Below are 72,089 nucleotides of genomic sequence, written 5' to 3' on the forward strand. Positions count from 1 at the left end.
TTGTAGTGGTACCATTTTTATGAAAAACTCTTAGTGGTCCATGGCCCAGTAGAGTTTTTTAATGCATTGAGTCAGCTGGAATTTTAAGTCCATGAAAGCCTTAGGTAGTATTCGGAATTTGAACTTAGCAGCTCTTATGTGGAAAGTATTATACTTCTTGTCCATCTATGGGTTAAAGAAGGGATTGGTATTGATGTAAAGATTATTGTACTTGATCCTTTGTTGAAGCAGTGGAATAACTATGTATACATTGTATAAGATGTTCGGCCTTTTATAGTGGGTAGTAAAGGCACCTTATTTGAATCATTTGAAATATGTTAAATACTATTATGATTATTTTGTGTTCTTGATATGTCATATATGCATTAAATAGTATTAAATTATTTTGTGTGTTTCATGAAATACAGCTAATTAGTTAACATTTTTTTAAAATAAATTTTGTATCTGAACTTGGATGATATTTTTCTTTTTATATTCTTTGGCGTTCATCAGCTTGGCAGTTTGATTTATAAAATCTGCATACGGTCACTGGACCTGATGGCATCTCCTCCCCTAATTACCAAGGGTTAGAGTGCCAGATTTTGGTTCAGTCCCATGCATGTACAAAGTTGTATCTTAAATTTTTTTTTTGATAAATATAACCCCTAACTGCCAGCTTTGGCAGTTGTGTTAAGGGTCAGGTTTTTGAAAAATGCATATCTCCCAATAATGATGTTGTAGGTAGGTTAGTTATTTGTAACTGGGGCTCTTAAATTATCCACAGTATTGCTTAAGCTGGAAATTCTGTAGTATGTTCTTGCTAAGTAGGGTCCCATGACTGCTATTATGCCACTTAAAGCTTACTATTGTTTCTTTTTGTACTTTTTCCTAGGACATGATCTCCTCTTGGTTTCTTTTCCCTTCTCCTGAATCAATTTTCTTGTCGAAACCAAAATGTTTTGCAGTGGAGGAAGTGTTTAACGAAGTGGGAGGCAAATGGGTGGCAAGGTGGAAGCTTGTGTGGAGTGCACCCGGAAATGTTTACTGATTCATAAGAAGAAGAAAAATTCATCACCTGTAGTTACCTCTTTTTTCAAAGTCATGATTGGTGATCAGTTTTCTAAAGTGTTGGTATGATAACATTTTGGGCTTTTCTTCTCTCTTAGCCTCTCTATATGCTGATTGCTGTCATTTTTATCTTCAGTGTTGAGTAGGTTACAATGTTTGCTTCCCCAATGCATCCTGCATTTTCGTATCATGGTGTTACCATGACTGAATTGCAATTTATTTAATATTGTTCTTTCATTCTCTTGTCATGGCTGAAGCACTTCAATTCTGATATATATTCTGAGTTTCTGACTGCTGTTTGATAACTCGTTCCTTATGGAATTTTGTTGGATGTCGAATGAACATTTTTCCAAATGTTATTTGTTTCAGGGAAGGGTGTAAGTATAACCTGAGTTAATAAATTTAATTAGTTGAGTTTTTGTTTTTGACTACATTCGTTTACATTACTACTTCGATGGCCTATATCTTTAATTATGTATTTTTCTATATGAGAGGCATATCTATTGCTACATTAAAAGTTCTCAACATGATTGAGATAGTTTATTAATGCATTGATAAAATTTTTATTGTTTAATATTCTCCTTTTCTTTCTCATTGTGTATGAAATTGAGTCAATTGAAATATTGTTTTAAAGAAATACTAAAGTCGCATTGAACTGTGGTCTATACTCTATTTGCACCAATATGATGCTCTTGATTTTCTAGGGTTAAGGTACTTGTTAGGTTTTTGTATGGAGAGGTATTGAAAAATCTTTTTATCATACAGTAATCTTTTTGTTAGATTTTTGTCCCATCCCATTGACTTCAAATAAAACCACTGTAGCCCACCAACTCCTACATTCTTTCCTTGTTTAATTGGTGTGCATAAAATACCCACTTTTGCAGTTGCTTAAACCCCCCTTCCCCTCTCTTCTCTTGTTCTTCTTCCCATTTTCTTTAAGTTGCAAAGAATCAACTTTTTTGTAATGTTTTTCAATTGTGACAAGGCACTTTTCCCTTCATCTCCTTTTGATATGTGTGAATGTGGTTGCATCCCATTGATTCTGCTCTTCTTTTACATCAAAAGTCTTATAGCTGTTAAAAACTTATGCACTCTATACTAGACGGGCACATGGAAGAAGAATCTTATTTCATACTGGGTTTAACTCTATTGTGTTATATATAATACATACAGCAGTTTTTATTATCTGCTGAAAACTGATGTAAAGTATGGGGTAAAGGGACTTCTCTCCTACTGACATGCTATACAACTTTTCCCTCTGAGTGATAATGATCTTTTTTGTCTTAGTAATGATGTGCTCCTTGTAGATCATTTTTTTTTTTCTAATGAACTATTTGTGTATCCATTCTGAATGTGTCATTCCATTGCAGTTTCTACCTCCTAAATTTGCTGCTACAATATCAGCATTGGTCAATCAGAAAACATTTCTCGAGGATTCAAGTGGCCGGCAATGGAAGGTAACAATATCTATTGTTGATGGCTCTCTTGCTTTTCAACGAGGGTGGAGTTCTTTTTCATTAGACCATGGCCTAGAAATTGGAGATTTTTTGGTGTTCAATTACATGGGATCACACTTTGTTGTTAATATATACAATAAAACTGGATGTGAAAAATTACTCTTTCCTGAGAACAGCAGTCCGAAGAAACGAGCTAGGACTAATTGCAATTCTACTGCCAAACCTAGCCAATGGCACACAAATGATGAAGATTCGATGAACAAACAGGGCTCAAGCACCTCTGCTGTATCTATGTCAGGTGCAGAAATAAGTCAAAGTCAATGCACGATGGAAGTCCCTGAAAATCCTTCCAATCATGAGCATATCATCCAAAGGCCCAAACCTACATCGACAGCAGAATACTGTGAAGAGACATATTACATGATCGATCGAGATGTGGGGGACAGACAAGATGACAGAAGCTCTATGTTGGACTTGTCTAAATTTGAAATGAAGAACATCAACTCTGTTGCTGATGTTACCAAAAAATCTGCAGCCAAAGATGTGAGATCTTCTACTTCACAAATGTTTCTTACAGAAACCTGTTTATTTGATAAGGATCCAGTGACCAGTGGGACAGTGAGTAAAGTAGGAAATATAGATGCATCAGAGATTGAGAGAAGTCATTTTTTCGAAAAGCTAGAGAAAAAACCATCCCTTCCTGATAAATCTTTTTGCAATGACAATACATCTGGGCATCTCTTCACCACTTCTGCAGTGATGCTTGACAAAAATAAAGAGAGAATTTCTGACATATTAAATACAAAGTGCCAGATTGCTGGGGAATCAGGTGACAAAGTTTCAAGTAAATCACTTCTATTTGTTTTCTTTTCAGGATTTCTTGTGTTTATATACCTTCTAATCTTTTCATTCATGGTCTGATAATTGGATGGTTTGTGTTTGAAAATCTCTCAGAGTCATTAACACTAAAGAATCAGGTGTTTATGTCCTCAAAGGAGCATGCTTTGCTCAATGACATTGACAGTTGTCGATCTGCTGCACAGAAATTTATTGCTATGTCAGAGTCCTTTGGTGTTCCTAATAACTTTGACAGGCGGAACTGTCAAACTGGTTTGTGTCCTCTGCAATTACATGTTCTATTCATGCTTGTTGGGCAGCATTGTTTCTTCTCAAAAGCTATATATTTCATGATGATTTATGATGATTGTTTAATATGTTTTACCTGATAGCTAAACCAGAAGTACTGCCATTTTGAACAGGTGAATTGATAAAAAACCTTAAAAAGGAGGCTGTGGAGATAACTACAGATTTGCGCAGTCATAAGGAGAGAGGAGGTCAAGAAATATATGGTCAAGTTTTATATTTACCTATTGATGTTGGTTAAGGACTAAGTCTTGGTTGTTGTTGTTTAAGGAGTCACTGCTTTTTTTAAAGCTCAATATGTGTTCGCATGCATTAACTTGCTTATGTGTCTTGTGTCAATTTTTTTTTTTTTTTAATTATTATTTTTCTCTTTATAACTTGGCTTGTAATAAAATGCAGGGAAGGAGTCAAAGGTCATCAAGGAGGAGTTAATTCAGCATGCTGATACAATTGTTCGAGATAATGATATAGGTCTTAGAATGGTGAAAGCTGAACCTGTTGACTCAATTGGGATTTCGTCACTGAATACAGCCAGTACCTCCAGTTTGGTGGCCACAGAAAATAATTCTTTTCTTGTATGTTATCGTTAGCCTATTGAGTTATCATTTCTTTATGTTGCTACTATCAGCTTTTTAACTGGTCTTACACAACTAATTTGATCTAAATCAACTATATTGTCACATATTGCAGTTTTTGAGTTTTGTTTCAGTGATCCTATTATTTCTTCCTAAATATTGTCATTCCTATTGCTGATAAGGGGCACCTAGAAATTATATGCTTCTACATAATCAATTCTATCCTTGTTGGTGGCACGCTATTCGATTCAATCTGAAAGATTTAAATCATAACTTTTAATCAATATATGGAAACATTAACACTATATTATCATTTAACTGTAGAACACACTATATGAATGAATACGCATTACATGCATGTGTATTGATTTGGAAGATTTAAATACGACCTTTTAATCAGTATGTGGTATGGGTGATTCTTTTTGTATCTACTGATTATTTTAATCTTCCTCTTACACTCATGCAGGAGTTGTCCACATGCTTGCCGTATTCTTCTAAGGGAAGAGTGAGAATGGATAGGAAGGTTGTCTATCTGCGAGATTCAGATATGAAATTGTGGCCAGTCCTCTATCATGAGAGACCCAATCTCAAGCTTTTGGCAAGTGGGTGGGAATCTTTTAGCGAAGCGAATAAAATTCAAACTGGAGATGAGTGTGTTTTTAGTCTTGAGAGTGAGGGTATATATGTTGTCCAGATTATCCGAAAGTGAAGAAGCTAGAGTTGGTTCAAGCCTCACACTGTATAAATTCACCACTATTTTGTGAAGAACTCTTAGAATTGTATATCAGTGTTTGTGGACCCTTAGACCAGAATTTAGTCAGAGTAGTCATGTTTTCCATCTTTGGAGTTTGATTGTTAATTTCTAAGGTATTTTTATGATGTGTCTGGGTCAAAAGCTTTTTTCTTGATGATGTTACAAGAATAGTAATTGTATAAGTATTCCCATAAAAGAAAAAAGAAAAAAAAGAATAGTAATTGTAACTTGTAACTGAGAATGCTATTGGATAATAGGTGGCAACATGAATAGGTAAAAGTAGGATTTTGTATATTTTGATAGGCACTCCAAGCAATTTTCAAGGTTCATAGGGAAGTGGTATTAATAGAATTTGAGAAATTGCACCTGAGCAATAATTTTCCACTTGTGACTGCGAATTTGAGAATTAATTTTCCACGTCTTTTTTTCTTACAAAAAAACCCATTAACATTTCCTTCTTGAATAAACTTTTTGGTCAATAATTTTATTATTAAAATAAAATTATAATCGAAGTTTGTGAAGCTTTTGTCAAAGCTTTGACCCTTTGATGGGCAATGATTAGACCTAGACAGTATATAATATATTAATATTGTGTTTTGGCTGCAAAATTTCATTTTGATGTAATCACCCAGGCGGACAAAAGGAATATAAAGAAAGAAATAAAAATTTGATTTCACATCTTATCCTATGAGTTAGGAAATGGTTTTCTTCACATTTAAAAATAAAAGAAAACTCCTCTTTTTTTTTTCCTTAAAACATTTGGGCGAATTAAAATCCAAATTCTCCTCCAATCAAAAATAAAATCACCTTAAATCATAAGGACTTTGACAAAAATTAAATTTTATTAACTAATCACATAAGATTATCATTTTGCGGAGCCCCAGTGTAGCTCTAGCCTCTAAGAGAGGGCATAATCCGTGGCTCCACAGTGGATTTACAAGTGTTATCATAGAGCTGAGTTATGGACTTTTTGAGACATTAATTTTTGGTAACTTTAAAGTACAAAAATGGCATTAAATGCAAAAGTAATAGTGGATTTGGTTGATATATTAACGGATGTTCTTAGGTTAATTGTTAATAAATCATAATAAGAAAGTTTTAACATCGCTTTCATGAGAAATAAAAATTTGTCAATAACATTTATTATTTTATCATTTTACTAATAAAATGTTTCTCAAAATAGTTCCAAGGTATTGGTTTACATTTCCCTAAATTAAATTGTTCTACAAATCTTTATTTTCTCATATGACATGAGTAGGTTTTGAAATCCCTTACACTTAGGTTTTTTTTTTTTTTGGTTGAATTGCTCATACTTGGATTATAAACGGGAGGTGAATTGCTATGTGGACACCTTGAGTTAGATTCCCTCATCAATATGTACCCTCCTTTCGGATATGGTATTTTGTGCAATGGTTGTATATAACATTTTGTTTAGGATTGTAAATGAACCATGTCATTTATGATTTATGAATAGTTCAAACTTGATTTGAACAAAAAAATTTTTTGTTAAAAGCAAATAAATTCACCAAAAGAGAGACTATTAAGTGGAGGGAGGACAAAATTTAAAGTTTAAAGTAATAATTTTTAGTTTATGCAAGTATTGTTGTGTGTGACGCGCGCTTCAGGGGGGTTGGGGGGGGGGGGTCCTTGACGTATTGATGAAAAAAAAATTTCTGTCTCACTTGACTTATCGTATCCCGCCCTGTCCTACACCAATGATAGGACATGGACGAGTTTTGTTCAAATGTGTTATATATATATATATATATATAGAAATTTATATTTTATTATTAAAGAAGTGCTACATCTAGGAATGGAACCAAGACTTTGAGTTTGGATGGGCAACTTCGTTGCTGGCTGTGTGTAGTAGTTCTGGCTTCTAGCTTTGCTACTTAACTGCTAAGAGCATTTACAACAAGGTTGCTAAAAAATATAGCTTTTAGCAACTCAAAATATAACTTTATCTATTTTAACATCTCAAGAGAAGAGCCCAACTTCTCCCAAGCATTGAAGATGGTAGGTTTTCTTTAAAATTTGTCTTTTTATGGCTTTATTCATGTCTTAGAACTCATTTTAACACTATTTCTCTTTACAGAAGGGATAAATTATATAATGACATATCTGAGAAGCTGTAACCTGCATGAGCCAAGTGAGCATGAGTATAGTTGCGATAAGTATAGGATTAGGGAAGGTAATTGTTAGAAGTTATATATAACATTAAAGTAATGATTACTTTTTGTGCTTTAATAGTAATGCAATTAATATAAATAGATTGGAGACATCATTGGACAAACAAGTGTAGATGAATTTATAACTTCAAAATTTTGATAAAATCTAATACGCAAATTAAAAAGTATTTTAGTCTGTGTGGTGTTGCTATAAAGAAGCTAAAGGCGAAGAAGTTAACTTGGAAAGCAATCCTTCCTAGGAGAGGAGTGAAAGGTTTGATGATGGTGAGAAGAATGAAAATTTTGGTGTCTAGATGGTTTGCTAAAGCGAGCATATAAGAGCTTTGACATAGATAGAGAGGTTTGTCTGCTTATTATTCACTCTTACAGGTTTGGCCTATTACCTTATCAGTTTCACCCATTTCGTATAAGGAGTATGCTTGAGTATGAGGTGATACAACTAACAAATAGAAACATTTTCTATAGTGAGTTTGTACTAGTCTATTGTCCTTTTAATAAACTCACCAAGTCAATAATTGAACGTGAGGAAGTTAGAGTTACAACCAGTAGTGAGATAAAGTTAAAGCTTTTTGCATGTAATGAGAATTTACATGCTCGATTTCCTAATGAAGTGGATCTTGACAACATTTTCTTCCTTAGCACCTTCCAATTAAAGACAAGTTCGAATATTAGGTGTTACATGTGGTGAATAGAATATATCACCATTATAGTATTATAATCGTTTACATTGATTCCTTTGATCTCACTGTAAAATCATTAACTGTGAGAAATGAATCTATTCGAAGGTGAGCAAAGGATAAAGCTGTTTGGTTATTGTTGGAGATATATTATATATTGGACCATTAGTATAGGCCCAAGCTTGACCTACTTGTGTACAAGACAAGTCTCCAACTTGTACTAGAAGTATAGGGTTTAGTATTCTATATTTACCCATGCTATGTCTATTAGAATAGATTTGGAAGTGAAAGTGGAAGTGAATACAAGAATAGTCTTGTTAGCTCCTGACTACATTTTTATTATGTGAGAGTGTAATACAAATCCTATACTATGGACTTATCCTGCACACAAACTCACATGGGCTTGGGACTATGTACAACTCGCATGGACTCGGGACTATGTACAAATCCTATACTATGGACTTATCTTGCACACAAACTAGAATGTGTTTAGGCCTACACTATGGGTCTAGGATGGGCTTGAGCCTATACTATGGGTTTTGGATGGACTTGGGCCTATACTATGAGTTACTATTTCTAATATATCTCTAATAGTTATTTTTTATTTTACTTATATCTTGATGAATCCCTGAAAATGTTGACCTATGTTGCCAAGTAATCTTTCTTCCACTCTCTCACTCTCACCAAACCCCTTGTTTGGAGAACACTTCCTTCTAGAGATTGAGATGTATTTACTACACACTAACTCACTAAAGTTTACAGAAATAAACATGAGAATAAGGATTTATCCATTTCACATTAGAAGTAAATTTGATTATAAAGTGCTACGAATTGTATATAGACTTAAACCCTATAACATTTTTTTTTTTCGTGTGGGTACTAGCTCTTATCAAGTCTCCAAGTCCATCATTGAACAGGAGAGAGGAAGAAGACTCAACAAAGAGGAGAAGAGACTAAAGGTGTTTTCTTCGGATGAGTCTCTAATGGTACGTTGCCCAACAAAATTGCATTAAAGTTTCTCTAATTAGCAATGTTCAGAGATTTCCTTAATGAGCTGAACTTGATTTGTTTATATCTAGATTAGGATTGAAAGTACGCAGTGTAGTGTGCCTTGAGATTGAAGTTACATATATAATATTAATCTCATTCTCATACTTACTTGGAAATAATGGCTGAATGCATTGAAAATTTTGCAATGAATTGTCTTTTGGAAAATACTAGGGCTGTCCAGTGACCCAAAATATCTGACCCGCCGACCATACCCGCCCGACCCGAAGATCCACGGGTGAATCCGAATGCATGTCTGGGTCGGTCAAGGGTCCTGTTTTAAGAAGAACCGATTATTTGGTTTGGGTTTCGGATTACAAAATAAAAAAAAATCTGAATAACCCAAACTAACCGAATACTTGGGTAAAATAAACTCATAAACCAATCTTTCACTCACATCATATAAGTCACATCATGTGCTTTGGTTATTGGGTAACGTATAGTGGAGAGGAAACCAATCTGATCAACCATTTTTGGGCACAAGTTCCCAATTTTAAATCGAGCCGTTTAAACCAATTCAAGATTCAAATTCAACAGTTATGATTAAACTGTACAAACCCCTTTGCGTACTCTAGACAGCCCTAGCACAGAGACATCATATCAGTGATTCAGAGCAATTACAAATCAACGGTTAAAATTAAAACTAATATCACAATACAACGGTCCCAATTAGAGATCAATTACTTGATTAGATATCTCTGAATCTCAATCCAATACAATCCAACGGCTTTAGAGTCTCAGATGCACTCTCTCTCTAATCTCTTCTGGCTTCACCGAATCAAGTTAATCAACAACCTCAATCTCTCTTCAGTCTTCACCGAATCACCAACCTCAGACCACAATCTCTCTATCTCAATCTCATATCTCTCACTCTCAGACTTAGATGCTCTCTCTCTCTCTTTTTCAATCTCAAATCTCTCAGAGCTTAGACATAGACGCTTTTTGTCCCTCTAATCTCTTCACCAATTCTATACAAAATCTTCATCACTCTTCATTAGTCTTCAATCTTCACCCTTTAAAGGTTTTGATCTTCGGTCTTCTCACCAATGAACAAACCACACTCTCAAACTCTCAGTTTTCACTTCACCTCTCTCTACTCCAAGGTCCAAACCCTAGCTTCTCACTACAAGTTCTTCATACTTAGCCACTACCGCCACCACTCCTCTCCCTGCCGCTGATCATATGGGTTGAACCTAGGGTATGTGTTCTCCTTTTCTCTTCTCTTTTTTTTTTTTTTTTTTTTTTTCATTGATTATATATGTTATGAAAATCTACTGTTAAAATCAAATAACCCCAAAGTTTTATAATTTGAAACCCTAACTAGAAAAAGTTGAAACCTTAACCATTTAATTTTGTTTTTTGTTTTTTGTTCATTTGTTTGATTAATTTTGTTCCTATTTAAATTTTATTCAGGAATTGAAAGTTGTACAAGTGGGGTTTTCAATCTTCAAACTTGAAATTAACACCCACGGTTTTCTAAGGTATGATTTTCGTTTCCCTTTGTTTTTTGTGTTGAAAATAAGGATTTTGTTCTTTTTTTGTTAGAGACTTAGAGTTGATGCATGTTACTTAAGCTGCTGTGGACATGTTCAATGTTTCTGCTTTTATTATTTAGTAAAATTTTACTGTTAAAAATCAAATAAATTCCCAATTTTTATAATTTGAAACACTAACTTAAAAAAATTGAAACCCTAACCATTTTACTTTTTTTTATCTTTGTTTATTTGTTTGATTAATTCTGTTCCTATTTTAATTTTACTCAATAATTGAAAGTTGTCCAAGTGGGGTTTTTAGTCTTCAAATTCAAAATTCCAACACTCCTGGTTTCTTTAAGGTATGATTTTTGTTTCCCTTTGTGTTTTGTGTTAAAAGTTGGGATTTTGTTCTTTTTTTGTTAGAGTTGATGAATAACTTATGCTGTTGTGGTGGTGGTAGTTGTTGTTTTGCTGTCTTTGTTTAATAAATTTTGAGCACCAATGTTTCTGCTTTTATTATTTATTTTGCTTTTATTATTTATTGAAATTTCAAGCGTCATTTTGAGCACCAATCTGGGTTTTGTTTAATTTTATTAGGATAATGTTTTATGGTTTATGTAGGATACTGTTATCTAGATTCAAGCATCAAAGTTTTTCCTTTTTGGTTTGTGTGATTATTATCATTAATTGTTGTTGTTGTTGTTCTAGTTTACTGTCTTTGTTTAATAAATTTTGAGCACTAATGTTTCTGCTTTTATTATTTATTTTGCTTTTATTATTTATTGAAATTTCAAGCATCATTTTGAGCACCAATCTGAGTTCTGTTTAGTTTTATGTAGGATACTGTTATCTGGATTCAAGCATCAAAGATTTTCCTTTTCAGTTTTTGTGATTATTATTATTAATTGTTGTTGTTGTTGTTCTAATTTGCTAATATCTATATTTGGTTTTGTAGATCATGGAACCCTCCATTAATTCTCCCTCTGTTTCTACACAAGATGATTGTTCTACCACTACACAATTTGATGGCTTTACTGCCACCCAAGCTAATGGTGCTACTGCCACCGAAGAGGTTGCTGCTGCAACCCAAGTTGAAGCTACTGATGGTGAGTTGCCCCCAGTTCCACCTAGCAAAGTGAGTAAGACTAGTACTGGTAATTGTAGGAAAAAGTCTTTAGCTTGGAATCATTTTGAAAAAGTAAAGGTAGATGAGGGTGTCACTATGACTATATGTAATTATTGTAAAAAATCATATCATGCTGATAGTAAGAGTTGTGGTACTAGTAATTTGTTAACTCATGTGACAAACTATCCCTAATAGAGAAGATAAAGGGCTGAAAACCTTAGCTTTTGAACCCAAAAATGATGGAGATGAAGGGTTCCAACTTGTGTCAACAACCTTTACTGTTAAGGCTTCTAGAAAGGCACTAGCTGAAATGATTATAATTGATGAGTTGCCTTTTAGGTGTGTTGAGGGGTATGGGTTTAAGAAATATGTAACTACCTTACAACCTAAGCTCTGTCTAAAGGATATTCCATCTTGTCAAACTATGGCTAGAGATGTGATTGGAATCTATAATAGTGAGAGAGAGAAGCTAATGAAATCCTTGAAGGGTTGTAGGGTGTGTCTTACTATGGACACATGGACTTCTATTCAAAATTTGAATTATATGTGTCTCACATGTCACTTTATTGATGATGCTTGGAAGTTGCATAAGAGAATTTTAAATTTTTGTCAAGTTGAAGATCATAAGGGGGAGACTATAGGTAAAAAGAATGAGATGTCTTTGCGTGAGTGGGATATTAATAGCATATTCACTTTGACAGTGGATAATGTTAGCTCCAATTTAACCACAATTAAATTTTTGCAAAGGGTAACAAAAGATTGGAATGAGACAGTTTTAGAAAATGAGTTCATGTACATGAGGTGTTGTGCCCATATCCTAAATCTCATTGTTGGGGAGGGTTTGAAAGAAATTGATGCATCTGTTGCTAGGGTGCGTGAAGCTGTGAGGTATGTGAATTTCTCACCTAATAGAAATCAAACTTTTAGGAGTTTTATGGAGATGTTAGGTATGGAGTCCAAGAGTCTTCTTTATCTAGACGTACCTACTAGATGAAACTCAACTTATCTCATGTTAGAAATTGCTGAGAAATTTGAGAAAGTATTCCTTAGGATGGACTTTGAAGATGATGGTTATTTATCATACTTTAGGACCAAGGAAGACAATGGTGGTTTGAGATCTCCTTGTATGAGTGATTTTCAAAATTGTAGGGTATTTGTGACTTTCTTGAGGCTTTTTTACAATGCAACAAAGAAGTTCTCCGGCTCTTTGTTTGTTACCTCAAATGTCTTCTTTCATGAGATCTTTGTTATTCAGGAGAATATTTCTCATTTGGTTAAATCCTGAAACACCCTCTTGAAAAACATAACTACAAACATGCAAACTAAATTTGAGAAGTATTGGGGGGAAGGTGATAAAATTAATCATCTTGATCCACGAAAAAAATTGAGGTTTTTGAAATTTTCTTTTTATGAAATTTATGGGAATGCAGTAGAGAAATTGATGGTTGATAAGGTGAAAGATCTTTTGATGAAGTTGTATAATTTTTATTGTTCTGTTAATTCCCCAAATGTGCAAGAATCAAGTGGGAGTGAGAGGACACAAATGGTAGGTGATGCTAGTAATCCATATGTGATGGTTCACTCTCGATATGAGCTTTTCTTGGAAGCTGAGCAATGTGTAGGTTGTAGTAATGAGGTTGAAAAGTATTTGGCTGAAAATTGTGATGGTAGAAGGGATGTGAATTTTGAGGTATTGGAGTGGTGGAAGGACAATTCTAGTAGGTACCCATTATTGTCCAAATTGGCTAAGGATGTGCTGACTGTACTAGTTTTGACTGTTGCATTTGAGTTAGCATTTAGCACCGGAGGCCGCATTGTTGATCCATTTTAAAGTTCTCTCTCTCCTCTCATGGTTCAAAACCTTTTATGTGCACAAAATTGGCTTCAAGCCACAGTTCCAATTTCTCATCGCCAATCAAGGGATGAGGTTGAGGCATTGGAGGAGGAATTTCATGATTTAGGTAATATGTTTAAATTCTAGAACTTATTGTCTATTAATTATTATTGAATGTCTCATATATTCAAACGAAATTTAATCTATTGTATCTATTTCCTTTTCTTTTCTAGTTTTAAATCAACAATCATCATCAAGTGCATCAGTAAGTACCAGCTCCAAATTGGGTTCTAGCTCAAGCAAACGACCCTTAATTAGTGTTGAAGATTGATAATTGACTTGGTATGTTATTGTCTTTGGCCTCTTACTGTTATAAACTTGCTACCCTTTCTATTTGGTCTTGTATTTGGTAGTAATGTATTATTTGTTAAATATTTTTTTGTCTTTTGTAGGAGGTATCATTTATTTTGTAAAGGAGGCAACCTTTTGGGAACATTTTGGAAGCTCTTTTGTAAATTGCTTTTCTAATAGTACTACTCTTAATCCTTATAGAAAAGAAATCCTAGGAATTATATAGGTTTTCTTTTCTATTAGTTATAGACTTATTAGCTTGAGTATTTGTCATTTAATGCTTGGGAAAAGATATTTTTTTGGAAATACCTACAGTATTTCATAATTGTAATTAATTATATTGCTGGGAATATTGTATAGCCAGCAAGGTTACTGCCTTATGATTTACAGCCTTATAAACTTTTAGTAATCTAATTTCCTTCTCAGCCTATATGGCTAACCTATTATATATCCACTTATATATATATATATATAGATGGAAGTATTGCAATATAAATTTGTAGCTTATGCTTGTTGTGGTTGGCTTATTTGTTGTTGGAAATATTACTTGTTGTGTGGTTGGCAGGTGCAGGTTTGACATAGGTGTTAAGAGTTAAGACTGGCTTTTATGCCTATGAGTTTTTCTTGAATATATATAATTTGTGTTAATCTACTGGCTTACTGCCAGGTGGTAAAAATAGGCATGTTTTGTCTATTGTGTTTTGCTATTTTGTCCAAGTTATTTTGTTGTGTTAATTTTCGGTAGTCAATGTGTGGCTGTTTAACAAGTCACAGGTGGTGAAAATAGGATTTGGTGAAGATAGGATTTTGTGTGTTAGTTGTGTTGTGCTCTTTGTCCAGATTTTACAATATATATTGATGTGTTTATTTTTTGTGGTCAATGTGTGGATGCATAACAGATGTGGTAAAAATAGGTTTATTTTGTGTGCTGTGGTAGGGTATTTTGTCCAGGATATTTAATGCTTAACATGTGGTAAAAATAGGCTTATTTTGTGACCTGTGGTGAGGTATTTTGTCTAGAAAGTTTATATTCTAAAGGCCCAATGGATTTATAAGTGGAGTTGTTGCTTAATTTAAGTTTATCTTGAAGGCCTATTAAAAAAAAGGGGAAAAGGAGGCCCAATTTGTTTTATATGGAAAATTCAAAAAATATGACACCCAAGTAATTTTTAAAACTGCCAAGCTCCTTAATTTGGGCTAAAAGGGTTGAAAAAATTGAACTAAAATAAATTTCATAGAAGTCCAAAAATTTAGCCCATTAATTGCCCAAACCCGCCTAACCTACAATTCCGACCTGCCTATCTGGCGACCTGAAACACTGGGTCTGACCCGACTATTCGGTCGAATACAGGTCTAAGATCCAACCACCCGACCGAAATAGGTTGAGTTCGGTTCAAGCCCAAACCCGAACCGGCCCAACTCGTGGACAGGCCTAGAAACTATCGTGGAAGATGCCTTAAATTGCTTACAGCTGGCTCAATCAATTTCGGGTTTTATTATCTTTTAACTCTTTTTAATGGATTTCTTGTTCATTTGTTATATTTTCACTTAAATTTTCTGTTGTGTCTTGTTTAATATTAGTAACAAATTTATCCATATAGATGGATTTTGAGAATTAATTTGTTTGTCTAGTTTTCTCTTCTTCTTTTCTTAAGTTTTTCATATCTAGATGGATATTTTCTAGTAGACATTTATATTTAAAACATATTTATAAATAAAAAATTATAACTTAACAAAAATAAAATTTAAAGTATAGAACAATAAAACTAATTTATCAAAAGTAAGATTGCAACTTCGATAAGGGCATGTTTGGTAGGCTGTAATAGGTGCTGTAATGTAATAGTTATTCCTATGGTTTAGTTATTCTTTAGTTTTGTTATATTTTTATTATAAGGAATAGTCATTCCTTATGAATAGCTATTCTTCAAAATGAGGAATAACTATTCCTCTTTAAAAAGTTGTATTAGCTATTCCTTAATAAGTGCAATAATTTCAAAACTTAATATATTTCCAAATCAACAAACTTTCCATATACATCTAACAATTATAAAAATAAAAAATCATAAAAAATAAAATATATCTCTCTTAAATTTAAAAATAATAATTTTTAAGGAGATATAATTGTATGAATAAAATATTTCTTAAAATAAATGTTACGTTTCATTCTAATGTTAGAGTTCAAATCTTCTGTTCCACTTTTCCTGCTTCACTCTATACTCCACCAATAAATGCTTATCATGTGTTCACCTAATTAATTAAATCCTACTATTAATTAATAACTGTAGTATTAATAAATCAATAATGATAGTATTTAATTAATTAAGTGAACACGTGGCAAGCATTTATTGGTGGAGTATAGAGTGGAGCAGGAAAAGTGGGACAGAAGATTTGGATTCCTAATGTTATAACTCACAACCAAACTAATGAATATGCTTAATTATTATATTACAACACACTTTATTACAAGTAATTAAGATTACATTTCATGTCATAATCTTCATTCAGTGTACCAAACGTACCCTAAATGATGTGGTCACTTTATACTTTAAACTTTCACAAATAAAAATTTATTTATCATATAACTAAATAAATTATTACTAATACAAAAAGTAAATTATTGTTAAAGGATAACTAATGAAAATATACCTAAACAATACAAATTAAATAAATTTCTTGAAATATTAAAAAAAATCGTACCCATGGAAACAAAAAATAATGCATTAGTCATCTAAATAAATGTGTTACATGCTGTTAATAAAAATTTAGAGGGCCATTATTTCAATTTATATCTAAAATGATTTTTTTTTTTTTTACCAAAAACTAAGATAGGGACTTTTGAAAAGCCAAGGGGGTCATGGCCCGCACTAGCCCTTCGCCCTTGCCCTTAACTATCTAGAAAATCTAAGCTATTTTACATAACTCTTACCACTCTATCAAACCATTACATTGTAGTGAATAATGCTTTACAACATCACTAACTCCACCCCAGGAGGTAATCTTGTTTCAAGTTGCCTAGCACAGGTAATAGCCGACACTTTCTTCTCAAGATTCCTATAGTTACGTAATGTTATTATTATCTTCTGCAGTGACATAGCATTTTTAAGTATATACTGGACAAGCTCCACATCAACTTTACACCCAACAAAACCTTTCAATTCAAACACCGAGAGGCATTGGTGTTGATGTTCAACCTTAAGTACCATTTTTTTTTTCCTGCTGGGTCTTCTAGCCCATCAACTGTCACAAGAAAGAGAACTGTATGATGCTTGTTTATATGCAGAAGCCTTATTATTATACCATGTAATAACAAGATATCATCCAAAATTAGAAGCTAAAATTAAATTGAATTGCTAGTGATAATAGACATTTTACTTGGGGCTGGGTGCCATAATACTTGAAACAATATAAAGAAAACATGTGCATAGTACAATGAATAACTTTCATTACAAGAAAAGGAAAACATAAGCATATGATGACAAACAAAGAAGCCCCCTTATGCCAACACAATTTGTAAATATAAGGTGCCAATGAGTTTTAGCTTTCCTATAATGAAACAAAGTGCTAAAGCTATTCTTATGTTACTGCTAGCCTGCATAGGTTGATTCTAAAATCTAAATCTGAAACCAAAACTTAGCAGGAGCATATGGCAATGAAGAGAAGGTTAGCCATGGAAGTTGAGAGCAAGGATATTCCTGCAAAAAATCATCCTGCTAAGGCATATGACACGCATATGACTTAGGCATTACTCTTAGTCTTGAACTCACTGCCTCATTCACACCAAAACTTTGAAATTGATTATGAAAACGAATTTTTATACTAAGGATTGTGAAAAATTGTCATTCAAATGAGAATAAACATTGAGGAAAACCATAAGGCCTTTGGCCAATCTTTCATTGGTCATACTTCATATCACACAAATACCAAAAATTAACAGGCTTGTTTGTCAAGTTTGGTGCACATATAATACGTAGATGGTGATATATAAGGTGAAAATACTATAATCTCAACTTATTTTTTTTATCATCTTAATTGACAATTTTTGAGGTCCAAAATGTGACAAGGAGCTAGGCCCATAGAAATGAGAAAGGCTAGTCCATGTAAATGGAAAAAGAAGAAAGTTTGGCCCTTAAAAAATGAAAAAGGAGAGCCAAGCCTACGGGAAGAGGAAGATAAGTTTTGGGCCTTAGAAAAGGAGGGAAGAAGGAGGCTTAGCCCAACAACGTGAAGAAGTCATGATCCCAAAGAAGTCCAATAAAAAGGAAGAATAAGGAATGAATGGGATTTGGGCCCAGGTTGCATGGGATCCGCCAGTTTGGGGGAGTAGGTCCTCGAATAAAGCTGGAGGACACCAATTAGGACATGGATAACTCAGGATATGACATGCTCATTTTAAAAGAGGCACGAAAGACGAAGGAGGTCATGTCAACGTCTATTCCCTAGGACCAAGAAGGGAGTGATAGAGACAGATGATGGTTTCAGGGTCAACACCTGTTGAAGGAACCTAGGACCTCAGGTAAGCAAAAAAGGTGAAACAAGAAGAAAGATGGTTAGGAGCCTTTTCGACTACACCACTAACAAGAAGGAATCTGCCTCATTTTAGGGAAAGGAACAAATTATGAGGAGTCAACATCAAAGCCTCAGAATTTTGAGGTGTCCCTTCTAAGGCTTTGGAAGAAGAATAAGGAGTTTTGACCTCAGAGAAGAATTTGGATTTACTTAGAAAGGATCTCCAGTAAGAAGAAAGTTAGTAGGTAGGCTTTCAGCTATCAGTCCCTAGGAGAGTGAAATAAGAGAAGAAAGGGGAAAGGACCAGCCACCAATGCTTCAGATAGAACATTGGTTTTGGTACTCAGAACACCAAAGGAATGGATAGTTGATTTTAAGAATCTTCAAGCAGCATTATGAAAGGGGTGAACCCAAGCTAAGGAAGGGCATTCAGACAAAAGCACTCAAGATACAAAGAAACACCAGAAAAAGAGCCTTGAGATGGAGTGTGAAGAGTGAGGTGTTGTAAGAGGTCCTGGAGCAAACACTTGAGGACTCACTTGGATTCAAAGGGATTCAAATTTCACAAGTCTTGAAAGCCTAAGTAGAGCTACTCAAGTTTGTGATTTTTGAACTTTATTGAGCCTTGTGGTACATCCAAGCAAAGTAAGACCTAATGTACTCAAATACTCAATATAATAAAACATAATACCACTGTGTGTGTGTGTGTGTGTGTGTGTGTGTGTNTGTGTGTGTGTGTGTGTGTGTGTATGTGTTGTGGGATTCATGTCTTGTGCACAGATTGATTCGTAAAAAGGTCCAATAAGGTCGCAGTGAGCCAAGTCCAGTCTAACCAACAATCAACCACCCACCCTTGAAGGCCCAGGATCCCTTGTCATTATTAGGCTTGAAAATCATTTAAAAAGTGAACCCACAACAATAAACCAAAATTTATATAACCATATAATAAAGAAATTGTCACATACCATGTTTCTTTATACCCTTTCTTCGGCTTCTTCAAGAAATTATAGAGTCCTCTGATAGACCACGTCACTTATCCACCATTCCACTAAAAAACTTCCACTTGTTTAAAATTGCTGAGTCAGTAATTAATTTCTGTTTAAAAATTTTTCTAACTAACAATTTTAAACAAGTAGCAGTTTTTTAGTGAAATGGTGGACCATATCACTTGTCCACCATCTGAATCTTATAATTTCTCGGCTTCTTCAAGCACAGCTGATTTTCTCATCAATTCAATTAAAGTCTTCAGTTATACTGTGTTCCACCAAGTGGTTGTATCAACAGGATGACTGGCCTTACACAAGACTAAAATGCGATCAATAATTTACCAGGGTAGTATAATAAAAAGCAAACGTATTTGTTATTTACTCCTCTTAAAGCATAGCCGAACATTTGGGCCATCCTGACCAAATGTATTCTCATCGTGTCGGGGATCAAGTTTTACTATGTGCTAAGATGTCTCGGCAATACCAAGTGGCCTTTTCTTCTTTGGCCTAATAGAAATTAATCTTGGCATACAAAAACATGCATACTACAATCAGGTAATTAGATGCACACAAAGCTTTTTTGGGAATAATCCATGAAATCCATGGGAGTACTAATAAATTCATTAAGGTTCCAAAGTCTTTATAGGAATGGCTTGCTTGGATTTCTAATGTATGTCATGTGTAATGTCTAATCCTAACTATGAAGCACATTCAGAAAGAGAGCGTTGTTGTTGTTGTCAGGGCCTTCACTTTGACACCAAACCCTAACCAGATTTAAGTATACTGCTTAATTTTTAAATTAAATAAAGAATATAATTAAAAAGTGCATAAAGAGGGATGAAAAGAGAAGCTCAGGGGATGCATTCATGTTTGGATAAAAGTGACAAGAGGCAACAATTTTTTGTTAAACTAAGCAGTGACTACTCCAAATGGTTTCTTCTAGTTGAAATCACACTTCATCTGGCAAATTTTAATGCTAAGTGAGAATTCACATACATGTCACACTGCGTGTGAAAGTGTTCATGTTTGTGTGCACAGAACAACAAAGAAATTCTGTGGTTACATAGTAGACATGCACAACTACAAAAACTAGAATAATTTATAATTGGAAGGGAAAGTGAGCTTAATGCATTCAAATGAATAAACCATCATATACATTATGAATGTACAAACAATAAATGCTGAGATGCTGAAATTGTAAGCAACAAAATAATATTATTTACATCCACTACAAATCTATGTAATATTGGAAATGCCACTAGTAGAGAAGTGCAACCAAGTAGGCTTTTGACATCCATTACCAGTAAAGTCAGATTCAAGTGCCTGAGATTTCTTAATATGGGAAATCTGGAAAATTGTGAAATCCTCTGAAAAATTGAACCAAGGAAAAATTAGTATACACATAAACAACTTTCATTGCAAAGGTGGAAAAAAGGCACACCATTGACAAACATAAAAAGGTTTTCAAACACCAACCTGCCAAGTCAAGACCAAAGAAAGTGTCTCCAATAGAGATAGATAGCTTGGCATCTGATCACGCTCTCTTAATAAAAAGAAAGCATAAAGACCTGCATAGGATGCCTCTACAAGATTAGGAACATTCCCAAGAAGAATCCTTGCTACATGCGCATAATATGAAGTGGAAATTGCAACATTTCTAAGTCCAACCAAAGGGCCAGAAGGCTTTAAATTTTGAAGAGAATCCAAGCATTCCACGCTTAACACTTCAAGAAATGGACAATTAGATAAAACATACAGAAGAGCTTTTTCCGTCACTTGCACGTAAGTCAAACAGAGGACTGTGAGGGAATCAAGGCCGTAATTACAGAGAAACTGATCAGTAAGAGTATATTGCTGGTAATCACAATTCCTTAGACCTTTGCATTCCAGTGCAAATCTTTTAACTTTCTTCCTAAGCAAAAAACTTAACCAATTTTCAATGTCCAATGTGAAGTTCTTGTCACTCACAACAGAACAAGCTCTGAGTTCATCAATAGTAGAACCTTGATGCAATCTCAAAACTCCATTCACCCATCTAACAAACCAACCCTTTTCTTTTTTCACAATACTTTTCAATCCCCAAGAGATTTAGCAATGCTGAACAATCAAAATCCAAGCTACCATTGGTAAACGTCCGCAGATATCTCCACCTATGAGAGAGAATACTTGTTTGTGATGCTTCTTTCAAAGGCATTAGTGACACAATGGAAACAAGAATCTCATCCGGCAATTTGCTGAACTGATCATCAGGGAAATTGTTTGTCTTATCACACTTACAATTTAAACATATGTTAGTAAAACTTGAACTTTTTTTCTACTTTAAAAAAATTTAAGACAATTATCTCAAAATTAATAGATCAATCCAATAACAATGACAAGAACTTCAACGAAATAAAACTAGAGCAAATTGCACTTCCCCTTAATTATGGTGCAATTGCAAATTGCAATGTCCCGTTTAACTATTGGGAATAAGCATTTGCATCCTGCAGTAGGGTCTCAGTCAGGAAAATCAAACTCTTACTAGAAACTTTTTTCGGAAAATTTTGTCTATTCCATTAAATTTGACTAAAAATGTAATAGTATGGAGTAAAGAACTTATTACCAATTGTTATGGGGGGATATTACTCTATTTTTTAAGTTTAGGAGGGACATTGCAACTGCAGCATAATCGAGGGGGTGAAGTGTAACTAACCCAAAAAAAATTGATTTTTACCGTTGATTTGGAAAATGGATTACCTTCAAAAGTGCAAATTTAGTGCTAGGCTGCACTATTTTCTGTTGGAGTATGTGTGTGTTTCAAACACTTAATGTATGTTTATGTCCCACATTGGTTAGGAATGAATCTTGTTATGACTTTATAAGGCTTTGCACATCTTAGGTAGTAAACTTGAAAGACAATGTGCTAAGGGTTGGGCTTGGGTTGAAGTTAAGCTAGTCTCTATCTCTCTTGGGCCTGATTCTTTTCTCATTTCTTTTGGTTTTAGCCCATTTAGGTTCTGCCCGTTGGGCATTAAATAGCAGCCCGTTGGGGCATTTATTGTGCTGCCCGTTGGCTGCACAGTGTCCGTTGGTTCAACCCATCAACCCTCACTACATTAGCTTATAAACACCACAACACACACTATTCAATCATCACATTTTTCTCCTCTTTTCCAGCCGCAAATCCTCTCTGTTTTGCTCTGTTTTTTTGCTACACAGAAAATTTCAGCTTCACAGAAAAAATTTCAGCTACAAAGAGAAAATTTCAGCTTCATTTTTTTAAGGAAAGGAAAGGCAAGTAAGGTTGTTCCTAGTTCTTCTTGTTTGAGTGTGTGATCAACTTGAAGAAATTACTATAGTCTAATCTTGGGGGTTGTTCGGCCAAGAGAGCCATTCACACCGAGTTCTACTCCGGGTGGCACGAATCAACCTTTAAAGACAACGCATTTGCGTGATTCTATAGTTTGTGAGATCTTTCTAACTCTATCTATTTATTTTTGCCATTGCTAATTTTTTAGGGTTTGTATTGTTGAATCAAAACTTGTTTATTTAGCCATATTTTCTAACATTTTCTCCATCTTGAGAGATTTGAATATAATACAATCTGCAATGGAAATAAAAGATCCAAACCTTAACAAAAATTAGAGACAGTCATAATACCTATATCTCATATGTCATATCACCTGAAGGGGAAGGGGGAAAAAGAGTGAGGTAAAATTTATAAGAAATACATAAGTCATTATAACATAAATTTACATTACCCTTCACTACTTGGTTCTTAGAGAAAGGAAAATCCTTTAATTGTACATAAACATAAATTAGCCAAGAGTCTTATACTTCGTTGGCATTGCTTGGTCTAAAAGAAAACTAGGGTTCAAATCCCCCCTTCTCTACTTCTTGTAATAATTGAATTATCAAAGAAATAAACATAAATTAGAAAATTTGCTCAAATTCTCAAAGGGGACTCATAAAGTCATAATCAACATAAACAGAAGGATAAAAATGATCCTACGGATCAACGCCTATGTTTAAAACTATGCAACTTTAAATGGACTTCTACTGATAGAGCTATTATAATTATATGGAAGTTGGACTGCATGGAGAATCAAACCCTAATTTCTGTTTAATTCACCTACCAAACCTCTCAAACCTCTCAAGAGGTTTCCTAATACTCCTATTGACAATCGTAGTTTGACCATATGTGTGAGGATAAAATGCATGTGCCAACGGGTTTTCTAAAGGTAACTCATGAACCTAACATCCCTATCAGACACTATGACGGAGCAAACTTTAAATACTTTTGTTCTTTAGCCTCATTCAATTTCTCACTAAAATAAGCACTTGGCTGACTATCTTAATTCAACGGTACTCTTATGCTAATATTGATGCTTCACACTTTAAAAAATAGAAAATGATTGGATGCTCTCAGAACATGGTGACGTGATGCTTATTCTTCGCATATTCATAGTAAATCTCATCATGAATGAATTCAATTAGATACTCCGCAAGTACCTAATAATTACTCGACTTTGTGAAAATTTAAGAGGCACATGAACAAGGGCCTCGATCATCATTTGCTTGAACTACTTAAACGTTTTGATAACAGCGTTTTGTCCACATAAATTAACTCACCTTATTGAGTTGTAGGGTTAGGATGGCATGATAATTGATAGTGCTAATTGCTAAACACTTCTATCTACTCACCTGGCAGATTAATAAGCCTTCAAAACACAGGTACCTCTCTCAAAAAGCCTTCCTCTCACTCTTGTTGTCTCTTTCTCCGCCTCTGCTTCACGGTGTCTGGCAAACTCCTGAGTTTGCTGAGCCTGAAACTGAAAGTATGATTTTTTCATACTAGATTTCGGTCAGTTTAATGTTCTGTTCTTTTGGTTTAGCTAGGAGAGTTTTAGTGTTGGGTTACGTGGGTTAGAAGATATCTTCTATTACTATTTATTTATTTATATTTTTTTAATAGAAATGAGAGTTTTAACTTACAGGTCGGCTTCATACTCTTTCTTAAATACTTCTACATGCTTAGAGAATTAGTTGAGAAATTTCGTATATATCCAAGGAATTAATTCAAATTTCTATTTAAATTACCGGTCTCGTATATACCCATTTCATAAGGAATCCATTCAAATTTCTATTTAAATTACTAGTAACCGTAGGGTTCCACTCATTCCAACCTAGACTGATTTTTCCGAGCCAAAATCCTCGTTACCGTCATGCTTTTTGTCAACGGCATATAATCCACCGCTTTAAAATGGTGCTATACTGTTGTGTACAAGTCATTTCGAGCGACTTGTATTTGAGGATTTGATTTTCTATTGGACAGGTGAATGCTAATTGTTTTGTGTCCTTTTTGTTTTGAGTGAGAAGATAGGAATGATGAAAAGAATATTTAAATTGAATAGAGAGAGAATAACAAGACCATTGGAACTTTAAAGTTGTGAATCATGCTATTTCCACAATTTTTTCTCTACCTATTAGTTAACTCACAAGTTAGGATGCACAGACACAGACGCGGATACAGGTACGATAAGATACGATAACACGAGCAATTTTTGAAAAATCATAACATGATACAACAGATTAAACACTATTACAACGTGAATACGACACGGGTACAGCACCTCAAATGAAGTATCCGTGCATCCTAGGTTATGATTGGTGTGATAGGATATATGACAAGTGGTTGGGTCTCATCCCTTTGAGTTATTGTCTTGATGTTGCCAATTTGTTAGAGAGATAGGGAGTAATCGACTTATCACTTATAGTTTAGTTTGACACATACTGGTTATTGTTTTTAGCTAAGGTTTTTTTTTCTTTTTTTTTAATGGTTTTGATTGTTGGGTTTGTTTATATTTTGAATGTTCGTGCTATTGATGTTGCATTCGTATATTATAGCTTCTATGGTAGTTATCAAAATTGGGTTCTAGATCATGGGATCGTTCATTCTAGATTACTCAATTGATAATCGTAATATAATTGTTAAAGTAGCAAAATCGGTGAGAGGGAGCATCAAGCATGTTTGGTTTGAGTCTATTCCGACATTATTGCAAATTTATTCTAGTTTGATTATGATCAATGATCTTGAATTGACTCATGAAAATGAAAAATGCGTGGTGCCACTATATGCATTGTGAATCATGCTGCCATTAAAAAGGTTTTTTAAAAATAAAAGGAAAAGCAATTTGCTAAAGTATACCAACATCTTGTTATTGGATATGGCTATCAACTTAGAAAAATTATCTTATAAAATGCAGTTTTATCAAGTCTCTTTTCACAACATGCAGAACCCACACATATATAAATATTCCTCCTCATTTTGTGAGAAGAATTAAGTTTAATAGAGTTGAAGAGTCCTTTATATATATATATATTCAAGCTTCATTTAGAGAGACAAGCGCAATAAAATGATTAAATATGGATTATAGAAGAAAGATTATAAAGCTTTTAATGTGAACAGCACATTCTTTTTGGGGGCTAAATATGTAGAGAGCACATAATGCGTGGTAGTCGAGCTAAATTAATTATACCAAAGTTAAAAATGTAACTAAAGCACTTACCTTACCTCTACTTTTTTTTTTCTTAAAATAAATATTTATAAACTACTAACGTCTAATATCTTCTCCCAAAAAAAAGAAAAAAAGAAGAAAAAAAGAAGAAAAAAAAAAAAAAAAACTCTAATAAATTCAGATAATTTCAATTGTTGAATCTACACCAGCTGTAGCAGACACTTGATTTTGTTCCTTGGCAACCATCTTCTTCATCTTGATCAACCACCTTATAGAACCCAAAATGTAATCATAGAGACTAAGAGCAACATAGAGCCCAATCCCAGCAACAATCCCATTTGCAATGGAATAAGTAAGTGGCATTAGAAGCATGGTTATAAAAGCAGGGATTGCTTCCTTCATATCAGCCCAATTTATGTCCTTCACAACCTTCATCATCATCACCCCAACCATCACAAGTGATGGGCCTATGGCCCATGGAGGAACACTAGAAAGTAGTGGAATGAAAAACAATGAAATGAAGAAATACAATCCAATGATCACAGCAGTTAATCCTGTTCTACCCCCTTCTCTCAACCCAGCTGATGATTCCACATAAGTGGCAACTGTTGAAACTCCCAATGTAGACCCCACAATTGTGGACCCTGCATCAACCAAGTATGCCAAGTACTCACCTTCAAAACCTCCTTGCTCATTGGCATACCCTCCAATCTCAGCCATTGTGTGCATTGTGCCTGTGATGGCTAGCACATCAACATAGAACAAGGTTGCTAATGCCACCCATACTTCACTTCTATTGAAATTGCCAAAGCTTAGAGCCCCAGCTGTGGATTTGATCACTCTGAAATCAACAACTTTTTTGAAATAATTGTAACTAGTATCACCAATTGGGGTATTAGGAAAATATGTCACTGATGTACCCCTAAACCATGACACCAATGTCACAAAAAGAATACCATATATCATACTACCCTTTACATTCTTCATTAACCCATATGATGTGATTAGAAAGCCCGCCAAACTAAGCCAGAGTTTTGGGCTTCTCAAATGTCCCCCAATGCACTCACCTGTTTCTGGGTTTGTATTAGTGCAGCCTGTGAGGGTCACCAACGTCGACAAATCAGGCCCAATGAGGCCCACTCCTTGGTGCACCTGCAAGCCCACAAATGCAATGAAAAGCCCAATACCTGCCGCACAGGCGAGCCGAACCGACCGAGGTATGAGCTTAGCGAGCTTTGAGCGAAGCCCAATAGCGGATATTGCAAAAAAGGCACAACCCTCAACTAAGACGATAGCTAGTGCAGTTTGGTAGGATATGGACCCAGATCCATGAAAGCCCACCAAGTTATAGGCTAGGTAGGCATTTGGGCCCATAGCTGGTGCCAAAGCTAAGGGAAGGTTAGCAAGAATTCCCATAGCAATGGACCCAACCATGGCTGACAAAACAGTGGCAACAATGAGGTCACCTTTAACTTTAGAGAGACAAGTTTGGTACCCAGCATTGGGCTTGATCATACAATCTGGGCTAGCTGTTTGGTTCAAAGAGGTTGTGCAATCAGCAATGGAGCAAGTTCCACCAGAGTCAGAGAGAATGGTGGCATTGACAGTAATGATGTATGCCATAGTGAGAAAAGTGGCAGTGGCAGCACGTAGCTCTTTTGTGAAACAACTCTTTCTAGCTTCTAATTTGAAGTATCTCCCTATGAAGCTCTTTGAGACACAATCGTTTAGGCCTTTCTCCATTTTGCTCCATGACTTGGCTAGCCTTGTGAATAACCCCACTCCTCCCAATTTTGCACATAGCTCAACCCCCATCTCTCCCTCTCTCTCTCTCTCTCTCTATGTGAAATGTTTGCGTGTTTATGTGGGTGGCATATAGGTGTTTGTGCTAATATATATGCTTTAAACCAAGGGAATCTTCTTAGATAGATGTTATTGACAAATGTGCACCATGCGACCTGAATATGGGAGTTAGGCCTTAGGCATTATAAAAAGCAGTTTCTTCTAAGAAATTGGGTTGGTTGAATGTGGGGTTGTATCTAACCCATACAAAATTAAATTTTCTAACTTGCCAAAGAGAAGGGGGGATTTGGTTTTCGAAGGAAGATATTGGTTTTGATTGAAAAGTGATTCATTTCCGGGGACCATATATATATATATATATATTTGTGTGTGTGTTTGTGCGTCGTACATATTGGTAACGTAATAAATTTCAAAATTATTTTTCATAATTTGATGAGGTGATGGATTGTGCAACATCAATTTTATTAAGACTTCAACTAAGATTAACATACTTTTATTGTAGTATATACCAATCACAATCTACTACCAAAAGTATTGTTAAATTAGTTGTGTTTTTAAATATATTGTGACATTTATTTATTTATTTTAATAATAAAAGGGACAGCTAAAGACTTGGTTTGGCATATTTGACTCCTCTATACTATAGTGCTTGCTCATGGGAATACCATGGATACAATTTTGTCACTAGTCTAATATTTTTAGAATTATTAAGTTGGCAAGTTCTCGATGGTAAACAATAAAATGATATTAAAGATTGCTCCATAAAAAAAAACTCATAATATTGTTTGATTAAAAAAATGCGAACAACAACGTGTTTTGTAGATTACTGAAATTTTTGTTGAGTAAGCACTTAGCACTGTGGACAAGGTCATAATCTATGAATGCCAGATCATATTTAGGAGATCAATGTATAGAAGTGCACGTTTGAGTCAAACCAGGTTTATTCACATGATTGCAATATTCATTTTTGGATCCATTAGCGAATCACAATTCTATTTTGGACTTTTTGTTCCTTCCAGTTCTAGCCAACACAGTTAGAAGTTGGATAGAACTGATTTAGTTACACAAATTTGGAAAGCTTTTCTTTCACTTGGCCTTATGGATTGAATTTTTAGGTGAAGAATCATTGGGATGCATAATTTTGGTAACTTTTGCTGTAATCTGATGGATATATTTAAGCTTTAGCATTCATATAGGTACTTTTTTTTTTTTTTGATAAGATAATATAGGTACCTTTTAAAGCTTATTGTTATAAGTTATAATTGAAGCATATAACTAGTATGACAATTGAGATTTTTTTTTTCCAATTTTTTTTTTTTTTTTTTTGTTAACGAATGTCTTAAAGGCACTGATTTAAGAAATATTTTAAAAAAAAATTTATGAGGAAACCGGAAAAGAGCAAAATAATTAAAATTTTGACACCTTTCATAATTTTCATAAAATTGATATCAAAACTTTTCTAAAATGATTTATTAACAGTAGCCCTAAGGATACCCATTAACAAGACCTTAATAATAATGATGATGATGATGAGCCGAATGATTAGATTATAGCTAGATTCAAAATCCAATCCTGTAGATGCATGTGTAGTCTACTAAATTTAAAATTTTAAAAAAAAAATTTGCATGACAAAATAAAAAAGGAAATGAAATATATTCATGTAGCCGTCCAATTAATCATTTTGCAAAAAAAAAAAAATCCAACCTCGATTATTCAATAGTTTAATAGGTTGGTAACATGGTATTCCAATAATTCAATCCAGCCATCCTTTTCAAAATACATGAAGCTATGGCCATTGACGAAAATCATTAGAATATCTATTAGATCTTCACCATCCACTAGATAGATAGAGTAAGCATCATCAATCGGATCAAAACTATAATTTGCCACTGAAGTTTATTCTAATTAATTTATCTTAGGCCCAAAGAACAAGAACTAAAGCAAAAAAAGACTTACGTTATACTTCTTTCTTGGAGTTGGCAGGAATTTTTTTTTTTTAGGTAGGTAGCTTGAAAATTCCAAAATCAGTATCTTTGAACGATCTAAATATTATTTTTAAAATATTAATCAAATTAATTAATTAAATGCACTATTAAGTTCAAAAGAACCTTATGACTCTTGTGTGGGGAAGTCACAAACCACTAATATAGGGTTTGTACTTTGTAATCAAGGCCACCATTTTTGTGGAATTTAAATTTTGAATAAATTTGGTGGCATTTGGACCTAAAATTAGTTTATTGAGGAATAAATAAATAGATATAATAAACTTGCTAGCTCAAGCCACACGAGGAGCATCACTCTGTCTAAATTGGGTTGTTGTTTTTGGCATGAAAAGAAGAAAAAGTGCTACTAATTTGTGTAAGACTGTGAGAAGAATGTGACTGTGAAGCAATAGTATAATTGTAAAGGTGGGAATACATTAAAAGATGTGTTAAACGCATGCAATATAAAAATAATGCACTATTACCTAGTTCTTTAGGGAAAAAAGGAAGATTGAAAAAAATATATTACACCTAGTTTTCCTCAATACTCATTGGATTGGTGAATTTAATAACATGATCACTATAGAGCTCTGAGCTAAAAAGGGCAATTTGGTCTCTCTCACTCTCTATCCTTTTTACTTTTTCTTTTTAACTTATTATAACCACAAAAAAAAAAAAAAAAAAAAAAAACTTATAACTCAATTAATTAATACTTTTTAGTATTTTTAGTGCAAATATCCATAATTCAAATCGTTCATTGTCAACTATCGAATTATATAAAAAAATTTTAAAAATCTTAGAACCCCAACCTTCTTTGAGATTTATCAAAATGACATGTACTTCGTAACATTTGCATAGATAATTTTTCTTGACTCCTTAATGTTTTAATGCAACATATGAGCTTATATTCATTGACATTGATACTTGTTTAACAAAATATTTCATTTTAAAAAATTCCTATTCATTTTGTACAAAACCCCCCAAGAGGAGAGCACTATTTATACAATTATTAAAAGGAGAGTGTCATTTTATAAATAGTTTGAGGAACATTTTTTCTTTTGAAAAAAATGAAACATTCTTTTAGAAAAGTTAGATATGGATTTATTAGTTACATTTTTATAAATCATAAATCATAATGGATAGTGGTGTCATTTATACAAATATTTCTCAAGAAAGATTTGGTGTAGTTTACATAATTGCTTATAATTGTGTAAAGTTGGATTAAAAAAACAAAATAATTTCCCTCAATAATTAAACCAAGATGACAATGCCTTTTATGGCAGTCTTTGTCTCTCAATATTAGAATCTAATCCATTAATAAAAAACCCAAAAAAATAAAGAAAAGAAAGACAATGAGTTAATCGAGAAACCCATAAGATTCCAAAGCTAGCCACTGTAAATAACAAAAATTTAGTATCTTTTCAGTTTTCACTGCAATTTTTTTCAGGCAAAGTTAGTTATATTATTTGGAGCAACTCGTCCTGTCATATTGTAACTTGATTAAAATTAAAAAGTACTACTTTTTGTGTTGGTGGACAATTTTCCAAAGCAGAACTTTAAAACCATTGCATATGTACAACTTTTACTCTAGCATGCGCAAAAGGATTCAAATTTTATTAAGGTCTGTGACTTTGATACTGCAGTGGATTCTCCTTTTGAGAGACAATTGGGGAGGAAAGTATAGATAAAATAACAAAATAAAGGAGAGAAAAAGACCTTGCTTTTATGAGTTTAGGTAGAATATTTGCATTACCAAAAGCAGGTTAAAGGGTAAGAGTTCCAAGAAATAAAGGAGCTACAATGGCATTGCCACTACGGTACATGTAGTAGAGTAGTACTATAAACTATAAGGCTCTTCTTTTTAAGGGCTTTAAGGTTTGTCTTAGCCTTCCAGCATGTGATTAAGGCCAATACCTACAGCTTAGGGGTACAAAGAAATGGAATTAATGTATTTAGGAACCTAACACTTTTTGGCTTAATGCCAACATGTACAAGGAATACAATTTTAGCTTTTTGTTTTATAAGTTTTTGAGTAAGTGAACTAATTACTCATTCTACCCAGTTTCAATTATCACATTCGAGCAAGATGCATGCAACCAAATGCTATTCTATTAGAGCATTAGTATTACTAGAGTTAACAGTGAAGCAATTAATGAATAATAAATAAAGTGGCCCATAAGGTCAATCACTTCTCTTAATCTAATGATAAAATAAATACATCACAATTTTGATGTTAAATGTCATGATGACTTAACTGTTAAATCATTTGTAATATGTGTATGTGTGCAGGGTGTGCGCAGAGCCACTATTTGTGTCCTCTTATTATCATTAGGCAAAAACCATTTAGCGTCAAATAAGTTTGGAATACAATTCCTCCAACTCCTCCTCCCTTAGATTTAATACTGTGCAAATAACGTATTATACTGTGCACGCACTGTAGCGGCAACAGTACTTTTCGTGAGTCACTTATCTTTTTCTTTTTTCTTTTTTTTTTTCCAACCCTTTTGTTTATGTTTTGCACAGTAGCTACAGTAACACGCGGCACTGTAGCTACAGTAGTTACATTTTTTTTTTTTAAAGTCTTCCGTTTGTATTTTTTTTTTCTTTTTTATATATTGTTATATTGGCCAACAAATTTTACAATATTTTCACAATTATTGAGGTGTTAATTTCTTATAAGTCAAAATAAAATAATAAAATATGAAACTGTGACCAACCACAACTGAAAATAAATATTTTGTGAAAATATTGTGACACTTATTTGTACAGTATTTTTTTTAAGTAATCTATATGTTTTTTTTCCCCTTTTAAATATTTGTGTAAGCTGGTATATATATTGTTATACTAACACAACAAATTTTACAATATTTTCATAATTATTGTCATGTCAATTTCTTACAAATATATAAAAGCAGCTATGCCCGCTGCAATGCTTCAGCACTGTGCACCCAACGTATTTCACTGTGCAGCACTGTAGCTACAATAGTGCTTTGGTTTTGTGAGTCCTTTTTTTTTTAACCCTTTTGTTTAAGTTTTGCACAGTAGCGGCACTGTAGCTACAGTAGTTACATTTTTTTTTAAGTCTTCCATTTGTACTTTATATATATATATATTTTGTTATACTGACACAACAAATTTCATAATATTTTCACAATTATTGAAGTGTTAATTTCTTATAAGTAAAAATAAAATAATAAAACATGAAACTATGACCAACCACAACTGAAAATAAATGTTTTGTGAAAATATTGTGACACTTATTAATACAGTATTTTTGCACGGTAGCTACAGTCCCAAGAGGCATTGTAGCTACCGTGCCTAATTTTTTTTTTTTAGTTATTTGTTTGAGTTTTTTTTCTTTTTAAATATTTATGTAAGCTGGTATATATATTATTATACTGACACAATAAATTTTACAATATTTTCACAATTATTAATGTGTCAATTTCTTACAAATCGAAATAAAATAATAAAATATGAGACTGTAACCAACCACAACTAAAAATAAATGTTTATAATAAAAGTGCAAATGCGCGCATAGTGTCTTGGCACTGTACATCCAGTGTTTTTGCATTGTGCAGCACCGTAGCTAGAACAGTGCTTTGGTTTAGTTAGTCATTTTTTTTTTTTTTTTCAGTAATGGGTTTTTTTACAAAACATTTATTTTTAGTTGTGGTTGGGCATAGTTTCATATTTTATTATTTTATTTTGACTTATAAGAAATTAACACCTCAATAATTGTGAAAATATTGTGAAAATTGTTGTGTCAGTATAACAATATATAAAAAAAAAGTACAAACGGAAGACTTTAAAAAAAAAATGTAACTACTGTAGCTACAGTGCCGCTTGGCACAGTAGCTACTGTGCAAAACTTAAACAAAAGGGTTAAAAAAAAAAAAAAGACTCACGAAACCAAAGCATTGTTGCAGCTACAGTGCTGCATAGTGAAATACGTTGGGTGCACAGTGCTGAAGCATTGTAGCAAGCATAGCCGCTTTTATATATTTGTAAGAAATTGACATGACAATAATTATAAAAATATTGTAAAATTTGTTGTGTCAGTATAACAATATATATAACAGCTTACATAAATATTTAAAAGGACAAAAAAAAAAAACAAATAGATTACTTTTAAAAAAAAAAAATTAGCCACTGTAGCTACATGCCGCTTGGTACTGTAGCTACTATGCAAAAATACTGTACCAATAAGTGTCACAACATTTTCACAAAATATTTATTTTTCAGTTATGGTTAGTCACAGTTTCATATTTTATTATTTTATTTTGACTTATAAGAAATTAATACCTCAATAATTGTGAAAATATTGTGAAATTTGTTGGGCCAGTATAACAATATATATATTAAAAAATAAAAAAAAACAAACGGAAGACTTAAAAAAATGTAACTACTGTAGCTATAGTGCCGCTTGGCACTGTAGCTACTGCAAAACTTTAGCAAAAGGGTTGAAAAAGAAAAAAAAAAAAAGAAGATAAGTGCCTCACGAAAAGCACTGTTGCCACTATAGTGCAATACGTTATTTGCACAGTGCCGAAGTACTGTAGCGGGCATAGGCACTTTTATATATAAGACTAGCATTGGCTGCACGTGCTGCCTCAGAGAAAATTAATATAGATTTTATGTGTGAAATCGTGAATTTTAGCTTACTCAATTTAATTATATTAAAAAAGAAATTTAATGTAGCTCACCCAATAAACCAAAAGCACTGTAGCTCCAGTGCTATCCATCAATAATAGCTTACTTATGATTTGTTGTGAAATTAATGCTAAAATGTTGTGGATTTAACATTTTTTATTTGATATATAAAAAACTGAGATTTTAACAATTGTGAGAATATTGTGATAATAATAAGTGTTGTAACATTTTTTTAAACATTTATTTTTAGTTGTAGTTGGCTATAGTCTCATATTTTATTATTTTGTTTCGACTTGTAAGAAATTGACACATCAATAATTGTGAAAATATTGTGAAATTTGTTGTGTCAGTATAACAATATAAATGTATGCTTACATCAATATTTAAAAAAAAAAAAAACACACAAACCCATTACTGAAAAAAAAAAAAAAAATGACTAACTAAACCAAAGCACTGTTCTAGCTACGGTGCTGCACAATGCAAAAACACTGGATGTACAGTGCCAAGACACTATGCGCGCATTTGCACTTTTATTATAAACATTTATTTTTAGTTGTGGTTGGTTACAGTCTCATATTTTATTATTTTATTTCGATTTGTAAGAAATTGACACATTAATAATTGTGAAAATATTGTAAAATTTATTGTGTCAGTATAATAATATATATACCAGCTTACATAAATATTTAAAAAGAAAAAAAACTCAAACAAATAACTAAAAAAAAAAAATTAGGCACGGTAGCTACAATGCCTCTTGGGACTGTAGCTACCGTGCAAAAATACTGTATTAATAAGTGTCACAATATTTTCACAAANCCAATCCACACCGAGGACCACCTTATCCTTGGCCTGACGAAGGTAATTTTGGGGAGAGACTAACCCCAAAGTAAGCTGTCACTCTCGCATTTAATGCATTCAACTAACCCCCCTGGCCGCATTAATGGGGAGGTAACCCCTTGGCAGGATAACGTTGATCAGAGTGAACCACTTGAGTACCGATAAGGCCTCTGATGGGACGGACGGCCAGAAAAAAAGGCAAATAGATGATCAACAGATGGAAGGAGGGGATAGGAAGATAAAAACTATAAAAGAAAAGCTAGTAAAGTAAAGGGGAGGGGGGAAAAGAAAAGGGAGAACAATAAGGCCTCCTCGGCCACGGGCCGAGGAGCGTCCCCCATCTGTAAATGCACTCTTAGCATTTTTTATAAGAAAAGTACATGCATGGTGATCGACGGCCAGCACCTAAACCTTTCAATCCACTATCTATAAATTTATTGTTTGGGCTGGTTGGGCTGAAAACTCATTTGTATTCAGGGTCAATCCAAATTGGGTCCCTACAATATATATATTGTTATACTGACACAACAAATTTTACAATTTTTTTACAATTATTGAGGTGTTAATTTCTTATAAGTCAAAATAAAATAATAAAATATGAAACTGTGACCAACCATAACTAAAAATAAATGTTTATAATAAAAGCGTGAATGCGCGTATAGTGTCTTGGCACTGTATATCCAGTGTTTTTGCACTATGCAACACTGTAGCTAGAACAGTGCTTTGGTTTAGTTAGTTTTTTTTTTTTTTAGTAATGGGTTTGTGTTTTTTTTTTTTTTCTTTTAAATATTGATTTAAGTTAACATTTATATTATTATACTGACACAACAAATTTCACAATATTTTCACAATTATTGACGTGTCAATTTCTTACAAGTCAAAATAAAATAATAAAATATGAGGTTGTAGCCAACCACAACTGAAAATAAATGTTTAAAAAAAAATGTTACAACACTTATTATTATCACAATATTTTTACAATTGCTGAAATCTCAGTTTTTTATATATCAAATAAAAAATGTTAAATCCACAACATTTTAACATTAATTTCACAACAAATTATAAGTAAACTATTATTGATGGATAGCACTAGAGCTACAGTGGTTTATTGGGTGAGCCAAAATTGGGTAAGCTACATTAAATTTCTTTTTTAATATAATCAAATTGAGTGAACCAAAATTCATGGCTTCACACACAAAATCTATATTAATTTTCACACTACTGGGGCAGCACGTGCCTTGCACGTGCAGCCAACGCTAGTAAATATAAAAATTGGCAAATTTATGTTTTTACCTCAATTTTGTAAGAAGATTTTTGGGATCAAATAATACAATGTCAAGGTATCAAAATTCAATAAATGTGAGACATATCAGCAAAAAATAACTAATCCACTAACAATTGAAAGATTTGTTAGTGGGTAGTTATTTTTGCATACTTGTTTCTCATTTATTGGATTTTGATACGAATAACGTGGTATCATTTAATGCAAAATACTTTTTCCAATTTTTTAGAAGCTATTTCTTTCATTCTATTTTTGTTTTGCACATGTATTGCACTCGTGTATGATATATTAAGATGAGTTTAATATTTTCAACTCTAATGGCCTGATTGAATTGAGGGAGAGAGGGGAGTAGGATAAAATTGACAAGATATTAGTCTATTTTTTTAGCTAATTTTACTCTACTCCTCCTCCCTCCCTCCCTCTCAATCCAAATGGACTATAAAACCAAGCACATCCCAAATTTCATAAGCTATATGCTTTTGTATGTATACATTTTTTTTTTCTAAAGCATGGATGCATATCTCTCAAAATGGTTTGGGTAAGCAAATATGGAGGAGATTTGACCTAATTTTTGTTAAAATATTCGAGCACTCACAATAAGGTTGCTGAAATGACTAAATAGTTATTTTAGCAACCAAAACATCAAAAACACACACTACAACAAAGAAGGTAAAGCTAAAAATTTTGAGTGATTGCTACAGTGGGCTGCTATCTCTAGCAGCCCACTGTAGTTGGACGGTATAACAAAAAATATTTTTTTATTCCCCACACGCTCACTTCTCACTTCACATGCATATATTTTTTTTTCTCTCTTTTCTTTTATTTCTTCTCTCTCACTTCTCCTCTACTCTCTCCTCTTAGCTCCCGCCCTAGGGCATGTGAAATCGGGTTGTGGACATCAGTGTTGAGGTGAGATCGGATTCGTGGGCATCAACGTTGAGGTGGGATAAGATTCATGGGCATTGGCGTGGAGATAGGATTCATGGGTTTGGGGTCATCGATTTTGTGATTTGTGAGGTGTCGTCGTGCTCAATGGTGTGGCCGTGGGTCTCTTCAATATCTTGTAGTTCAATTGGTTCGTGGGTTGTGGGTGATTGTGCTTCGATTGGTTCGTGGGGCAATTTGGCCAGTTGGGTTATGAGTCATGGGTCATAGTGACTATGCTTCAATGGCTCGATTGTGGCTCGATTTGTTTGATTTCTATTAAGTTGTGCTGTGTTTGTGGTCATAGTTTAGAAGTGAAATAGGAAGGTTGGCTGAATTGTGGATTTTTTTTTTTCTATGGTTGGTGGTTGCGGGTTGAGAAATGGAAGAGGAAGGTTGTAGGTGGCTGGATTTTTTTTTTTTACTATGGTATGTGGTTGTGGCTGGTGGGGCGACGGAAGTGGTTGTTGTTATTGTGTTGATTTTTGCGGTGACTATTTATTATTATTTAAACAAGTTGTTTATATTATTTTAAATGAGTTACTAAAAAAATAAAATTATTAATATTGAGTATATTGTAAAGTAAGTTGTTAAAATAAATAAATTATTTTTTAAGTTACTAAAAACTATATTTTTTTAGATTCTTTGCTGTGAACGTTATCCTAGAATATATATTGTTGTGATTATTGTTGTTAATGACTGGCTTTCACTGGTGGACACGAGAAAGAAACAGCATACTCGTAGCTATTGCTTAACAGGTTTGGAACTAACATTGGTTGTCCATTCTTTACGCCTAAGAAGGCAAATTCATTTCTGGCAATCAGTTTCGAGGTAGCTCTTCTCAGAAAAAAAAAAAAAAAAAAAAAAAAAAAAAAAAAAAAAAAAAAAAATATACATACATACATATACATATATATATATATATATATATATAAGGTATATTTGTACATATTAGATATTGGAAAAACTATACTTACCCCCAAATTGAATATTGACCTATAAATTTTAAAAAATAAAATGGCCATCTAGTGACTTGAGGCTGAGGGAGGGTAACCGGCCATGGTTTGGGGAAGTGGAAAATTGATTATGATTTAAAGGTTAGCCGTTCTGGATCCTCTGAAGAGAGATTTTGTGTGATTTTCTTTGATTTTCTTTTGTGTGTAACTATGTCAAGACCGTTAATCACGCTCAAATCGCACGGCCATGGTTCATCCCACCAGTGTAACTGTGTAGATATAGTGTTTAGTCCAATCACTCTTATGGCCTGTTTGGATGTTTAAAAATGGAGGGGGAGTAGAGTAGAAGGAGGGAGAGTAATCCAATTACCTTATTTGGAAGTTTTTTAAGAAATGAAGGGGAGGAGTTTGGAGGGGTTTGGAGGGATTTCAACTTCCTCTAACCCCCATTTTTAATTCCCCTAAATTAGAGAGATTTGGAGGGAGAGTAGAGTACATAAACTATTGACTAAGTAAATTACCTAATTTACCCTTATTATATTAACAAAATTACACAAGGGGAAGAGCTAATTACTCCCTTCCCTCTTACTAATTTTAAAAACATCCAAACAAAGTAGAGGGGAATCATTCTCCTCTACTCTCCTCCCCACTACTCCCCTCTACTCTCCTCCCTCTCTAAACTTCCAAACAAGCCATTAGGTTTTGCGTGTAAAAGTCTTCGCAACAGGCTGTTGATTTGAGACACTAAAAAAACCTCAGTGCTTTAAGTCCAATCAGTCTTCTCTCTTCAGTCTTCACGGGTTCCTTCAGTAGTCCGGATTCGTGGCTCTATGGGTTGGTAAAAAGTAAAAACGCAGGCCATGATAGTCACCAATGTGGACGATTAAGGCCTAATAAACCTACATCCTGGTGGACTTACAAGCTTACAATTGCAATCAGAAGCCCAAATCCTAACTTTACAGGATCCTAGACGGTGAAAAGCCCGTAGGCTATGAGATGGCTTCAGATCGCGTAAAGCTCACTGACTTAAAAGTCCAGTCCACATTGGCATTAGGGCTCATTGCAAGGTCCAAAACTCTTTAAAAGTTTTCTCTTCCAAAAAAAAAAAAAATCTAGTAAAAAAACCTCGTTACTAGATTTTTTTTTTTTTGGGCTGAAGGTTAGCTTCCATAGAGAAAGAAACATTAGAAAAAGCTCTTTTCTTAAAAAATAAATTATTAATTTGATCCTCCCACTATTATGTAAATTCAATTTGATCATTCAATGTTTCTCAAAGACAAAAAAAGATAAAACGTAAAAAGATCACTCAATTAAATATGTCAATTTGAGTATTCTTAACTTTCAAAATTAAAGCACCAAAAGCCTCATAGACTGTATCTCAATTAGTTGATACTTTTTAGTATTTTCAATAAACACATTTATAATTCAATTCTTCTCCATCTCCAACTATTGAAATGTCAAATATGCGGTCCAAATTTTATAGGAGAGAAGGGGGGAAAAACTTCATAGACATTTTATTTTATTTTGGCTCAATCAAGTAGCCAATAATTTTGTGTTAAAAACAACTTGTTGGACTTAACTCAAGTCAAAGACAATTATGGTATAGTGGGAGAATTGAGTTTGATCTCATAAGTCATAGTATAAGGAGACAAATTGCAATTAAGGCAATAATTTTTCAAGGGTACTCCAGAAAATTTTGATTGCCAAGTTCTCAAACCATTACAAGAACTCAGAGCCTGAGAAGGGGGATATCTGTTATAAATCAAATGGAGATATATTTGAGATATATTTGGTTTCAAGGACACTAGGGGAAAATACTGGTATTTTCTGATCAATACCTCACTAGCTCAGAAACCTTGTCTATTACAGATTTCACAAAATTTCTCATATACCGAGTGTCACAATAATGGGATCATCTATCTGTGTTTACATAAGAGAGACACAGAGCACACAGCACATTCATGAAATGACAATAATAATTTTACTACTAAAACAAACAAATACATCATACATAGCTTCAAAGCATATTCAAAACTGTAAAGGTTTTAATTCTTAATTTTTTTTCTTGCCTCTCTTTCTTGAACTAGTTTCAGCCCCTTCTGCCTCTTCAGCCTTCTGCTCGGCCTCTAATATGGCCAGCTGCATTATACATGCAAAGAAAAGAAAATTTTTTGTAAGTTTGAATGGTCTTATTCACAGGCAGAATTGCTATGCGAACCTTGAGATACAAATCAAAAATATTACCTCATCAAGAATGGGTTTAAGCTCCTTGTATCGAGACTCAGCAAGATCAAAACCATCCTTGCGAAGCTCCTGCAAGGCCAAGACAATATTATGTCAGACATCCATAAAGACATTCAATATTACATCCAGTTACAACCTGGCTCTGCACTTTTACTTGAGGACTCAACAAAAATGGGGTTAAAAAGGTTTGAGATCAAATTTAAACTGAAGGATCCCCTTCCACACAAACCCATTAAAATTGCCACTTTGATTCAAAAGTACTTTATGATACTTGTTTCCTCCAATTGTAAGTGGACTAGACCTGGGTCTTTCTTGCAGAACTAATAAAATCTGATACCATTTATTAGTATTTTTTATGTTTTACTAAAAAATTGAAAATGGGGCTAAACACTTTGATAAGTAAAGCTGTTTTAATTGATCCAACACCAATAATTAGCCAACAGTAAAAGAGCAACAAAAGGGCGAAGAGATAACATGTAGCAGGTATTTCCTAGAGAGAACAGAACTGTATATAGTTGGATTTATTTAGGGGGAAAGAATAGACCTTTCCAGTATGTTGAGTATGTTCATGAGCCGCCATTTGCCAGTACATATTTGTACGCTTATAGAAATCCCTCAATGATTCTCCAGGCTTCATGCAGAAAGATGACAAGCTATCAGTTGACAAATTTATGGGATGAAGAGAGATAAATTAGGAGTCCAAACTCTAAAGCTGCCTTCAGTTGCATAATAAGTAAAGACTGCTATAATCAGCAAGGGCAATCAAAACACAATCCACATAAATTACATCCTCATGCTGTAAACATGCAGTCAGTTCATATATTTCAAAGTCAGGTTTCTTCTAGTCGAGAATCATAGTCTGAAAATGATTTATATACTTGAATAAACAGCCACATATGTTAAAGTACCACTGGGGTTCTTTGCGAATCTGAAAGGCCTAAACTGGCTCTGATCTGCTCTATCCTGGCCCGTTTTTCCTTTCTTCGAAGAGTCTTTCCTTGACCTTTGATCAAAGCGACCGCATCTCCCATTTGAAGGGACCCATCATTTTTAGCCTATATGCATAGAAGAGTGAGAACCAAATTTAAATAAACTGGCACATCTTCTCAACTTCTATTAAATATAAGGAAATAGTAACCAAAACATCTCCTCTAATCAGCACATCAGCAGCTCTCTCCCTCTATCTCTCTCTCTCACACACACACACACACACACAAGATCATGAGAGTTTGAATCACATACTGCCTACACACACACACACACACACACACACACACACAAACATATCACAAATGAATTAGAATTGGAGGGACAAAGTCAAGTTTAATTTTCACCATAACAAACACCCTCTCCCCCAGCAAAATAAATAAATAAATAAATAAACAAGAGACTTTGCCTTTAACATCTTCATCATTTGTATCATAATATTCAAAACTAGAAAACTGTTTCAGAAATAAGATTGCATATTTGAATATTATTTTATGGTCAAGAAGTTAAGTATTCAAGATTCAATAATATCAAAATATTGTAGAATTTTATTTTTATCAGCGACAGTATCTGCAGGCATTAATTTCTAATAAAAAAGCTTCTAGGTGAAACCTATGCTCTTCATATTAGAGGATCAAAATAAGATGATAAATGTCACATTTAGTATGAGATTAAGGATACTCAAAATTTGTGTTTTAAGAAGATAAGGAAGGAGAAAACAGGAAACAAGGTTTCAAATATTGAAATTTCAAGCAAGGGAAGGGCAAAACGAAGGGTTCAATCTTGCTGCTAACAAGTTAAAGAGGGTGCATGCCTAAACTATAAAACAACACAACTATCTTTTGCTGAATGAGGAAAATATGATGCACCTCCACATCATCATCATCATCATCATCAGTAGTCTCATCACTGTTGCCATCCTCATCGTCATCTTCACTATCATCTTCATCCTCATCTTCACCTTCATCATCATCTTCATCCTCGGCTTCCACCCATTCAGATTCTGATGCCTGTCTCAGAAAAATAAAAGCATGGTCAAGCATTGAAGAATGCAAGGATCAGAAATGATACACTTCGCAATATTTCTCAAATTCAAACAAATTAAACATGCAAAGAAATAATATTAGCAAAGTCAACATTTCAGAAAACTAGTTTTAATTGTGCATTTTCATATTTGCATGACAAGTAAGTCACATCAGTTTTGACATGAAATCTCATAATAAAGGCATAGCATAATTTCTAAATTGATTCCCATATTTAGCCATTTTTAACCTTAAGAATTGGTTCAGAATAGTGACAGGGTACAAACAGGAATAAATTGGCTTTACAAATGCAATTTTTCATTATAAAGGGAAGAGAGAATGTCCATTAAAACATATCTTTAAAAAAAAAAAAAAAAAAAAAAAAAAAAAAAAAAAAAAAGGATAAAGCCTTTCCACATCTAATTTAGACTGGAGAACTTAGGAAACTACACATTCATCCCTACTACAGAAGTTAAAGCTTCTGTGACATTACAAATGATTAACATTTAAGACTAGGGTACAGCACATCATACTTAGACATCTAAATATTAGTAAAAATAAGCATTGACATGTAGGAAAGGAAAGGAAACAAACCGGAATGATGCACTTCCATTCATCAAGTTTGCTGAGATTAAGAGAATACAGATCATCGAGTGTAATTTCTTGATCTTTAACTTCCATCATGCCCCCATATATATATAATGTATCTCTTCCAACAACCATGCAGGAGTTAATGCGTCCACAAGGTTTCACTACCTAAAAGTTTGCACTGAATTAATGATCCAATAATTGAATAAACCTAAATGCATATTGGGTTAATAATCCAATAGTTGAAAGACACTAAAAGCATGTGAAAAAATCTCAATCCAGCATTACAAACCTCTGCCAAATCAGAATTCTGCATTTCCAATTTAGCACCAGATTCATGAGGCTTTCCACCAGATTTGGCAGTCAACCCTCCATTATCAACAGTCACGGCTGTTGCCATATGCTGAGATATCTCATCAAGGTTGGTCTCCATGTCACCTGCTTGGCACTCTGAATTCTCATCATCATTTGCTGCACACTCCTCTTGTTCAATTGGGTTAATCTTACCATCAAGATCCACATCCATATCTTTCTGCCCACAACTTTTTTTTAACTGAAAAACACCAATGCAGAAGGTAGCCAATATTAAAACAAAAGCAGTATTAAATGAATGACTTCTATTTTTTATACCCAGAGAATGTGAACACAAACTTTATAGGTAATGTATCCGGGAGATATCCAGATTAAATATTTTTCCTATACCATATTATTATAAGATAAACAGAGTATACCTTATCTTTCGTTGACTTTTCCTTTCGTAGCTCCAATGGATACCTATATACAGTGTATTAACATATTCAGTAAGTAGCATGATCTACAAAATGACATTCACAACTAAAGTAGTCATTACCTTTATTTAAAATAAAAAATCATTCATTATTGCAAATAATTAGAGAAATGAAGCAAGATATAGAGCCAAAACTGAATATCATGACAGCGCTATACCTATACATAAAAGATGTAAACACATAATATGTCTTGGAATAACTGAACCATTACAAAAATATTGTCAGGTAGAACTTACCACCGACGGCTGTCTATCTGGAAGCCATAAAGTTCATTCAGAAACAAGCTCATTATAACATCACCTGCACATTTGGGGGGAAGAAAGGCACCGGCCCATAAAAAGACAGACAATCACAAAGTCAGAGACTTCAACTGTACAGGAAGCAAGAATATAACGTGATGTAGTGAACACATTTAGTCATCAAACCTGATACTTTGAGGTCAGTCACACCACTTATATTTTGCAATGTTGTTTTAGCCTCATGCAGTGTTATTCATTAAAACACAGACAAACAAGTTTTACTCCCTAACTTAATTCTCATTTCCTTTTTTTCAGTCTTGATTAGTACATTGAACAAAACCATTTCACTTCTCACCAATGCATGTATTATTCTTGACCAAACATAACCCTGCCGTCAGTACACAGTTGTTGCTATCACTATCATCTCACAAGCATTTTCATCACTGATCCTGTCCTTTTACCATCAAACAAAGGTTCAAGGGTATACAGATGGTTTTTAAAGTGACAACAGTAGGTTACAAATTCAAGCACGTGAGGGAGTAGAGAATATAAATAAAGTAGTTTTTAACATTCTTATGAGCTTTGATAGGTGACAAACAGGTCTAGGAGTGACCATTTTAAATTAAGGATTGACAATATGCAAGGGAGCAATTGACGAGGATTTGCAGTTCAATTACTTAGGATTAGTTTCACATGATATCTGTACAACAAAGCATGCCATACATGCACATATATGCTATGACAAGTGGATGTAAAGGAAAACCAAGCACACAGACCAGAACAACTAACCTTGAACTTCCATGTCCACCACACCACCAAATAGCAAGGCCCGCCTCTTATGAATACACATGGTAAACCCAGCACGAGGCCCCGGAGGCATCCCACTTTTCTTAACCTATTACAAAGGAAATGATATTAGCAACAATAAAAAAACACATTCATAGCAACAATCTCAACAAAAGAGATCTTAATAAGATAATGATAACTTTAATTTCAGGAAAAGTTGATATGAGCAGCACAGAAGTTGTTTGCTCATATTTCTTAAGTCACCTATTTTTATAAAACATTAAAACAAGGCTGAGACAAGAACATATAAGTTATCTACTTTCAGGAGCCAGCAGCATCTTAAACCTACTTATGATGATGTGAATACAGTTAGACTGAATAGTACACCCACAAGCACGGTTGAATTTCCATAAATGAAATAAAATCAAAGTGTTCTATGCATATATAATACTTTTATCAGAGAAACAAGACAAAGAAATAAGGGAAAAATAATTTTCCATTTAAATATAAAGAAAACAGAATGGAAAATCATGGTCATAACGACAGCTATAAATATGCAACACATATGCCAAAGAATCAATTAATAAGGATCTAGACAATAGTTTGATTGTGTCAAGTGGGTCTGCTTATAGAGGACTACAGAATAATCCTAGAATGTTACCATTGCCTTGCTGGGCATTAGTTGTAGGGTAATAACTTCTGTTTCTTCATTAAGAAGAAAAAGGCTAAAGACAACTCACACTCTTTACAGTATAACCTGACTGTAGGTTAGACAAAATGCCTTTGGGTCAAAGAGCACACTTGTGTTCCTTCCCAGCTCTCAATAAAATAGTCAGTGATACAAATTAAATATAACATGATTTTGTTAAGCTTAGCACAAAAAAGAAAAGATGATTTTGTTAGAACATTTGGAAGATCATCCTCTGTTTTTTATGGACAGATGGTGAAGTGAAGGTGGTTCCTTTGTAATTGTGTCCGTTACCATAAAAAAATCATGCTTGCCTTTCCATTCTATTACACTTCTACATGTTCATCGAAAAACAAGAAAAGCATTGAGGTTATGGACCTTGTTCCATTCCCAAGTTCTAGGATCAAGTGACCACATGTCTGAATGAACAATTCCTTTCTCAGAGCTGCTCTTATCAGATGAAACTTCTTTGGAATAGCCACCATATAAGAAAATCTGCAAAGCCAAAGGAACTCTGTAAATATATAGTTTTTTTTTTCTCCTGAAAACACTTCAATTCAGAGGTGGCAGAAAAGATGACAAAGTCAAATTCATTGAAAAGGACAATAAATGGTAAAGACAATGCATTTTTATTTGATAATTATTAATGATAATTTAAAAACTCAAGTCTGCAAACCAACAATAAGGAAAATCTTATATCAGAAAGCAGCTTACATCTTTCAGGCTAATACAAGCAAAATGGATACAAATGCAAGCATTGCATTGTTCAACAAGCGAATTACTTAAAACTAATTAATCAGTCATTAACAACCTTTTTTCTTTTTCTTTTTTTTTTTTTCCGAAGAGAGGTGGGGGGATAGTGATAGTGACTCTATCCTAGATCAAGAACCAACCTTACTGGTATGCGTCAAACTCTGACCGCCCAAGTCAATAAAATTTCTAGAAACCCTAAATCACCTCCATATGGATTTCAATTTCCCTCAGAGAACCTAGGAATCATATCGAAGAAGGAAATATACCAACATAAAAAGTCATTGCTCATACCAAGGGATAATTGTAATATTTTTTATAAGTAAATTGTTTCTGAACAACTCCAATTAATGCTGGGACATGACAAAATTCAAAAATACCCATAAAAGTACATAAATTCCTCTTTAACTCTAATAAAATTTGACATTCTGAATGATAATTATATGCCCTGGACTTTGTAGCACATCTTAGGCAGAGTATGACAGATCTAAAATAACAAATAAAGTAGGGAATAGCTCCATAGCTACCATAACAAAGTGCATTCTAAATCACTCACCTCATCTTGGTTAACAAAAAACTGAAAACCACTACGAGCACTTGGCCACATGGATCCAGGACTAGGCTTTACTTCTTGCCACTACAATGCAACATTTCATTAGCATTGGTTAAATGATAGATGGGAACGTAACAGATAAGTATAACACTAGCCTCCTACAACAGAGGCCAAAAATGTGCACCTTGTACTGATCCAGGTCAAATACATACAAATCGTTATAATACCTGCACATATGGAGTTAAACAGCTTCATTAATGATATGGCATAAAGAAGTACTATTAAGTTCATACAAACTGATTAGCCTTTATTACCAAACACGTTTAAAAATAAACTCATTCTCTTCCTAGATGGAGGAAACAAATCAAGCAGAGAGACAGACATAATAGTTTTTATGTTAAATAGTTGACAATGTGTATTGAAACAATAACGAAGTATTTGAAAGCTTAGAATCTCCAATTATGCTACAACTGACAGGCATGCAAGACAAGACAACAAAGTTCTGATCCTTGGTTCAGTTAGATTACGTTCAAATTCATAAATTATTGAATCTGGATTCCTCCTTATGCAAAACGTTATGAAACCTCATCCGTTAGGCACAAAAATTTTATGAATATCCTAACCAAAAAGATATAGTATCAAGAAGGGCATAAATATTTTCAACAAATCAAACTCATGATTAGAGTCCCTAATGTGGTTACATTTCTCTATTAATTTTTATAGAAACAGTTATGCAACAAAACAAGCTTGACTTAGAGTCTCTTTTGTGGTTTAGGACAGGGTCTTAAAAATTCAAGTAGACAATCAACACAAATGCATCAGTTAACAATGATGAAACCTTCAATAACGTTGATAAAGACCCATCAACAACCTCACTTCTCTAAGAGTGTCATAGAATCCACCGAAAACAATAATCTTGTGCTTGTATAAAACCTGTAACAGAATCAAATAAAATTATTGAAAAAGAACAAAGACCATATGAGATTAAAAGACAGGACTAATACATGTATTATGAAAATGTATCAAAACCTATATAGGCATCAACTACCAAAAAATGGATGACATTTAGAAAGCATTTGAGCAATACATAAAGCTGAGAAGTCTAAAAATTAGTTATTCAACTAGACAGGAAAAAATAAATACTTGTGAGCATGCATATGGTGATCAGCATGTTAGGGGTCAAAGTGTAATGAAGAGAGAGACAGAGAGAGATGCAAGAATCCAAAGAGTTAAATTAGCAAGAAACCAACACCAAACAATAAAAAAAAAATGTGAAATTAATCACACAAGCCATAACAAATCTGTGCAATAATGAATGAAGATATAGTTATTAAATTACAATACAACTAACTAATAAACATCTTGATGAAGGCTCTACAACAAGTGCTGAGAACAATTTGCTAACTCTTTGAGAATCTAAGGGTCTATTTGGATACCGCTTATTGCTGAAAACTGAAAACAGTGTAGCAAAATAATTTTTAAATGTGTAAATAGTGTCGTGAGACCCAGTTTAGAAGTTATATTTGTTGAAAGAGGTACTTACAAGTCCCGTGAACAGTGCATGGGACCCACCCATGGAAACGCAGACGCAGATAGCAACGCAAATGCGTTACTATCCAAACCCAGCCTAAATGGCACAAACTTGATGCATTAACAAAGAGACTAGAGAGTCAACCAATTCTATAGCATTGATGAGAACCGACCAGCTTGGCTCTCACTTTTCTAGCTTTCTAATACATGCAGGACTTTTCTAATTAATATATGCTCCTAACTTATCTAGACCAAATTTAAAAGAAAGAGATGACAAACTAATATGATCAAAAAAGTTCTAATTACAACTGCAATACTTGAAATATGAAGTAAATAGAACTTGAGTGGATTGTTCAACCTAACTATATTTTGATAGCAAAGTGCTTTGGTCCTTGCTATTATCTTTTTTAAGTTTCAAACTGGATGTAATTGAAACTGTGGTAGCATGTCATTTAAAATCAACACCATATGAAACCATAAACATTGACTATGTAATACACTGAATCATGAACTACAATTTGCAGAAGTTTTACTGCTTCATTTAATTTGTTATTTTTCATATAAAATAATAATAATTATTACTATTATAATTGAAAATTTGCAATTGTTAACCATACCATAAATTATAATATACATTCATATTCAACAACATTATTTTAGGGCAGGCTCAGATGGTTATTGAGTACAGAAGCAGAATTGTTAAGAGGTCATCAATTATTACTTCTAGTTTGTTTTCAGCCTATATCAAGTCAAACGAAGTTACAAATCCATTCTTCAAAATTAAATTAATTCCAATTGACACATTTCCTAATTCTCTCATGTCATGTTTTTTTATTCATATAAGAATTCAGCTTCATTTACTCATTTAATACATGATGGTGCATCTTTACATAAACTTCACATACAAGCCCCTATGGGTTGAAATTGATATTGTTGAGATCCTAAAAGAATAAGTGATGTACGTGTCAATCTGAAGTGACATGAACTTACCATTCGATGACCTGAGCGTGGACTAGGGCAACCTTTTAGATTTATCTGTTCCCATTGGTTTGTTTTCAGGTCCAACGTCCAAAAGTCCTATGCCAACAAAATTGAAAGGCATGATTATTAACTTAGGCACAAAACAAACTGATATATAGGTACAACAGTTCAAAACCCAAACTTTAATCAACCATGCATTCTTGAAAAGAAGCAATATGACAGAAGATTCACCTTGTAGTGATGGAACCTCTCTTGATTTGGGGATGTAAACTCACCACCTAATGAAAAAAAAGAAAAAAAGAATGTAACTATATATGTGGTGCAATATTTGTGGATGTCTGCATGGTTGTACATATTAAGCCAAAATGCTGTCAGTTTACCAAAGATATAGAGATTATTCTTCCAAGCAACTGCTTGGTGAGCACTACGAGGAGGTGGACTATTAGGACTTGTAATTAACTTCCATTCCTGCTTTTCCACATCATACCGGTAAAGATCACCATACACAAATGTCTGCAACAATTCAAATTCACTTAGTATTAGTGTGAGTAAAACAGAAAAATCATTTGTCTTCAAACTAAAATAGATGATTACACTCGTGGATTTCAAGAACTAACCTTGTTGCCATTGTAGAATTCACCCCCATAAAGGATCAATTCTGTCTCTTTCAAAGGATTTATGTTTAGCTACACAATAATTCAGAACAATCATCAAAGAATCAATCTAACATGTAAAAAGTAAAAGAAAGGCCAACTCAACAAAATCAATAACAGCTACAAGTAAGTGCATTACCGAACAGTTGGATCGGGGAGATGGTGCTGGGACATTCTCCTCAACATGGACTTCCTTCTTCTTTGCCTCCTCCTTTTGTATACTCAACTGTGAAACCAAATACACACAATACAATCTAAGAAACTCCAACCCTCCAAAATCCTTGGCGTGTCGTGTTAAACTCAGACACTTCAGGGACACTCTTCATGTGTGTCCTCAGTGTACTTTGATTTTTAAAGATGTTTTAAAATAAACATAAAACATGTCTAGAAACATGTTTAGACACTTCAACAATAACATTCACTACTTACATTGCTTTTCTTGAAGAAGCCTACATTAAACCAACACATATTAAAACATAACAATTCAATTCACAAACCAATCATAAATTTGACACATAAAATCTCTTTCTGACATAAACCCATTAAGTCTAAACATATAACATATCAGTCCCATAATTCAACTCCCACCAAAATATAATTCTACAATACACAATTTCTCTCAAAAAAAAAAAATCCATTGAAACAAACAAAATAATCTCCAAAATAAAACACAATTTGATAATTCTAAACATATAACATAGCAGTCCCAAAATTGAACTCCAACCCAATATAACTTCAACACACAAAAGCTTCAGGACCCATTTTTCTCTCAAAAATTTTCCAGTGAAACAAACAGAAGATATCGCAAAATTTTAAACAATTTTCACAAGAATTCAAAAATGAATACCAAAATGGCATCGATGTCATCTTCGGGAGAGAGCTTCTTGGACTCTCTGCGAGCTCTCTTCTCCTCAGCTTTGGCTGTTTTCTTCACTGTTTTCTCTTTGCCTTTTCCGGGCTTCTTCGTTTTCTTCCCCATTTTCACAACTAAACATATAACATAGCAGTCCCAAAATTGAACTCCAACCCAATATAACTTCAACACACAAAAGCTTCAGGACCCATTTTTCTCTCAAAAATTTTCCAGTGAAACAAACAGAAGATATCGCAAAATTTTAAACAATTTTCACAAGAATTCAAAAATGAATACCAAAATGGCATCGATGTCATCTTCGGGAGAGAGCTTCTTGGACTCTCTGCGAGCTCTCTTCTCCTCAGCTTTGGCTGTTTTCTTCACTGTTTTCTCTTTGCCTTTTCCGGGCTTCTTCGTTTTCTTCCCCATTTTCACAAACTGCGGCTAGCTCTGAATGCAGAGAGTAAGAGCAAATATAAACGACGGCGTTAGGGCCTTTGACGGTGTCGTTTTTATGTTTATTAAACGAACCGTTTTGGATGCCCCAGAAATCTGGCGGGAGGCCTTTGAATTGGGCCCAAGGATAATGCACTTTAATAATGGCCCAATGTAACATGGGCTATAAACTTTTATTCTTAAAAAAATAGGGTTAAAATTTTAATTCAACAAAATTAAAAAACAATTACAAAAACTACCCACGCAAGTATGTGAAGGCCAACTTTCATAGTGTGGAGATCGACTATTGATGTAATTGTGGAGGGTTCGGGTATCAATTATATCGATACAATGTTTCAAGAAAAAGATAGGGCAAGGATTGGAGTGATCATTTGAGAATGCCAAGGAAAAGGCTTGGCACACATGGTCGGAATCATCTCTCTCTCCTTAACAGTCATAGAGCTTGAAACTTTGGCTATATCGAAAGTTTTACAGTTTGATGCTGATTTGAGTTTGGAAGATGTTGCCTTAGAGGGAGTTTCAAAGATTGCAATGAACGCTTTGAATGCAGATTCGTAGTCTTTGGAATCCTTTGGTTTACTTAGTCGTGATGTTAAATGTTTTGCAAGTTTATTTCATTGTATTAGGTTTTCACATGTTCGTAGAGAAGGATTGTTGTATTCTCACATGAAGAGAAACGACAATGGGGTTGCTCATAGTCTAGCTAAAAATGCATTATGCATACCAGATTTTCAAGTATTGATGGAAGATGTCCCATCTCATATTGATTCGATTTTACAATTGGATGTAGTTGAATTTTATTAATAAAATCCATCAGTTTCTTTCTCAAAAAAAAAAAAAACTTTCATAGTTCTCCTTGCACATTTTTGATATGACAGAAGAGGACCGACTCTTCAATTTCATGAAAGGGCTTCAACCTATGCCAAAATGTCCAAGGCTTAGAGATGAAATAGGCAGCTTGCCTATTAGATTAAAAGTACTTAGCAAAAGGGGGTCGAGACCAGGCCAAGGGCAAGGGCAAAGAAGAAAGGCTTCATTTGCTCCAAGCCCCTAAAGAAAAAAAAAAATCCTAAAAATTAGCATACTCTTTATCTAAACATATCTCACATACGTTTGATACATTTTTTTTTTCCTAAAAACTAGTACGCATTAAATCCAACAATTTACTTCATTTCAAATTCATTCATGTGTAACCTCACTAACAATAAATAAATTCAAATTGAAAAATTATATTAAACTCAAAAAAAAAAAATTGTCTTATCGCATGTGCGGAGTGCGTGTGATAAGGCTAGTAATTTATTAATAGGATTTCCTATTTGTGTTTCAACATTTTGCGTATTAAAATACCTTCACACAAATTCTTAAATTCTCTAAAATACCCCTATCTCTTAGTTAAATAATTTTAAATTAAAAAACACAAAATAGTTAAAAGAGTAATTTGCTGTTCTTAAATTTTAGGTGTTTTCCTTTATCTTCTCCATTCGGCCTAAAACTTAGGACATTATCTCTATCTCATTTTTAACATTATTCTAACTTATCTTATCTCTTTCTTTAAAAATAAAGTACACCATTATTTATATATCACTTTATAAAAAAAGATTCTCATCGCACGTGTGGAGTATGTGTGATGAGGCTAGTAATTTATTAATAGGATTCCCTATTTGTATTTCAACATTTTGTGTATTAAAATACCCTCACACAAATTCTTAAACTATCTAAAATACCCATATCTCTTAGTTAAATAATTTTAAATTAACAAACACAAACTAGTTAAAATAGTAATTTACTGTTCTTAAATTTTAGGTTTTTTTCTTTATCTTCTCCATTCAACCTAAAACTTAGGACATTATCTCTATCTCATTTTTTAACATTATTTTACCTTATCTTATCTCTTTATTTAAAAATAAAGCACACCGTTATATATATATCATTTTTAAACATTATAACACTAACAAAAAGAACAAATAAATACAAAAGAGTATTATTGCACGTGCATAGCACGTGTGATAAGTTTAGTTTTAATATAAGAACTTACTTTTTCTATTTTAAATACTCTTTTTTCAAAAAACTCCAGATCAAATTATTTATTTTATACTAAATTACATTAAAATAAAAAAAAAATTCTTGATTTTTTTAATTGCTTTTCTTTCTTCACACAAAATAATCATTATCCATTCTCTTTCTTCAGCATCGGGATATGTATAGAATGAATATGCAAAATAAATAGTATTAGTGTAAATTTACAAAGTTACTGTAGCAATTTTGTAAATTTACACATTTTTAGCTTGACTGACGTAGGTGATTTTGATATTGAATGTGTAAAATTGATAGCCTTTTATATTTTGCATTGTTGGGGCCAAAATAGCAAATGCACTAATATCATTATTCATTATCTTTATATATTAAGAGAATTCAAAAAGTTAGTTATGGTTTTGGAAAATGTCAAAAATATCTCTAAACTAATTAGATAATCCTCATTCTTAACAAATAAAAAATAGAGTTAAAATTGTAATTCAACAAAATTAAAAAAAAAAAAAAAAACTACTAGATAAATTTTTTTTTCCCTAAAAATTAGCACACTTTCTATTTGAATATATCTCATGCATAGGGGTGTCCAGGACCCGCTCGACTCACTGGAACCACCTGACCCACCGCCACCCAAACCGAAAGTCGACTGACCTGAGCCGATTATTTTGTGTGAAGAATAGGTAGATTTCACCCGACCTGAACCGAAAGCTGACCGACCCGATCGAAGAATAGGTAGATTTCACAAGATTTTCCTCATTTTCTCTCTCAAATCAGCCCAGTTTTAGTGGAGATCTCCCTTTCTATGCCTAGATCCGGTGGAGATCTTGAGTTCTTCGCCCAGATTCGGTGTAGATCTTGCGATTTCCGCCCAGATCGAGTGGAGATCTCGAGTTCTCCGTCTAGATGCGGTGGTGATCTCGTGATCTCGGTGATTTTCGGTGCAAATGGAGTGAGTTTTTGCAGATTCTGGCGAAGTTTTTGCAAATTTCGGCGAAGTTTTTAAAGATCCCGGCGACGTTTGCAGGATCCGGTGACTCTCTCCACTGACCGAACTGACCCGATCATCACCGAACCCGTAACCGACTCAACCGATGGATGCCGGTGGTCGGTTTCGGGTCCCTCCGCCTCCCACCTGACGCTGATGGGTCGGGTCCGGGTTGGGTCTAAAATCGACCCGGCTCAACCCGTGGACAGCCCTACTCATGCATGTAATTTGAACCAATAACAACTAACCACCTATGATTTGTTGTGAAAAATATTGTAAAAATGTTGTGCATGTAGCATTTCTTCACGTTTAATACAATTTTTTTCTAAAAATTAGCACACGCTAAACTTAGCAGTTTACTTATTTTTAAATCCTAAATTTTAATTTCTTAAAAATTCATTCCTGTGTAATCTCACTAACAATAGATAAATTCAAGTTGAAAAATTACATTAAACTCAAAATAATAATAAAAAGAGCATCGTCGCACTTTTATTATCTCTCTCTCTCTCTCTCTTCGAACTAAAGGCTTTCAAAAACAAAATTGTTATTTTTAGTTCCTTTATTTTTTGTTAATCTCTTTTTAGTATAGTTTGGGCTTGCTGGGACATGTTGTACAAGCAAAAAAAAATTTACACAATTTTTTACTACAGATTTTATCACATTTGTACTACATATTGCATTTTGATCAAACGGTGTTTTATCCATTTAGTTTGTTATTCTCATAGAAAGCTTTTATTCATGACAAAAGTCCTTGATTATTCACTAAACATTTAAATTATTGAGCTATCACAACTTAATCATCAGTTTTTAGAGGCATTTGAGAATGAAACTCAGCGAAGGGTTTGGCAGATTCTGTAAAATCATATTCCTGAGTCTCACTCTACAACTAATACATAATGATTAAATGTGCTTTAAATTATTCATATACCAAGACATAAGACTAGATTAAGTTTATTAAATTTCATTATTCTTAGAAAAGACAACAGTATTCTTATTAGTTAATGCAACCAAGTGTTAAATTTAATTGAGTAGCTTTTCTTTTTTTGATGAGTTAATTGAGTAACTTGATGTATGACTAGGGATGGCAATGGGGCAGGGCTGGGTTGGGCCGAAGGATGGGGTCTTCGTCCCCGCCCCTCATGGTTTTGTCTTGCCCCATTCCTGCCCCGCCCCGCATGATGGGGAAAACTTTCTCATCCCATCCTTGCCTCCTGGGGCCCCGTGAAGCCCAGCCCCAACCTGCAAAACTCCACTTTTTATTAATTTGCCCTACAATTAGTATAAAATTTTTAATGAAACCTATTTCATTAATAAAAATATACTTGAAATTACAACTAAATTTATCCCATCAAATCTAATCAATTTTTAGAAAAAATTAAATAATATATCCAAGTGTTTAACAAGACAATCACCAAAAAAAAAAAAAAAAATCTCATAATATAACACATAACAAAATAAAGGTAGATAACCACATTAGGACGGGGCGGGGTGGGTCTAAAAAGTCTAAACCCATCCCCACCCCGCCCTGTGGTGTGGGGTTAAAATCTTGCCCCATCCCTGCCCCACCACCTTTGTGGGGTGAAGAAAACCCGTGTGAGGCGAAACGGGGAGGGGTGGGTTAAGCGGGGCAAGGCAAAATTGCCATCCCTATGTATGACACTATATCATTTTTTTTTTTTTTTAATTTTATTTTTTTGGGAAGGACTATATCTTAGGTTTACCCCAAATTTTTTTTAAAAAAATTTGAAGCCAGATTTGCTTTCATTACAAATTTGCCACTGCTTTTGCAACTCAATGTTTTTTTGGTACTGGCCTATGTGGTGGGATGAACATCCAAGAACTTGTAAGCAAGTGATGAAGATGTTTACTTTGAGATTTTAAAAAGAAGTGTATGTGTATTCTCTTTTGCCTTTGTCAAATTGGTGAATCAATAAACTGGTTGGCTGGTCGCTGTTTGTTGCAAGGGCTAAGGCCTTGAGTCTTTTCTTTTCTTTTTTCTCTACTCCAACAAGATATATATATATATATATTATAAATTGAATGTATGCTTAATGCCTTGCACAACTTTAAAGAGAGAGAATGTCACGATAATGCTACAATAACGACAAAACTTTAGTCCCAAAATATCTTAATAAGGTTAATGACATAAAATTTGTTAAGGTGGTAAGTTGTGATAAGAGTAATATCATTTTCGCATTTAGGTCTAATTGATACAATTTTTATCATAAATAAGTCACAACAAACCACGTCAATAATTGTGAAAATGGTGTCCTTAAACCTACCAAAAATGTCACCCTGAAAAGGCTTTAAAAATATATATTTTTTAAAGATGATATTGGTCTAAAATTTTAAAATATAAGGCAACAATTATGTCAATAAAGTGAGCAAAACACCTTTGATGTTAGTGTTGGAACTAGAATTTGATGTCAAAGGGAGACAATTTTATAAGTGACAAACACATGAGTGCTAGAAACCAATCTAAATAATTAAAAGCTGTTTATGTGAATAATAAGCGGCATTTTAATGAACAAAAAAAAAAAAAAATCATTGTGTTAATTTGTTAGAATTTTTTTTTTTTTTTTTCCAAATGCATAAGCCATTTTCTGATTTTTATTTGAAGTCAAATATTCCACGTACAATTCACATGAAGCGGTTTTAATAGTTGAACATATGACACAGGGAATCTATATATATAATAATAGGTGAAGCAGAGAGAGTGTGGAATTAAATTCCAAATTAGAACTCTAATTGTGTGCCATGTCTACTTGCTAATTAGAGTTCTAATTTTGTGCCATGTGTCTAGAATCTAAAATTGAAGTTGAATTTTGCATCATATGGCTAAATGTATGTGAGCTTATTCTCATTAAAACCACTTCTATGTATCGGGTCAAGTGAGTTACTGTGCTAATTACGTTTTTTCTTGATTTCGCAGTCAAACGTGAAAACTAAAGAGATTAATATTAGTGATAAGAACTTTGTTTGGATACAATGCATAATTTCCAAAAAGATAAATGTATGTGGACTCATTTTCATTAAAACCACTTCTATGTATCGGGTCAAGTGAGTTACTGTGCTAATTAAGTTTTTTCTTGATTTTGCAGTCAAACGTGAAAACCAAAGAGATTAATATCGGTGATAAGAACTTGGTTTGGGTACATTGCATAATTTCCAAAAAGATAGCAAAGCCAGAGTTTGCATCTTTGTTATAAATTGCTTAAAAAGTTTGCATCTTTACATTTGCACTAAGTTTTGGATTAAAGTGCTTTCTTCTTGGTTCTGACACTGAGTTTTGTTTACTATTCACTTACAAAGTTTGCATCTTTACATTTGTTATAAATTGCTAATATATGATTAGATGCACATTATGCTTAAAATTCACTATCCTTATATTTGGCTTTTTGTTCAGATTTGGCACCTATAACAATGAAGAAAATATTACTGTGGACCGATGGATGATACTTTTTGTAGTCTGTAAAGGAACTTAGTGATCAATGGAATTTCACACGAATTGGAGAGGACTTGACTGTAGATGTCTGGATGGCAAATGTGAGTCACTATGTTTTTAGAATTTTCAGTGAAGGTAAAAGTTATGAACAATGTAAATTTCCCAGAGAGAGATTTATTATTCTATATTTACGCAAGTTTGGTCCCCTTCTTGAAGTGGATCACTCCACCTTGTCTTTCTAGTGGAATTTTTTTTTTAGATTGTTACAATTTAATCCAAAATTTTATTTGAATTTTCCTATTGTTGTTACTATCATATATTATCATTCCAATTGTTCAATTAGAATCTGAAATTGGAGTCCAATTTTACTATACACGTGTACAATCTAATTATTTTTAATTTTGCTATCATGTGTAGAAGCCAATGAAATGAAATTAATAACATATTAAACACTCATGCTTTGGGAATCAGTAGTACCAATATAAATCCATTGGACCTGCTTCATGATAATACAACTATGAAGGATGTATAAAAACACGCACAAACCCATCTCTCTATAAAAAGAGATTGGAGAGAATTTCTTTTATCAACCATGGAACTTTAGAGGTTTTTTCTTCACACAAATGCCTATCATGTTACAAAATGACCCATCGTAAAACTACAAAATGAGTACAACTCTGAGGGCTTTTTTATTTTTTATTTTTTATTTTTTTTATTTTAAATTTTTTAAGCTACAAAAATTTCAATCACCAATGGAGATTGAAGATTCAAAAGTGTGAATGGATCTTTTGGATAAACATTGTCACTAAGGTTCATCTTTTTGTGTAAAATATATATACTGCTAAGTTTTGTTAATAAAATTTTCTGGTTAATAATATGAATTTAGACTTAACTGAGCCTTTTAAACATGAATAAACTCATTATTAATAATATATCAATTCTCGTGCGGTAGCACGAGGCTACACACTAGTTTTAATAATATATAGATATATTATTAAAATTAATGCATTTAAAAATATGGACATATGACATAGGGAATTCATAAATATTTAACTATTTATTCAGTAAAAGAATATTTAATTATTTTTTACTAATTCAAGGGCACAATTATTTTTTCTATTATTGATAGCTTTTGTTAATAGATTTGCCTGTTCTCTTGTTGGCTTTTGTTTCAATTGTTAACAAAGCAGCTAGATATGTGCAAGAATGCCACATTACAAATCCATTCATTTTTTAATATAATAATTATTCTAAAATAAATTATTTTTAAAAACCTTTTAATAAAAATAACTATTGAATTCATTTTATATAAATCACGTGTTATGCATGTGTTCAAAGACTCTTTAAAAAAAAAAAAAATGAAGTATAAAATGTATGTTCTAATTTTATTTAGTTTCAATTTGAGTTAAAATTTTTTACTTTAACTTTAAATCCTTAACTTGTCTTCTTGTACATTCTCAAAAAAAAAAAAAAAAAAAAAAAAAAAAAAAAAAAAAAAACTTTTCTTCTTGTACTAATTTTTTATGGAATTGAAAATTTTTAATTTATCTTTGTATTCTTAATTTGTCTTGTTATTCAATTATATAATAGTGCTAAGGAAGTATGGAAAAATAACACTAAAGAGTATAATATATATATATATATATATATATATATATATAATTAGTATACTAAGATAATCAATACATAATAACAAATGCATTTACAATTAATTATTAACATTTTGACATAAATGCATAGTTTGGAAAAATGGAAGACTAAATGAAGAGAATCCTAAGAAATGCGCCATATGAAAGAACCTCACAGTTTCTTACACGAAGTTTTTTGCTTTTTTATATACTTGCCAATGCCTTGAGTAATGTACTATGCCTTTTAAAATTTTTGTAAGAAATTATCTTATAGTCCATTTTATATTTATGAAATCTACTTCAATTATATTAAATACATGTTATTGAAAAAGAGAAAACAAAAGTAATTAAAATAATTAAAAATTTGATCTTCTTTCTTAAGTGATTGGACAAATAATTAATTATTTTCCTCAAACTTAAGCATAAGTATTACCTATGGTATTGTAGGAGGGGTGAGGCGAGTATGGAATAAAAACTGTAGGCCCACCCGAGGAGGAAAAAGGCCCACTTGCACATCAATCTTGGCCCAACCCGCAGATTCAAGCCCGAGGAGGATAGATGAAGAGGCCAACCTCCTAAGGAGCAAGCATTCCTCGGAATTACCAAGTAAGTTGATGGTACCATAAGACAAGAAATCGAGGAAGGTGGAAGAAATGTGTGAGCAAAGAAGAAATGAAATATCTAGATAAAGTAGCCATCATCTCTGCATTTAATACACTGTACCAACTCAGATGGCCGCCTTAAAGAAAGAATGACCCATGAACAGCAACCTCACAGCTTGCAGCACATTTTACCACCTCCAACAAGCCTTGATGGGACAAACATCCAAAGGAAGGCCCCTAANGTGTGAGTAAAACAGAAAAATCATTTGTCTTCAAACTAAAATAGATGATTACACTCGTGGATTTCAAGAACTAACCTTGTTGCCATTGTAGAATTCACCCCCATAAAGGATCAATTCTGTCTCTTTCAAAGGATTTATGTTTAGCTACACAATAATTCAGAACAATCATCAAAGAATCAATCTAACATGTAAAAAGTAAAAGAAAGGCCAACTCAACAAAATCAATAACAGCTACAAGTAAGTGCATTACCGAACAGTTGGATCGGGGAGATGGTGCTGGGACATTCTCCTCAACATGGACTTCCTTCTTCTTTGCCTCCTCCTTTTGTATACTCAACTGTGAAACCAAATACACACAATACAATCTAAGAAACTCCAACCCTCCAAAATCCTTGGCGTGTCGTGTTAAACTCAGACACTTCAGGGACACTCTTCATGTGTGTCCTCAGTGTACTTTGATTTTTAAAGATGTTTTAAAATAAACATAAAACATGTCTAGAAACATGTTTAGACACTTCAACAATAACATTCACTACTTACATTGCTTTTCTTGAAGAAGCCTACATTAAACCAACACATATTAAAACATAACAATTCAATTCACAAACCAATCATAAATTTGACACATAAAATCTCTTTCTGACATAAACCCATTAAATCTAAACATATAACATAACAGTCCCATAATTCAACTCCCACCAAAATATAATTCTACAATACACAATTTCTCTCAAAAAAAAAATCCATTGAAACAAACAAAATAATCTCCAAAATAAAACACAATTTGATAATTCTAAACATATAACATAGCAGTCCCAAAATTGAACTCCAACCCAATATAACTTCAACACACAAAAGCTTCAGGACCCATTTTTCTCTCAAAAATTTTCCAGTGAAACAAACAGAAGATATCGCAAAATTTTAAACAATTTTCACAAGAATTCAAAAATGAATACCAAAATGGCATCGATGTCATCTTCGGGAGAGAGCTTCTTGGACTCTCTGCGAGCTCTCTTCTCCTCAGCTTTGGCTGTTTTCTTCACTGTTTTCTCTTTGCCTTTTCCGGGCTTCTTCGTTTTCTTCCCCATTTTCACAGACTGCGGCTAGCTCTGAATGCAGAGAGTAAGAGCAAATATAAACGAGGCGTTAGGGCCTTTGACGGTGTCGTTTTTATGTTTATTAAACGAACCGTTTTGGATGCCCCAGAAATCTGGCGGGAGGACTTTGAATTGGGCCCAAGGATAATGCACTTTAATAATGGCCCAATGTAACATGGGCTATAAACTTTTATTCTTAAAAAAATAGGGTTAAATTTTAATTCAACAAAATTAAAAAACAATAACAAAAACTACCCACGCAAGTATGTGAAGGCCAACTTTCATAGTGTGGAGATCGACTATTGATGTAATTGTGGAGGGTTCGGGTATCAATTATATCGATACAATGTTTCAAGAAAAAGATAGGGCAAGGATTGGAGTGATCATTTGAGAATGCCAAGGAAAAGGCTTGGCACACATGGTCGGAATCATCCCTCTCTCCTTAACAGTCATAGAGCTTGAAACTTTGGCTATATCGAAGGCTTTACAGTTTGATGCTGATTTGAGTTTGGAAGATGTCGCCCTAGAGGGAGTTTCAAAGATTGCAATGAACGCTTTGAATGCAGATTCGTAGTCTTTGGAATCCTTTGGTTTACTTAGTCGTGATGTTAAATGTTTTGCAAGTTTATTTCATTGTATTAGGTTTTCACATGTTCGTAGAGAAGGATTGTTGTATTCTCACATGAAGAGAAACAACAATGGGGTTGCTCATAGTCTAGCTAAAAATGCATTATGCATACCAGATTTTCAAGTATGGATGGAAGATGTCCCATCTCATATTGATTCGATTTTACAATTGGATGTAGTTGAATTTTATTAATAAAATCCATCAGTTTCTTTCTCAAAAAAAAAAAAAAAAAAACTTTCATAGTTCTCCTTGCACATTTTTGATATGACAGAAGAGGACCGACTCTTCAATTTCATGAAAGGGCTTCAACCTATGCCAAAATGTCCAAGGCTTAGAGATGAAACAGGCAGCTTGCCTGTTAGATTAAAAGTACTTAGCAAAAGGGGTCGAGACCAGGCCAAGGGCAAGGGCCTAAAGTATTGAAAAAGGCAAGGACCCCAAGAAAAAGCCAAGCCAGAGGCCAAGAAAAGCGAGCTCAAGACCAAAAGCCAAAGTGGACCAAGAAGAAAGAAGAAAGGCTTCATTTGCTCCAAGGCCCTAAAGAAAAAAAAAAATTCCTAAAAATTAGCATACTCTTTATCTAAACATATCTCACATACGTTTGATACATTTCTTTTTTCCTAAAAACTAGTACGCATTAAATCCAACAATTTACTTCATTTCAAATTCATTCCTGTGTAACCTCACTAACAATAAATAAATTCAAATTGAAAAATTATATTAAACTCAAAAAAAAAAAGTGTCTTATTGCATGTGCGGAGTGCGTGTAATAAGGCTAGTAATTTATTAATAGGATTTCCTATTTGTGTTTCAACATTTTGCGTATTAAAATACCTTCACACAAATTCTTAAATTCTCTAAAATACCCCTATCTCTTAGTTAAATAATTTTAAATTAAAAAATACAAAATGGTTAAAAGAATAATTTACTGTTCTTAAATTTTAGGTGTTTTCCTTTATCTTCTCCATTAGCCTAAAACTTAGGACATTATCTCTATCTCATTTTTAACATTATTCTAACTTATCTTATCTCTTTCTTTAAAAATAAAGCACACCATTATTTATATATCACTTTATAAAAAAAGATTCTCATCGCACGTGTGAGTGTGTGTGAAGTGTGTGTGATGAGGCTAGTAATTTATTAATAGGATTTCCTATTTGTGTTTCAACATTTTGTGTATTAAAATACCCTCACACAAATTCTTAAACTCTCTAAAATACCCATATCTCTTAGTTAAATAATTTTAAATTAACAAACACAAACTAGTTAAAATAGTAATTTACTGTTCTTAAATTTTAGGTTTTTTCCTTTATCTTCTCCATTCAGCCTAAAACTTAGGACATTATCTCTATCTCATTTTTAACATTATTTTACCTTATCTTATCTCTTTAGTTAAAAATAAAGCACATCGTTATTTATATATCATTTTTAAACATTATAACACTAACAAAAGAACAAATAAATACAAAAGAGTATTATTGCACGTGCATAGCACGTGTGATAAGTCTAGTTTTAATATAAGAACTTACTTTTTCTATTTTAAATACTCGTTTTCAAAAAATTCCAGATCAAATTATTTACTTTATACTACATTACATTAAAAAAAAAAAAATTCTTGATTTTTTTAATTGCTTTTCTTTCTTCACACAAAATAATCATTATCCATTCTCTTTCTTCAGCATCGGGATATGTATAGAATGAATATGCAAAATAAATAGTGTTAGTGTAAATTTACAAAGTTGCTGTAGCAATATTGTAAATTTACACATTTTTAGCTTGACTGACGTAGGTGATTTTGATATTGAATGTGTAAAATTGATAGCCTTTTATATTTGCATTGTTGGGGCCAAAATAGCAAATGCACTAATATCATTATTCATTATCTTTATATATTAAGAGAATTCAAAAAGTTAGTTATGGTTTTGGAAAATGTCAAAAATATCCCTAAACTAATTAGATAATCCTCATTCTTAACAAATAAAAAATAGAGTTAAAATTGTAATTCAACAAAATTCAAAAAAAAAAAAAAAACTACTAGATAAATTTTTTTTTTTTCCTAAAAATTAGCACACTTTCTATTTGAATATATCTCATGCATAGGGGTGTCCAGGACCCGCTCGACTCACCGGAACCACCTGACCCACTGCCACCCAAACCGAAAGCCGACCGACCCGATCGAAGAATAGGTAGATTTCACGAGATTTTCCTCATTTTCTCTCTCAGATCAGCCCAGTTTTAGTGGAGATCTCCCTTTCTATGCCTAGATCCGGTGGAGATCTTGAGTTCTTCGCCCAGATTCGGTGTAGATCTTGCGATTTCCACCCAGATCGAGTGGAGATCTCGAGTTCTCCGTCCAGATGCGGTGGTGATCTCATGATTTCGGTGATTTTCGGTGCAAATGGAGTGAGTTTTTGTAGATTCTGGCGAAGTTTTTGCAAATTCCGGCGAAGTTTTTGAAGCTCCCGGTGATGTTTGCAGGATTCGGTGACTCTCTCCACCGACCGAACCGACCCGATCATCACCGAACCTGTAATCAACTCAACCGATGGTCGCCGGTGGTCGGTTTCGGGTCCCTCCGCCTCCCACCCGACGCTGATGGGTCGGGTCCGGGTTGGGTCCAAAATCGACCCGGCTCGACCCATGGACAGCCCTACTCATGCATGTAATTTGAACCAATAACAACTAATCACCTATGATTTGTTGTGAAAAATATTGTAAAAATGTTGTGCACGTAGCACTTCTTCACGTTTAATACAATTTTTTCTAAAAATTAGCACACGCTAAACTTAGCAGTTTACTTATTTTTAAATCCTAAATTTTAATTTCTTAAAAATTCATTCCTGTGTAATCTCACTAACAATAGATAAATTCAAGTTGAAAAATTACATTAAACTCAAAATAATAATAATAAAAGAGCATCGTCGCACTTTTATTATCTCTCTCTCTCTCTCTTCTCGAACTAAAGGCTTTCAAAAACAAAATTGTTATTTTTAGTTCCTTTATTTTTTGTTAATCTCTTTTTAGTATAGTTTGGGCTTGCTGGGACATGTTGTACAAGCAAAAAAAAATTTACACAATTTTTTACTACAGATTTTATCACATTTGTACTACATATTGCATTTTGATCAAATGGTGTTTTATCCATTTAGTTTGTTATTCTCATAGAAAGCTTTTATTCATGACAAAAGTCCTTGATTATTCACTAAACATTTAAATTATTGAGCTATCACAACTTAATCATCAGTTTTTAGAGGCATTTGAGAATGAAACTCAGCGAAGGGTTTGGCAGATTCTGTAAAATCATATTCCTGAGTCTCACTCTACAACTAATACATAATGATTAAATGTGCTTTAAATTATTCATATACGAAGACATAAGACTAGATTAAGTTTATTAAATTTCATTATTCTTAGAAAAGATAACAATATTCTTATTAGTTAATGCAACCAAGTGTTAAATTTAATTGAGTAGCTTTTCTTTTTTTGATGAGTTAATTGAGTAACTTGATGTATGACTAGGGATGGCAATGGGGCAGGGCGGGTTGGGCCGAAGGATGGGGTCTTCGTCCCCGCCCCTCATGGTTTTGTCTTGCCCCATTCATGCCCGCCCCGCATGACGGGGAAAACTTTCTCATCCCATCCTTGCCTCCTGGGGCCAGTGAAGCCCAGCCCCAACCTGCAAAACTCCACTTTTTATTAATTTGCCCTACAATTAGTATAAATTTTTTAATGAAACCTATTTCATTAATAAAAATATACTTGAAATTACAACTAAATTTATCCCATCAAATCTAATCAATTTTTAGAAAAAATTAAATAATATATCCAAGTGTTTAACAAGACAATCACCAAAAAAAAAAAAAAAATCTCATAATATAACACATAACAAAATAAAGGTAGATAACCACATTAGGTAGAATAAAATAAGCTAATATTGATATGTTTGTTTAAATAGTAGGGTTTTAGGGTATAAAAAATTTACAATTATAACCCTTAGTAATGCGGGGCGGGGTGGAGACGAGGAGGGGCGGGCGAGGTGGGTCTAAAAAGTCTAAACCCATCCCCGCCCTGCCCCATGATGGGGGTTAAAATCTTGCCCCATCCCTGCCCCACCACCTTTGTGGGGTGAAGAAAACCCGTGTGAGGCGAAACGGGGAGGGGTGGGTTAAGCGGGGCAAGGCAAAATTGCCATCCCTATGTATGACACTATATCATCATTTTTTTTTTTTTAATTTTTTTTTTTGAGAAGGACTATATCTTAGGTTTAACCCAAATTTTTTTAAAAAAATTTGAAGCCAGATTTGCTTTCATTACAAATTTGCCACTGCTTTTGCAACTCAATGTTTTATTGGTACTGGCCTATGTGGTGGGATGAACATCCAAGAACTTGTAAGCAAGTGATGAAGATGTTTACTTTGAGATTTTAAAAAGAAGTGTATGTGTATTCTCTTTTGCCTTTGTCAAATTGGTGAATCAATAAACTGGTTGGCTGGTCGCTGTTTGTTGCAAGGGCTAAGGCCTTGAGTCTTTTCTTTTCTTTTTTCTCTACTCCAACAAGAATATATATATATATATATATTATAAATTGAATGTATGCTTAATGCCTTGCACAACTTTAAAGAGAGAGAATGTCACGATAATGCTACAATAACGACAAAACTTTAGTCCCAAAATATCTTAATAATGTTAATGACATAAAATTTGTTAAGGTGGTAAATTGTGATAAGAGTAATATCATTTTCGCATTTAGGTCTAATTGATACAATTTTTATCATAAATAAGTCACAACAAACCACGTCAATAATTGTGAAAATGGTGTCCTTAAACCTACCAAAAATGTCACCCTGAAAAGGCTTTAAAAATATATATTTTTTAAAGATGATATTGGTCTAAAATTTTAAAATATAAGGCAACAATTATGTCAATAAAGTGAGCAAAACACCTTTGATGTTAGTGTTGGAACTAGAATTTGATGTCAAAGGGAGACAATTTTATAAGTGACAAACACATGAGTGCTAGAAACCAATCTAAATAATTAAAAGCTGTTTATGTGAATAATAAGCGGCATTTTAATGAACAAAAAAAAAAAAAAATCATTGTGTTAATTTGTTAGAATTTTTTTTTTTTTTTCAAATGCATAAGCCATTTTCTGATTTTTATTTGAAGTCAAATATTCCACGTACAATTCACATGAAGCGGTTTTAATAGTTGAACATATGACACAGGGAATCTATATATATATAATAATAGGTGAAGCAGAGAGAGTGTGGAATTAATTCCAAATTAGAACTCTAATTGTGTGCCATGTCTACTTGCTAATTAGAGTTCTAATTTTGTGCCATGTGTCTAGAATCTAAAATTGAAGTTGAATTTTGCATCATATGGCTAAATGTATGTGAGCTTATTCTCATTAAAACCACTTCTATGTATCGGGTCAAGTGAGTTACTGTGCTAATTACGTTTTTTCTTGATTTCGCAGTCAAACGTGAAAACTAAAGAGATTAATATTAGTGATAAGAACTTTGTTTGGATACAATGCATAATTTCCAAAAAGATAAATGTATGTGGACTCATTTTCATTAAAACCACTTCTATGTATCGGGTCAAGTGAGTTACTGTGCTAATTAAGTTTTTTCTTGATTTTGCAGTCAAACGTGAAAACCAAAGAGATTAATATCGGTGATAAGAACTTGGTTTGGGTACATTGCATAATTTCCAAAAAGATAGCAAAGCCAGAGTTTGCATCTTTGTTATAAATTGCTTAAAAAGTTTGCATCTTTACATTTGCACTAAGTTTTGGATTAAAGTGCTTTCTTCTTGGTTCTGACACTGAGTTTTGTTTACTATTCACTTACAAAGTTTGCATCTTTACATTTGTTATAAATTGCTAATATATGATTAGATGCACATTATGCTTAAAATTCACTATCCTTATATTTGGCTTTTTGTTCAGTTTGGCACCTATAACAATGAAGAAAAATTACTGTGGACCGATGGATGATACTTTTTGTAGTCTGTAAAGGAACTTAGTGATCAATGGAATTTCACACGAATTGGAGAGGACTTGACTGTAGATGTCTGGATGGCAAATGTGAGTCACTATGTTTTTAAATTTTCAGTGAAGGTAAAAGTTATGAACAATGTAAATTTCCCGAGAGAGATTTATTATTCTATATTTACGCAAGTTTGGTCCCCTTCTTGAAGTGGATCACTCCACCTTGTCTTTCTATGGAATTTTTTTTTTAGATTGTTACAATTTAATCAAAATTTTATTTGAATTTTCCTATTGTTGTTACTATCATATATTATCATTCCAATTGTTCAATTAGAATCTGAAATTGGAGTCCAATTTTACTATACACGTGTACAATCTAATTATTTTTAATTTTGCTGTCATGTGTAGAAGCCAATGAAATGAAATTAATAACATATTAAACACTCATGCTTTGGGAATCAGTAGTACCAATTAAATCCATTGGACCTGCTTCATGATAATACAACTATGAAGGATGTATAAAAACACGCACAAACCCATCTCTCTATAAAAAGAGATTGGAGAGAATTTCTTTTATCAACCATGGAACTTTAGAGGTTTTTTCTTCACACAAATGCCTATCATGTTACAAAATGACCCATCGTAAAACTACAAAATGAGTACAACTCTGAGGGCTTTTTTATTTTTTATTTTTTATTTTTTTTATTTTAAATTTTTTAAGCTACAAAAATTTCAATCACCAATGGAGATTGAAGATTCAAAAGTGTGAATGGATCTTTTGGATAAACATTGTCACTAAGGTTCATCTTTCTGTGTAAAATATATATACTGCTAATTTTGTTAATAAAATTTTCTGGTTAATAATATGAATTTAGACTTAACTGAGCCTTTTAAACATGAATAAACTCATTATTAATAATATATCAATTCTCGTGCGGTAGCACGAGGCTACACACTAGTTTTAATAATATATAGATATATTATTAAAATTAATGCATTTAAAAATATGGACATATGACATAGGGAATTCATAAATATTTAACTATTTATTCAGTAAAAGAATATTTAATTATTTTTTACTAATTCAAGGGCACAATTATTTTTTCTATTACTGATAGCTTTTGTTAATAGATTTGCCTGTTCTCTTGTTGGCTTTTGTTTCAATTGTTAACAAAGCAGCTAGATATGTGCAAGAATGCCACATTACAAATCCATTCATTTTTTAATATAATAATTATTCTAAAATAAATTATTTTTAAAAACCTTTTAATAAAAATAACTATTGAATTCATTTTATATAAATCACGTGTTATGCATGTGTTCAAAGACTCTTTAAAAAAAAAAAAAATGAAGTATAAAATGTATGTTCTAATTTTATTTAGTTTCAATTTGAGTTTAAAATTTTTTACTTTAACTTTAAATCCTTAACTTGTCTTCTTGTACATTCTCAAAAAAAAAAAAAAAAAAAAAAAAAAAAAAAAAAAAAAAACTTTTCTTCTTGTACTAATTTTTTATGGAATTGAAAATTTTTAATTTATCTTTGTATTCTTAATTTGTCTTGTTATTCAATTATATAATAGTGCTAAGGAAGTATGGAAAAATAACACTAAAGAGATAATATATAATATATATATATATATAATTAGTATACTAAGATAATCAATACATAATAACAAATGCATTTACAATTAATTATTAACATTTTGACATAAATGCATAGTTTGGAAAAATGGAAGACTAAATGAAGAGAATCCTAAGAAATGCGCCATATGAAAGAACCTCACAGTTTCTTACACGAAGTTTTTTGCTTTTTTATATACTTGCCAATGCCTTGAGTAATGTACTATGCCTTTTAAAATTTTTGTAAGAAATTATCTTATAGTCCATTTTATATTTATGAAATCTACTTCAATTATATTAAATACATGTTATTGAAAAAGAGAAAACAAAAGTAATTAAAATAATTAAAAATTTGATCTTCTTTCTTAAGTGATTGGACAAATAATTAATTATTTTCCTCAAACTTAAGCATAAGTATTACCTATGGTATTGTAGGAGGGGTGAGGCGAGTATGGAATAAAAACTGTAGGCCCAGCCCGAGGAGGAAAAAGGCCCACTTGCACATCAATCTTGGCCCAACCCGCAGATTCAAGCCCGAGGAGGATAGATGAAGAGGCCAACCTCCTAAGGAGCAAGCATTCCTCGAGAATTACCAAGTAAGTTGATGGTACCATAAGACAAGAAATCGAGGAAGGTGGAAGAAATGTGTGAGCAAAGAAGAAATGAAATATCTAGATAAAGTAGCCATCATCTCTGCATTTAATACACTGTACCAACTCAGATGGCCGCCTTAAAGAAAGAATGACCCATGAACAGCAACCTCACAGCTTGCAGCACATTTTACCACCTCCAACAAGCCTTGATGGGACAAACATCAAAGGAAGGCCCTAACTATACAAGTGGAGGGCTAGGATGCAATCTAAAGGACTATATAAGGAAAGGAAACCCCTCCAAATTAGGGGACGAGAAATTGAAAGAAAACAGAAGAACTGTGTAGGGAAACCTTGTATCTAAAATACTTGAACTCAATACGAACATTGGCTCTTCGGCCAGATTTGAGGAAGTGTTAATTCCCAATTTGGTCTTATATGAATAATTTATTTAGCTATTTTCATCTCAAACACAACGTTTGGATCATAAGACTGCATTAAAAGTGACCATGGAAACCATTACTCTAAACAAATTAATGGCATTGGGCCTAACAACCAACTCCACCACCCTAAGGGGCCTAGCGTATCTTCGGGCCCATACAGGTATTATTACACATTTATTACCATTGTTTGTTTGAGTTTAATTGATTTCATAATATTATACCACATAAGTTCTTAAGGCTTCACAATTTTACATATCATTATCTTAATATAATTTTAATTCTATTATATACTTAAATATTCCAATAGAATTTTGACACATTATATTTTTAAATATAATATAATATATGTTTCACCATATAGTAAATGCTTAATACTAGAATATTTATTTTATATGCAAGCATAATCGTAAAAATATTTATTAGTAATTGCCATAATTATCATTTTTTTTTATTTTAAAAAAAGATTAAATTTAGCTATAAAATTAGTTGTAGCCTTATATTACAACCTTATTCAATATTTTTTTTATTGGAGGTGAATTTTGATAAATCCATCATTAGAATACATTTTCTTCTTATATCCTTCATGCTTGCAAAATTTCTAGAAAATTAAGATTAATATCTATGTTATCAATAATTTGTTTAAATTGCAAGTTTTTGTAATTTAAAACTATGCATAAAATATAAGCTTATAGATTATATAGTAAATAATATCCAATTGGCATAAAATTTAACATATGTATTATAAGAGTGTAAAGAACATACAATCCAACGGTTAGATTTTCAAAATATGTGGTAATATTGATATTTTTAGAGGAATTCGTAACCTCAGGTTACACCTAAATTTGTAGCTAAATTTTATCCTAAAATAATAGAGAAAATGCATTGCTTATGTGGGAGAGCATGCATTTTCTACTATGTGAATTCTTTATAATTATCTTCATTTAGTCTTCCAACTCACCAAACTTTGTATTTATGTCAAAATATTACTAATTAATTGTCATGTTATAATGGGATAAGAAATAAATGTCATTTGTACTATGTATTTATGTCAAAGTATTACTTTTTTTTTTTTTAATACAAGATAGAAATTCTACACTAGCCTAATCTAAGTGTATATGTGTGTGAAGTTCCCTCCCGGAGACTTGAACCCGGGCCCTTACCTTCACACCCCATAAGCACTTATACTTATGTCAAAGTATTACTAAAAGGGTAAGGATTTGTTGCAAATTAAGTTGCAGCAACTCCTGCATAATGATGGTGGGAATTAATGGTGGAATAGGGAATTATGAGTAGTTGCTTCGAGGGAACCAGTCCTCCTTAAGATAGAGAAGAGTTAGAGAGAAGAATTAGAGAATCAAGATCAATGAAACTTCTGTTATTTCTATTATGAATCTGATGTACAAGATACAAGTCCTCTAATAGCTAATTCTATAGCTTCTGGCAGTTATTTTCAGTTAGTTATTATAATAACCAACCTAACTAACTTCCCTCAAACACATCCTAGCTGTACCAGCTTATCTATACAACAGATCCTAATCAGTTACAATCAATCCAATAGCTTGTTACT

The 72,089-nt window shown here is 33.1% G+C and overlaps 5 protein-coding genes across 8 annotated transcripts in view; 1 reads left to right on the forward strand and 4 right to left on the reverse strand.

The window, feature by feature from the left end:
* Positions 1-5,101, forward strand: part of LOC112000043 (uncharacterized) — a 6,564-nt gene extending 1,463 nt beyond the window's left edge. Inside the window, exons 2-7 of one of the 4 annotated variants that reach the window (XM_024032148.2) lie at positions 872-1,110; positions 2,418-3,348; positions 3,459-3,614; positions 3,764-3,853; positions 4,047-4,222; positions 4,689-5,101. In XM_024032148.2, the coding sequence (XP_023887916.1) occupies positions 976-1,110; positions 2,418-3,348; positions 3,459-3,614; positions 3,764-3,853; positions 4,047-4,222; positions 4,689-4,931 (1,731 nt within the window). In that variant the 5' untranslated portion in view covers positions 872-975 and the 3' untranslated portion in view covers positions 4,932-5,101. The remainder of the gene's footprint in view (positions 1-871; positions 1,111-2,417; positions 3,349-3,458; positions 3,615-3,763; positions 3,854-4,046; positions 4,223-4,688) is intronic. The other 3 variants (XM_024032150.2, XM_024032149.2, XM_024032147.2) reach the window with 3 other exon arrangements.
* A 15,302-nt stretch (positions 5,102-20,403) lies between these two features.
* LOC136070308 (putative F-box protein At1g49610) lies at positions 20,404-23,999 on the reverse strand. The gene is made up of 4 exons (XM_065780100.1): positions 23,910-23,999; positions 21,237-21,406; positions 20,644-21,148; positions 20,404-20,514 (listed from the first exon to the last, which is right to left on the reverse strand). Exons 1-4 carry the CDS (start codon positions 23,997-23,999, stop codon positions 20,404-20,406), a joined length of 876 nt encoding a protein of 291 aa, XP_065636172.1.
* Positions 24,000-25,576: 1,577 nt separating this feature from the next.
* Positions 25,577-27,625, reverse strand: LOC112000042 (adenine/guanine permease AZG2). The gene has a single exon (XM_024032146.2). The coding sequence runs from the start codon at positions 27,477-27,479 to the stop codon at positions 25,842-25,844; it is 1,638 nt and encodes a 545-aa protein (XP_023887914.1). The 5' UTR covers positions 27,480-27,625; the 3' UTR covers positions 25,577-25,841.
* A 12,281-nt stretch (positions 27,626-39,906) lies between these two features.
* On the reverse strand, positions 39,907-50,891 carry LOC112000039 (uncharacterized). Its single transcript, XM_065780087.1, has 20 exons — positions 50,758-50,891; positions 50,050-50,136; positions 49,875-49,943; positions 49,638-49,770; positions 49,489-49,535; positions 49,267-49,353; positions 47,618-47,679; positions 46,931-46,973; positions 46,750-46,830; positions 45,822-45,938; positions 44,759-44,864; positions 43,967-44,030; positions 43,674-43,716; positions 43,235-43,495; positions 42,949-43,110; positions 42,202-42,342; positions 41,254-41,400; positions 40,890-40,976; positions 40,346-40,414; positions 39,907-40,240 (listed from the first exon to the last, which is right to left on the reverse strand). The coding sequence occupies exons 1-20, from the start codon at positions 50,887-50,889 to the stop codon at positions 40,154-40,156; spliced, it is 2,025 nt and encodes a 674-aa protein (XP_065636159.1). The 5' UTR covers positions 50,890-50,891; the 3' UTR covers positions 39,907-40,153.
* Positions 50,892-60,204: 9,313 nt separating this feature from the next.
* LOC136070293 (uncharacterized) lies at positions 60,205-61,277 on the reverse strand. Its single transcript, XM_065780047.1, has 3 exons — positions 61,106-61,277; positions 60,400-60,486; positions 60,205-60,293 (listed from the first exon to the last, which is right to left on the reverse strand). The coding sequence occupies exons 1-3, from the start codon at positions 61,235-61,237 to the stop codon at positions 60,213-60,215; spliced, it is 300 nt and encodes a 99-aa protein (XP_065636119.1). The 5' UTR covers positions 61,238-61,277; the 3' UTR covers positions 60,205-60,212.
* Between the last annotated feature and the right edge of the window lie 10,812 nt (positions 61,278-72,089).

This window comes from Quercus suber, unplaced genomic scaffold (genome assembly GCF_002906115.3).
Source record: "Quercus suber isolate HL8 unplaced genomic scaffold, Cork oak 2.0 scaffold_224, whole genome shotgun sequence".
Taxonomy (NCBI): Eukaryota; Viridiplantae; Streptophyta; class Magnoliopsida; order Fagales; family Fagaceae; genus Quercus; species Quercus suber.

Bases quoted from the DNA above. Each gene is read 5' to 3' on its own strand.
- LOC136070308 (XM_065780100.1), bottom strand. From the start codon at position 23,999: ATGAAAAAATCATACTTTCAGTTTCAGGCTCAGCAAACTCAGGAGTTT. The intron at 21,149-21,236 runs GTATTGTGAAAA...TGATGAACTCAG, and splicing joins AATCTCTTGGGGATTGAAAA to AGCTTGTTCTGTTGTGAGTG. The intron at 20,515-20,643 runs GTTGGTGTTTGA...ACAATTTTCCAG, and splicing joins CTTTGGTCTTGACTTGGCAG to ATTTCCCATATTAAGAAATC.
- LOC112000042 (XM_024032146.2), bottom strand. From the start codon at position 27,479: ATGGGGGTTGAGCTATGTGCAAAATTGGGAGGAGTGGGGTTATTCACA.
- LOC112000039 (XM_065780087.1), bottom strand. From the start codon at position 50,889: ATGGGGAAGAAAACGAAGAAGCCCGGAAAAGGCAAAGAGAAAACAGTG. The intron at 45,939-46,749 runs GTGAGTGATTTA...TTGGCTTTGCAG, and splicing joins TTTTTGTTAACCAAGATGAG to ATTTTCTTATATGGTGGCTA. The intron at 44,031-44,758 runs GTTAGTTGTTCT...CCAAATGTGCAG, and splicing joins GGTGGACATGGAAGTTCAAG to GTGATGTTATAATGAGCTTG.
- LOC136070293 (XM_065780047.1), bottom strand. From the start codon at position 61,237: ATGGGGAAGAAAACGAAGAAGCCCGGAAAAGGCAAAGAGAAAACAGTG. The intron at 60,487-61,105 runs GTATTCATTTTT...TTGGTTTCACAG, and splicing joins ATGACATCGATGCCATTTTG to TTGAGTATACAAAAGGAGGA. The intron at 60,294-60,399 runs GTAATGCACTTA...ATTATTGTGTAG, and splicing joins CTCCCCGATCCAACTGTTCG to CTAAACATAAATCCTTTGAA.